Here is a 72,089-nt window from a genome sequence, read left to right as displayed (position 1 = left end):
CAGGTACAATCGGTTAGAGTGGTTGATGGATCTAATGTTTTATGTTCTAGTGTTTGCAAGGACTTGAAGTGGTCGATGGAAGGCAATGAACACCAAACAGAAATGAAGGTAATTTCCATGGACGGTTATGATATTGTGTTGGGAATTGAATGGTTGATTACCCTAGGTCCGTCTTCTTGGGACTTTGAAAAGCTGACCCTATCATATGATAAGCAAGACAGAACCACGGTCCTAAAAGGGATTCCTCGGTCGCAGGCCAGTTTGATGCATGGAAACCAGGTGGAAAAGACCTTAGATGAATATATTGTTGCTGCCAAAATACAAGTAAAGAGTAAGCCCGAAGGCCAAACTGTTTCACTAGCTGCAATGACTTTGGAAGATATTTCTAATGATCTAATTAGAAGCTATGGCTCGTTCGATGCTGCTGTTATGCTGGTTCGGGAAAAAGACTTGGCCTGGATTTTTGAGCCAAGTATGGAGTTTAATCGAAGTTGGAAGAAATTATTTTTGCACCAGGCGCTGGGGACATTGCAGCAACCAAGGCCAGCTCTAAACACTGAAAAACTCGACCTTGGGTGCACAGAAATTCCAGAAAGGGGCGGAGTGCCAAGCGACCCGGCAGCGCAAAGGACCGCAAGGACCCGGCCAGTTCCACTACTGAAGCGATTCTGCCGAAAGTTTTTTGTGAAAATACGGTCTTATGTTGCGACCTTTGCTGAAAATGCCGAAGCCCGACCGAAGCAAAAGTTTTGAAGTTGAAGATGTGTATTAGAGGCTGACCAGTCCACGTTCTTTTCATCGAGGGCGACGAACTTCGAAGGGGGGGATTATGTTACGGGCTGCTCATCAAAAACCTCGGTCCTAAAATATTTTATGCATCCGTCTCTCGGCCCAAGTGTGCATATGGGCCAGTTTATGTTTTTTATGGAATAATTCTGTTTTGTTTACTTTCTCTTTTATCTTTCTTGAAACCGAATTCTGTTATGTTGGAAGTAGTTGTAACCGAATACTTTTGGGTAAATCAACCTCTTTAAATGGTGATGCCCACCCCACTTTTTGGGGCTATGAATTGAATATTTTGGAACTTGGTGTTTAAGTTATCTCTCGGCCCTCCTCCCCCTTCTTGGACCGCTATGTGTAAACTAGTGGTATTTCTCCCCTCCCCCTCGGCTCTTCTCTCCCTAACCTCGAATTCTCCTCTAATTCTATGTCCGCTGCGCTAGAGTGTTGAATTCCATCATCAATAACCCGTTTCTTGAATTAAAGAACTTGAAAGGCTCGGCCATAATTAAAACTCCTAACAGATTGTCAAGAAGATCCAAATGTCCCAAACTTAGTGATTAGTCGATACTCGATAAACGGGATGAGATTGAGGAGAATGCTTTTTTCATCATCTTGCTGGCTAGTCTTTTCTTATAATCAAAACATCTTTCTAAATTATGTTAAACCAATTCATGGCCTTAAAACATTGTAAATCAAATAATTCAAACCATCAAAAACAGAAATACTAAATAACCTTACCTTATTATTTATAACATTTTTAAAATAAAAAATACAAAGGACATATTGTTACACTAAAAGCTTGTTCGGTTTGGATTTATTGAAATAAACCTGGTTTATTTAAAAAAATGTTAAGTGGGTGAAGATTTTGAGGAGTGGTTATTTTTATTTTAATTTTATCTTTTTTTTTGTTAAAAAGACTTAAACCCTAAACTCTAAATTCTAAACCCTAAACTCGGATCCAGAGGTTACTGACTCTATCACGGGAGAGGATGAGATCTATGAGATACACTCACCATCGAGCGACAACATCATTTCATACAATCAAACTGTTGACATTGAAGATAGTGAGGCAAGTGATGCTTATAACTTCTCTAAGGATGAGGTCCAAGATAGCCTTGAAAGTCAGGAACCCAACACTTATATCCATTCATAAATATAGTGACATGAAACATAAGGGGTCTCAATGACCCTTTGAAATGCAAAGAAATCAGTAGGATCATTGAGAACCAGAAGATCACTATTATGGGTATTCTTAAGACAAAAGTAAAAAGTCGGAACATTGACAAGGTTAGAAAAGCTGTGTATTGATAACAACTGAGAAATTATTCACAATTCAAATGACAAAACTAGTAGAATCTGGGATAATAAAGTTGCTAAGGTCAATGCTCTGTTTTATAATGATCAAACAATCCTGGTTGAGGTCAAAGACAGAATCACCAGAATTGTGTTCCATCTTGCTATTGTGTACGGTAGTAACTCAAACACTGACAGAAGACTGCTCTGAAATTGCCTTAGGAACTGAATTGGTAGTGATAAATCTTGGACTGTCCTTGGAGACTATAATGCAACAAGAAATGAAATTGATTGTAGCCCATAATCTGAAATCACTCAGGATATTTTAATGACTGCATCAAAGATATGGGTTGTTGAGCCTACTAATTCTGGGAACTTCTTCACCTGGTCTTCTACAAGAGGATATGAGCGCATAAGGAAAAGTAGGATTGACAGGTGTCTGGTCAATGAGAATTTGATCAACCAATTTCCGAGAAGTCAACTTCATGTTCTGAATCCTGGAATTTCTGATCATTACCCTATTAAATTGTTCTGGGAAAAGGAGGAGAGGTTCAAGAAGCCCTTCAAGTTCTTCAACTTCTGGATGGAAAACAATAAATTCAAGGATATTCTTCAAAGTGTATGGTCTATAGATGTCAGGGTTCCAATATGTACAGGGTTTCTGAAAAGCTAATGATCCTGAAGAATCAACTCCAAGCTTTGACAAGAAAAAGTTCAGCAATATCTCCAATAGAGTTCTGGTTGTAAGAGAAGAACTGGAAGAAGTTCAGAAAATGTTATTAAGGGATGATAGTGATGAATAACTCAATGAGGCGGAGAGGGATACACTCGAAAACTTCAAAAAGTTGAGTCTACTGAAGAGAACTTTGTTAGGCAGAAGTCAAGACAGAGTTGACTTTCGTTGGGTGATAAAAATACAGCTTTCTTCTATAGGAAATGCAAGACTAGAAACATGAGAAACAACGTGTACCGGCTGAAGAATGATGATGGAGAATATGTTCAGGGTCAGAAGGGTGTACAAGATCTGACTATCGAGTTCTATAAGCAGCTAATGGGTACAAGAAAGCAGCATCAAAGTCACTTGAATACCTTGTATCAGATTATCGATAGAAAAATTTCTGCTGAGAATAGTCGCGAGTTAATAAGGGTTGTCACGAGGATTGTGGTTAAAAAAGCTTTGTTCAGTATTGATGGGAATAAAATCCCGAGTCCGGATGGGTTCAATACGAAGTTCTTCAAAGACAATTGGTCGGTTGTGGGTAAAGATATTATTGATGGGGTTCTGGAGTTTTTTAAAAACAGAAAGATGTTAAAGCAATGGAATACAGCGTTCCTGACATTGATCCGCAAAACTGCGGTGCCTGAAAAAATACAAGATTTCAGACCAATTTCCTATTGCAACGTGGTTTATAAAAAATTTCAAAAATCATTTCTAAACGCTTTAAATATGTCATAGGAAAAATAATAAATCTGCATTTATCCCTAGTAGGACAATCTCTCATAATATTCTTTTCATGTAGAGCCTTTTAAAAGGCTACGGGAAAAAGAAAATATCCTTGAGAGTGGCTTTCAAAATAGTTATCAAGAAAGCTTTCGACTCTATTAAATGGGAAGCCATTCGGGATTTTCTGGTTGTATATGCTTTTCCTATGATTTTTATTGATTGGATTATGCAATGCGTTTCTTCATCTTGTTTTTTTGTTAGCGTCAATGGAGTCTACAGAGGCTACTTCAAGGGTGAAAACGGGGTAAGGCAAGGGGACCCCTCTCTTCTTACCTTTTCGTAGCTATCATGACGATCTTTGAGAGCATTTTCACGATGTTTCGAAAGAATCGTTCATACATCTTTCACCCTTTCTGTGAGGTAGAGGAGGTAACTCATTCATGCTTTACTAACGATTTGTTTATTCTAGCGCACGCAGACATCGATTCTATGAAAACTATTAAGGCTGCACTAACGTTTTTTTTCTGAGGTTACAGGTCTTACTATTAATGAAAGCAAAAGTGTGGCATTTTATGGAGGAGTGAAGGAAGAAACAAAGTAGGACATATTTAACATCATGGGAATTGTGGAAGGAAGCTTTCCCATAAGGTACTTGGGGATTCCGTTAACCGCGAAACAGATCGAGATCTCATACTGCAAGCCGCTGATTGAAAAGGTAAAAAACACGATATCTGGCTGGGGCGACAAAGAAACTTTATTATGTAAGGAGGATCGAGCTTATCAAAACCGTAGTCATGTGCATAATTGGATACTAGGCGCAACAGATGGTCATTCCGATGAAGGTAATGAAGGAGCTAGACACGCTAATGAAGAACTTCATCTGGGACAGTAGAGGGAGAGGAGGAAATAAAATCAAATGGAATGCTCTTTGTAAGGCGAAAGAGGAGGGATGCATTGTCCTGAAGAACTGCGTCGAGTGGAACAAGGCTCTAACCTTCAAGCATCTATGGGCATTGGAACACAACTAGGAATCATTATGGATCAAATGGGTACACACGCAATTTATGAAACAGGAAACCAATATCTGGACGTGTAAAATCAATGAAGGTATGAGCTGGTCACTAGAGAAAATTATTAAACTGAGAAGTGATATTGCAGAGCTTTACGACATTCGGCTAGGAGACGGGAAATGCACTGTGTTCTGGCACGATCCCTGGTTCGAAAACCAGCCAATCATTCACAAAGAGGAGTTCAAAAATACACGTGTCAAAAGAGACTGCGCAGTTGCAAAAATTAGAGACGTAAAAGACGGGAATGGAACTCGCTTTTGAGAAGAAATCCAGAAGGACAGAGGATACTAAATCACATCAGTAACATACAACTCCAAGACAGACTCGACGCTCATGAATGGAATGCAGAAGATAATGAGAAACTGGTCTCAAAGAGAATATTGGAGGTAATCTGAGAAAAACGCATAAAGTAGAATGAGATCCTCTCGTATGGCCAACCAAGATCATTCCTTGACACCAGTACATCCTATGTCTTGCCTTCTGGGAAAGACTCAGCACTCGTGACCGTATTAGCAAGTATATGAGCATCCCAGATGTGAGTTTTTTTCTATGCAACGGAAGTGAAAAAACCATTGATCACCTGTTTGGGAGCTGTAGTATAGCATTGAAAATTTGGGACAGATTTTCTAAAAGCCTGGAGCTGATTAGTTTCCCAAAGGAATGAAAAGAAATCAAAGAAGCAACACTACTCAAAACCAAAGGAAATAAATTCACAATAAACGTATTCAAGTGCAGTTTTGGAGCAGTAGTTTATAATATTTGGCAGGAACATAATGCGAGAGTCTATGGCAGAACCCACAGAAGTGTTGACGAATTATGGAGAGACATAGTCTCGGATTGTGGCGCACTTGCGGGAACGTGGAGAAAAGTTCCAAGTATGGAGCATAATTGGAATATTGATAGAAATTAGAATTTACCGTTTACTAAAATCATTAGAAACGAAAACATTGTAATCAGATAGTTCATTTACGTTTTTGCTTTTATTCAGAATGAAACGACTTCAAAATCATTCTAGGTCTGTCTAGAATGATCTCTTAAACTCGTGGTTTTTTTTCCCGTTTTTGGGAATTTTTAATGAAATGACGCTAAGTTGTTTTCCCAAAAAAAACCCTTTAAACCCTAATCTCCTTTTTTAGATCTATTCATTCCACCTCTTTAACATGGTCAGATCCATAGACTGTCTTTACTCCAGCGATTTGAGTCAGCTCTAGAAATTACTAAAGCGATTTAAGTCATATCTAGAAACTACTCCAGTGATTTGAGTCAGATCATCAAGTTTCTGTATAAACGCGAGCACAAGAAGATGAGATTTGTCAGAGAAAACTAAGTTTCTCAGTCCATCGGATTCAAAGATTTATTTCTTCAACTTGGAGATCTCGCGAACAATTAGGGATTTGTATAAAAGTAGTTTTAACACTAAGGAAATGAGCATCAAAACCGCATAGATCTCAAGCTGTTTCTCTAGTGGCTCTTCGATCTCGCTAAATCTATCTACACATATATGAAATAGTAGAAGAAACGAGGAAATGACGAACTGCACCTGATATAGTTAGTACAAACAAATAGAGATGATGATCTTTGTTTCTTACAGTAATGTTGTTGTAATGTTATGTTGGTAAAGAAAATAGATATGATTATGATGATGAGTATTTATTTCACAGTGAAGTCGAAAAAGAACTAGTATTATTGTTTTCGAAAGGTGGAGAATTGAGACCTGGAAAGCAATCTGTCGGGTTTATTGTATTCATTTCACTTTCCATTCTTTTCTTTCATTCTTTATGGTGTTTTTTTACAGGTATTTGAAAATGAGATGGATGCTGCAAGTTACTGTGATTTACTCTAGGGAGGAGACTGTGAAGGCGTGGCGGAGATTGAAGTTGCATCTGTAAACCCTAATTGCTGCATAAACTAAGATCTAAGGGAAGGAGGGCAAAACAGGTGAAATGATATCAAACAAGGATGAAGAACGAAATCATTAGAATACAATGTTGATTCGAGACATGTGTTTATAACATTTTCCTTAAAACAGTTTCAATGTCTCCCCTTGTGCTGGAGCTTATCACAGATGACTGTCTCCTATGGTACAACGAATCTAGTAGTGATTTAGCACCAGAATCACTACGCAACAATTTGATAAAGTACCCGAATCAATCACTAAGTTTCAATGGAAATATGACGATTCAAAAAATTAAAGAACACTCGATTGAGTTAAAAACTCGAAGAACATAAAGATGAGTGAAGAACTCGAAGAACACTCAAGAAAACAAAGAAAAAATCTTTCAAATTCTAAAGAGATTATGGAATGAGTGAAAAGAGACATGAAATATATGAAGAGTTCCAACATGAGAGGATATTTATATCTAAAAATTAAACCATCACAATAAATTTATTTAGCAATCTACCGACTGATAATTCATCGAACGGTTGCCATTCCTAAACTCTTGACATTTCAAGACTCTTGACATTCGATCTTATCGACTGACATTAAATTTCACCAAAAATTCACATTTGAATTTTGTATGAATTTATATTTATTTGAATTAAATTACATTTAATTTATTTATCAAAATTCACATTTCCATTTAATTTAATGGAATTAGTTTAAAATTTCAACAATCCCCCACATTAATGGAAATGGAAAGATTAACCGGTGAAATGTTCAATAGATGAATCCTACATAGGATAGGTATGTATAACCCTTTGAACATTCCTTTATGAAAGTATATAACTTTAGTAGCCGATTATTAGACTCGATGTCCTTGATTTATTTTGCTATTTGTGTAAACGATTACACACTTTCATATATAATTCTTTTTGATACATGTCAAGCTCCCATGGTTTTGTCTGTTTTGGCCATGGAAGACGCGCCTAGTTCTATGAGAGGGTCTAGAATTGAGCTGTGCAATTCCTTCGATGCGATCCCACTTCTCCCTCACATAGGTGATCTCTTTGCTCACAAAGAATCATTAAAAGCGATTTGATTATCCTCGTCAAAATATATATTGTTTAATTGTAGAATTAATCCCCAACAATAATCTTCTAAGTCAGTACAATTAGGTTGTCCCATTGAACCTAATTCTTGGGATCTCTAGTCTGCATAGGTTGTATTTTCCTTCATACCAAATTATAGTAGGCTCATGACTTAAAAACTTTTAAACTAACTCTTTATTCAACCGTTTGGTTAAGGGATCCAAAATGTTATCTTTGACTTATAGTCAAATGTGATAACTCTATTAGAGAGTATAGTCTAATGAAATTATGTCTAAGACGTGTATGTCTAAATTTGTCATTCACTCTATGTTTGCCTAATTTCATATTATTATCACAATAATTAGAAATTTCCTTTTATACAATCTTGGAATATCTTCTAATAAGCCTTATAATTTATACATAATTATCATTTAAACATTCTTTAGTGAAAATATTGTTTACTTGGCCAACTAGTAGACAAATTGTCTTTGAACTATTATACCTTCATGTAAACGATTACATATTTAATTTTTTTTTCAACTTCTGTCAAAAATTATGAATATTATATTATTTAATTTATCAATCATAATTTCATTAGAAGATTTTCACTCATATAGTTACACTTTCAAGTGTAAACATATTCACTTGTAGACGTAAAATCTTTCATGACACCTCGTTTAGTGCAATTCTCATCCTTAGTGAATTTAATCATTTTTATCGTAATTTCTAACAATAAAAATATTGTATAAAGACATGTATTGAAATAATCATTTTCATTGTCTTTATTATATACACAATTGTTACATTTATTGACTTTTTTTTAAACATTGTTATAAGTCATACAAAATTTTACAAGCCAAATTTTCTTTATTAATTTATTTTATAAATCTATTTTAAAAATATTTGTTCTTCAAATTTGTATAAAAATAATATTAAAGAAAAACGTGTCTCTTGATTTCAATCCCTCAAAAATCAAATTGAGCACCAACTAAGTAAATATAAACAAGACATTTTCTTGTTATGTTAAGTTACACAATTTTATCTTTTGTAGAGAACATATTTCTCTAACAATAGATCATCCTTTTATTTATCATAATATACACAATAGTACTTTGTGTTATTATCAATAAAAATATTTGCCCACATTCGTGGTACTTTTTTAAACACACATTTATGTGAACTAAATCCAAAGTTTTTTTAAATTAGGAGATTTCCATACAATTCTTGTGTTATACTTATTATTAAATTAATAAGATAACTATTATTGTCAATATTTAATTTAATAAATCAATCATATATAATTTATATATAATAAATTATAATGCTTATTCATATATAAACTATTCTTCATATAATCTCTATATAAGAAACTATAATGTTGAATCAATTAAAATATTCATTTCAATATATTATTTCTATAAAAGAAATTAGAACAATTAATCAAATAAATATTCATCATCATGTCACGTTATTTCTATAAAAGAAATCATAATGTTTCAAACATTTTTGGTCAAAGTCGCTTGAACATTTATTTTCGGTTGTACGTTTGTATCCGATGATGTCGGCACATATGCCACATCGTTTCTCAAATCAATTAAGATTTTTTCCTTGTAAGACCAAATCAAACAATGTCCTAATATTGAGATGTAAAATCAAGTAGGCTCTCTCTATTAATACCGCATAATTATGAGTCTTCTTTTTGGCTCTTCAAATTTAAGCTACACATCTCTTCAACTTCTTGGTCTTTTTACCGTTATTACAATTTTTGTTTCTTTTAACTAGAAGAATTTATTCTTTTTCCTTGACTCAACTCTGTCAACAAATAAATATATACATATTTAAAATGATATCTTAATACCATAATAAAAATGGAGTATATAAAACAATATATATATATATATTTATTTATATATTTACATTTACATGTATAACTAAATAGATCAGTTAGTAATTACAATAACACATTCTTTTTAATTATCGACAGAAACATATGTTTCCATTATAATTACTATTAAAAAAATTAGGGTTATCAATAAAAACAAAGTTGGAAAATAATTTGGTAAATGACAAAGTTGTAACTATAAATTTGTTAGAAAATTGCTCAAACTTATTTTCTTTAGAAAAATAATTAGGGTCATTATCATCTATTGAAACAAAGTTGGAAAATAATTTGATAAATGACAAAGTTGGAAAATAATTTGACAAATGACAAAGTTGTAACTATAATATTTTTAGAAAATTGCAAAACCAATTTATTTTTTTAGGAAAAAAAATTCGGATCATCAATCAAAACAAAGTTGAAAAATAATTTGGTAAATGACAAAGTTGTCATTATAAATTTGTTACAAAATTCTACAAATAAATTACTTCTTTGATAAAATAATTAGGGTCATCATCATCACTAGAAACAAAGTTGGAAAATAATTTGGTAAATGACAAAGTTGTCACTATAAATTTGTTATAAAATTGTACAAACAAATTAATTTTTTGAGAAAAAAAATTAGGGGCATTCCGAGAATTGAACTCCGGATCCATTATTGAATTATTTTGTAAACTTACTTTAATTAATGTGACTAAAAATTACTCATTATTTTTGTAAATAAAGTATAACGTTGAATATACAACTTTAACATTTTAACTATTCGGGGTTCACTACAAGGACTGCTAAATTAATCAAATATACGGTATTTAACAATTATGTGGCAAAAAAAAATAGTTAACTGAATTCTATTAGTAAAAATGTTCTAAATGATTAAAAATGTTAAGGTTTGCTTAAATAGAGCGATTCAAAATTTGTATAGTAAAAGCTGCCTGTACCTAAAATAGTAATTGAATCTTTTTAATTTTTTTAATTATATATTAATACACTTAATGTCTTCCTATTTAAAAGAACTCGATTAAGATTATTTAAAAATAACTAGTCATTTGTAGGTATAAATTTGAATGCATGTAAGAAGAAAAGTAACCGAATTTATATCAACTAGAATAGTAACATTGCGATGGCAATAATTAATCAAATAAATTATAACATTGATACGTTATATAATAACTATTAAATTAAATTAACAAATATTATATTCGTAAAATTTGATAATAAAATAAAAAAATCACATAATTGAATAATTAAAGTACATAATAAATATTTTATTATTATTAAATTTCTAATATTTAATTAACCATTTAAAATTAGCTTACAGAAATATATATAAAAAAAAGACAAAACATAATGACATTATGAACATTAAAATATAGTCATATTAAATTTATATATATTCTATTGGACAAGTTAAAATGTAAAAATTTAAAATTGGTAAATATTTATTTTACCTCATGTGTTTATCATTTTTTTGCCAAGCTTTTAATTTATACACATTTCTCAAATTAATAATAAAATTTACATAAAATTAAAATATTATAAAATATATTTAAAATTTTAAAAAAAATTTACCCTACATATTTATCTTTAAATAATTTCATTAAGAAAAAAATCACTTAGATCTTACATCGTATGTACTAATAAAAGGTTATTCAAAAATATATACTTTCAAAAATTGGCTCATTTAGCATTTTTTAATAAACCATAGTTAATTTTTATTTTTTTAATTTATATATTTAGTAATTAAATATTAATATATTTTCGCTCTCTTTCTTTTTCAATTAATTGATGTACTCTCTATTTTTTTATAATTTTTTTTATTATTTCTATATAAATATTTATTATTAATTATTTTAATTTTATTATATATATATATATATATATATATATTTTAGTATTCATTATTAATTATTTTAATTTTATATTTCTTTTTCTTTTTAATATATTTTTTTATATTAACGTTGATTATTAATTATTTTAAATTGGATTGGTCTTAATGGTTGAATATAACAATGACTTATCTTTTCAACAATACAAATTCTTCAACACAAAAATAAATAAATTATAATAAAAAATTGAATAATAATAACAACTCATTCATCGAACAAAAAAAAAAATCAAATATTAAACAAAATAATATTCATTACTATTATTATAAGTCATGAATAAAAAATTATTAATGATATTTTTATTCATATTAAATTAAATAAGATAGAAAACCTTAAAATATATTACAGTAAAACACAAAATTCATAAATAAATTATTATTTTTTTTAAAAAAAAAATTCAAAAATTATTAAAAATAAAAACTGATAAAAAAGGAAGATGAAATAAAAAAGAAAAATTAATATAAAAATAATAAAAATTTAGGAATATAATAAATTTAACTAGTTTAATTAATGAATAAAGAGAGAGAAAATATATTAATATTTAATTAATAAATAAAAAATAAGAATTAACTATCGTTAGTTAAAAAAGGCTAAATGAACCAATTTTTGATAGTATTTATGTTTAAATGGTCTTTTATGAGTACATATGTCTAAGTGAGCTAGTTGTACAAGTACATACGTCTAAATGAGTTTTTTTTCTATTTCATTATTAACTACATTCGAATCACACCACTTTTTCATCCTCAAATTTTGCACTACCATCCCATCAATCTCTCTAATTGAAATTCACATATTTCATCATATTTTATCTTTCAAGAATTTCATTATTAACTATCATCATTTCCTCTCAATCCCTCTAATTCGAATTCACATATTTTATCATATCTTATTCTTCAAGGTCAACATTCTCAATCCACATAATCGTTCGAATCACCATTATTCTTTCATCCTCAAATTCGGCCCTACCACTATTATTCTTTCATCCTCAAGTTCAGCACTACCATTCCATCAGTCTCTCTAATTGAAATTCACATATTTTATTCTTCAAGGATTCTATTATTAATGGTCATCATTCCCTCTCAATTCCTCTAATTTGAATTCACATATTTCATCATATCTTATCCTTCAAGGCCTTCGTCCTAAAACTTGCAACATCATTATCTCAATCCTTCTTAATTCAAATTCTCATTATTAATACCACCCTCAAATTCACACCACCAATCTCTCAAATATGTACCCACATATATCAACATCATTATCATTCTCGAGCTGGAAATACTAATCATTTAACCATTGGTGGTGTGATTGATGAGTTTAATTTATAATTTTATGTATGCTTATATATTTAATCATTTTATTGAATAAAAAATAAAATTTTTAATGAATACAAAAATAATTATGTAAATAATAGATATATAGAGAAAATATATAAAATTGAGTATTTTAAAAAATTATTTAAATATTTAGATTAAAATATTTTTAAAATTTTAAATATAATTATATATTATAAAATAATTAATATAAATAGAATTATTGATATATATATATATATATATAATTTATTTAAAAAATAAATTAAAAAACAATTAAAATAATGCTATATCTAATAAATATAAGATAAGTAATCTAAATTAAAAAATTATAAAGATCAATTTAATAAATAAGGAGTGAGAAAAATATGGTAATACAAAATGAGAGACAAATAATTAAATCAAATTTGAATTTATTTTTATTTAAATATATTACGAATTAATTTTTAATTAGATTGTTATATACATTTAATATATAATTATTTATATGAAAATTAGTAATTTTTAATAAATTATTTAGATATTTAGATTAAAATATTTTTAAAATTTTATATATAATTATATATTATAAAATAATTAATATATATATATATATATATAATTTATTAAAAAAACTAAGAAAAATAGTTAAAATAATGGTATATCTAATAAATATAGAGATAAGTAAAAAAATATTTTAATGTAAATTAAATAATAGAGAAAAATATGTTAATATAAATTAGAGATAAATAATTAAATAAAATTTATTTTATTTTATTTAAATATATTATAAATTAGTTTTTTAATATATAATTATTTATTTATTAAAAAAATATAAAATATAATTAAAAAAAAACACTTTTAATTATTCATTTCTTATATCTATTGTCATTAACTTAGGATTAAGTTTAAATTTAAATGAATAAACTCCATTCATTTTGTCTAACAAAAAGATTCAAATCACTCCCGTCACAATGCACATCACAATGCACAATTCATTAATTCTTACAAATTTAGGATAATATATTGTAACGTGGTTCCAGAAATGCAATATTGTTAGAGTTGTAAATCTACATGTCTTGCTATTCACGGTCAACAATCAAAATGTATTGTCATGCAAATTCTCGCTTCTATCTACTTACCTTTCTATCTACTAAACACGGTTGATATGTATTGTGAGAAACATATTTAAACACTTGTCGTTGTCGGATATTTAGAAGAATTTTGATCTAAAAACATATAATCCAAACCATTCGAAATTGGACAAAAGCGGGTGATCGTGTTGTGTGACTAAGCATTGAAATCGGGTTGCAACGAGTTCCACGAAATCAATGTTGTCCTTGTACAAAAGTTGTTGCATTTATTTAGTCCTTCTAAAGTATTTAAAAATGTTCTTTACAACAATCCAATAATTCTCAGGTCATATAGCCACATAATTAAGATAATTTTATTGCATCAATAGTAATCCACTACACAACACACATAATCACTTAATTTAGTTTTCTCTCTAATACAACATTGATGAAATGGAAGAAGTTACAATAAAAATAACATAATAAATTACCCTAATTAGTTAATTAATGAATTGGACATATCAATATCATCAAGAATGGCAATAAGAGATACAATGAAAGCATAATCAACATTAGGATAAACTGTCACCCTGAAGTTATCTTTCCCCAGCAACACACTCTTAACTGTATCCTTCTTATGCATCTGCAATTTAAAATTTAAATGAACCACAATTTTCAAATAATCATAATCATAATAATTATGATCTTATTAACAATTACCTGAGCAAGAATAGCTTGGGAATGACCATTTCCATAATAAATAATACCAGACTTCTCTGAATAGCTTCCTTCCAACCTAAAATCAGGGTATTCTTCACTATAGTTATTTACCAAGAATATATCCATTTTTGTCTTCCATTGAAGCCATGAAGTGGTTTTAGCAGTAAAAAGAAGGTCTCTTTCATGATGACTGTCTCCTCTGAACACTTCCCATCTTCCATGGATGGTTCTAATCTTTTGTCGAAGGGTGACAATGGGTTTTCCCATTGGATCGCGAAGGATTCGATTGTCGTGAAGAGACCATTGAACCTGTATTTTGAACATGAGATTCTGTTTTAGATCGGTTACACTGAAATTGCCTGTTGTTAAAGCTCGGGCCTTTCTTTCTATTATGAGGTCTACAGGGTACTCCGACACGCAGTATTGTGTTCCAATGACTGCGATTGGACTTGTTATTGCGGTGTAGCTTGGTGAAGGAGCTGGAACTGGATTAATCGGTTGTGCCATTGGAACTTGTTAAGTGAGAATAAATTGATAATTGATAATTGATAAGAGAGAAGGAAATAGGCAATGCTTGATTTGTGGCCTTGAACTGTTGCTCTTGAGAATTTATAGACTAGTAAAGTTTGGATTAATATTTCATAAAAGATTTACAAATATTATCTCTCTTTATTTATTTCTGACTATAATATATTTCATATAAGATTTACAAATATTATTTCTCTTTATTTATTTGTGGGCTTGATCATGTGTTGTGTGGAAGCACTAGGCTTTCGTTGTAGTGAGCAATACAATCTTTTGTGGCCATTGGATGAAGCATAGGCATTCATCCGATGGTTGTGTGGTTTATTGCAACCGTTTCTTTTATTTTCGCCTGCACTGAATCACGACCATTTTCCAGCCTTGGAATTTGTTTAAAATTGATTTTTCTTCACTCCTTTTGGATTTATTTTCAACTTACAAAATACACAAAATATTTAAATGAACATAAACATTTATTTTTTTGTCTATTTATTTTACTTTTTTTAAATATATTTTTGAGGGTTTGGAATGCAACCCTCGATCTATGTCTCGTTCCATACCTTATCATGTGTCAAGAGACACGTGGCAATATGGAGGGACTATCGCGAGAAAACTCGAGGTTCGATACATTTCAATCTTTGTTTGCGTGCCATACATCTTATAAAATGAAATATTTAGTTTTTAAAATATTTTGAAAATACCTAGAGTGGTAAGAAATTAATCATGTAAAAATAATTAATCCTTTGTTCAAAATTTAAATAATCTAAGAGACTAAACAACAATTTAATCTGAATCCGATTTAAATTAATATAATATAATCAATTTAAAGATTATTTATTTGAAAATCAGAGTCGCCAAGAGATTTTATGAATATCAATAAAATGATACGTGTACAAACGTATTTATACTAGAGTTTCTAAAAAATGTGGTTCGTTGCCTGTTTACGCTCGGGAAGGGCTTTTACGCTATGCCCTCTACACCCGCCTAAGGACATTTTTCAAATTTTCTCTAAAATAAACAAAGTCTGTTTTTTATAAATCCAGTTATAACATTTATTATCTTTAATTAGTAGTCTAGGGGTCCTAAGTAAAGATAGACTTTAAATAATTATACAAAATTATTTTAAAGGGGTGTGTAACTTTTGAGTTGGTGTTCAGATTCAACAAAATATGAAAATATCATAGGAGAATGTTAGAATTTAAAAATAAATTCCAAACGATTCCTTATCCAAAACATTGATTTAGGAAAAATCTCGTAAATGTGAAAAATATCATTTTCTAACCTTTCAGAATTATTTAAAAATGAGATTGGGTTCCAAAATTATAAAAATAATTTTGGATTTTGAAAAGGGGAACCAAACAGGCCTTAGGACTGAAGCCTAGGGTATGGGTTCGGTTTGGCCGATCTAGGCTTAGTCGGGCTCGGTCAAGACCAAGGTGGTTTGGACCATGGCTCGGTTCTAGGGTTAGGTTTATCGGTCATGGCTAAATGAGGGCTCAGTCCTAGGTTTAGAAAGTTGGGTCCAAGTCCTCGGTCCTAGGGTTAAAAAGCTCGATCTAGTCCTCGATCCTACCTGAAGAACACCGATCGTGGTCCTCGGTCCTAACTGAAGAACACTGATCCTGGTCAGAAAATAAGGTCCTTGGATCCTCGGTCCTAGGTGCATTTTCTAGGTCCTGGATTTTCACTTCTGGTTCATTTTCTCGGTCCTAGGTTCAAACCCATGTTTAGTTTTCTCGGTCCTAAGCTAAAACCTTAGGACCGAGTGTTCTTATTTTGGTTAAAAAAATTTAGAAGTCCATAACTTTTTATTGGGACCATGAAATCATGATCCTTAAGCTACATTAAGTTCATATGATCATGAAGAACAAAAGCCCTAACATAAATCTCGATTTTGAAGCTTACAGTAATCAATTTTAAAAACCATTTTTAGGTCAAATTTTAGGATTTTTAAATTAGGCCATTTCAATGTCTGACTTTTTTCCAGTTAGTTTAAAATAATGAATATAGTTGATCTAAACCAAAATAAGAACATCATAATATCATTAAAATAGTTTTTGAAAATTGAATCAAAATCCAAAAAAAATCAAAAACAATATTTGATCAAACATGATCAAAATGATGAAACAGTTGCTTGGAATTCATCCTAACATGTTAACAAACATGTATAACAACTAATTGAATAAAAATTTGGATTAAAAGCAAGAACACAAAATTTTAAAAATTAAATTTTCAAGCTTTATTTTTAAAATTTCAGTTTGATTAAACATGATTACAATTGCTTTGAAATCATTCAAACATGTTAACAAACATGTATAGCAACTATCTAGATCAAAAAATTCAGATTTAAACAAAGAACCCAAAGATTTAAAAAAAATTAGTTTTCAATATTTGATTTTAAAATATTTTGATTTAAATTGATTTGATCGTTTCTCTTTTAACAGAAAGTTCATACATGATATATTTAATAATTCTCAACAAAGAAATCACATAATCAAACAAAAGAACACGATCAAACAAGAAAAATTCAAAAAAATTCAAAATTTTCAATCACAAATCGTGATACAAACGATATGGATGCATACCAACGGTGGGAGAACACTACTAGGGTGTGTTGACAGCTATTCAAGAGCATGTATTGAAGCTTGGATCGTCAGAACAAGTTTTGACAAAAACCACTTCCCCGAAATCTTTAAAGATTGGATTCATGGGATAAAATTCGGTGATTGATGGGTTATTGTTTGATGATTTGATAGTGAAAGGGTAAGGGGTATTTATAGTAGGAGAAGGTTGGTTGAGGAGGGGTAATTTGAGACGATTTTAACCTTCGACGATCTTATCCTTAAAATTCTATCCGGCAGCTGGCAACCTTATCTCGGGCAGGATAAGACTTCTAGATAGAGGGCTATCGTAGGCGCTGGCGAGAGGAACACATGGATGAAAAATCAAAGGATTTGATCGCCTGTGGAGGAAGCTAGAGCTTTTGGAAGAATTGCGTCGGCGACGATTGCGAGTTCGGGAAGGTCATGATTCCAGCGAAGAAGACGAGTCAAACGACGTCGTTTAAGCTGACAAAATGCGAGGTTCCGTTGGGTCCATTAGCGATTAGAGTAACGGGGTTAACAATCCTGTTAGTTAATCTATAGTGGGCGCGCACGTGACTTTGTTGTAGTAGAGGTCTGGCTCATTCTGGTCTGTTGGATGAGTTATGGGCGCTCATCTGATGGTCTAAAATCCCATTGCAAAGATTTAACAAAATTTTTGTTGTATAGGATTATTCAATTTTATTTTTATTTAAAAGGTTATTAAAAATCAATTTTTAATCATTTTTAAATCCATTTCTTCACCAAAAATTCCAAAAAAACATATTTTTAGAATCATAATAACAATTATGATTATATTTATTTTTTTTGGGTATTTTTGGGAATTTTTAGGTATTTTATTTAATTTCTTTAAGTCATGAATTAAACATAAATCATGATTAAATAGCAATTAAATATTTTTAACCTCTTCTTTGGTCTAATTTGGGTAAAATAAATAGAATATTTTATCCTTAAATTATTTTTGGAATTTTGAATAATTTACCTAATTAAGGTTTAATTATCACAATAATGATCACTTAATTGAGTTTTAATTCATTCTTTAAGTTATTTTGAATATAAAAATCCAAAATATTATTTTAATATTATTAAAAATAATAATATTATTTGAAAATAGGGTAAGTCAAATTTTTATGCTTACAGAATGCCCCCCTCGAACTGAGTTTGAATAAAACAAACTTAATTTTTTGAAAACGTGGATTCAAGGTTTGATCATAAAAATTTGTATCATAACCTATAGTGAGGTAGAAGGATAAAAAACCTAGATTGAACTGGATACTGGTGAGGACTCATAACAATGATTCATGGCTGGGGATATCAAGTGATCTTCCTTTGTCGATGATTGTCTTTTGCCGGGGATAGACTATCACAATAGTCTTATCATGCGTTAAGAAGACGATAGGATGTTACTGGGGATAAGACATGACAACGACTTATTTTCTTCTTAGGTTGAATCTTGCTGATGATAAACTATTACAACAGTCTACCATGCTGAGGAGTAAGCGGGACTCCAACTGGGGATAGATTATTACAATAGCCTTGTCATAACAATGACCAATGGTGCATATAAACATATAGGGTTCACTTGGGGATTAAAAAGAACTCTTTGTGAAGAAGAGTCTCATGTCAGTAAGACTACATATCGAGAAGTAGGGCTCTCTTGAAGAATTCTCTCTTGAGAATAAAATCCCACGGGGATAGAGATAAAACTCTCGGGGATAGTGATAAAAATCATACTACATTCATCAACAGATGGAATCCAATACTGGAGATTAGTCATTACAATGACTCTCAAGGATGCCTATAGTGAGATAGGACTTATTGTAGAGATAGTATCCGCAACTAGGACTTTTCCAAGGAATGAAGAGAATTCTCTACCGAGGATAAAGGAAGATCTTCATAGTGACGTAACAACAATCACACTAGGTGGTGATAACAATCACGTTGTGTAGAAACCATTGCTCTATGAGGATTATTACAATCGTGCTGAGGATATAGGTTATATCAATGACCTATAGATAAGACGAGCGACAACAATTACTCATGTGGTGATTGACCATGACAATAATCGGTATAAATGCCTACCCGAAGATAGGGTTCACTTTAGTAGGGGATATGCCACTCTCAACTACATTAATCACTACCTCCATCATGACTTCATGATGGAGATGCAACGCAAATGGGATCCGGTGCACCGCGCCTTTATGCTAGGGGATCGCCAAATTTTCCCAACTATTGAATAATTCAAAGCCATAATGATGATCCAAATCAAGAACATCCTAAAGCTCAAACCCTTCACCGAATCCATGTTTCTTAGAAAACTCCTTTAAGATGAGCTTGACTACACGCGAACTATGGCGGACAAGATCTCGCCAGAACTCACTTGGATCTTCCTCGCTAGGTCAAAGTGGCAACCCAAGTCGTAGAAATCCCTCCACTAATTTTTGGAACTTCTTTTCTCACCATGACCATTATGGTAGCTCATTTCCTTCTCGCTCCCTCGAGAAATCTCCCTCCATCCTCAAGAATCTTGAAGGTAGTCTATCATTTTAGAGGTGAAAATAAGGATCCAGAAACTATTTTTCTTCGGCTTCACAAAGTATTTTTCACAACCTGGTCGACACATCAATCAATTGTTTTATTACTTTGTAAGATGGGGATCTTTAACAAAAGCTACTTGGGGAATGGACTATTCCCGATTCTATCTCAGACAAGGTTTGAAGGAAAAAAAACCCTAGTCTTATCCATTTAATAGAGTGAATTGGATTCGAAACATGTTCGGGGCTAGGACACGAGCATTCCTATGTTGATAGGGATTGTCTCGTTTTTGAAAGATCCCGAGTTCATTTTTCTCCCATGTTAAGATATTGATGAAAAATTCAATCTCGTGTAGACGATTATCCAAGATATTAACTCGCGAGAAAGGTGACCATAAAAATAAGATCATGTTCAGTTATATTTTTGGTTGCTTTTGCCATGGACCGCAATGCTTCGAAAGTTTGATTATTCTAAGCATAATCACAGAGAGAGTTTCAACTTTCCAACTTAGTAAATTTTCTTATTTTTTTTTATTTTTGACATTCGGGGTATATATGGGGAAATCGATACGTTTTGCTCTTACAATGGTCATCGACATCCGCCCAAGTGAGCATAAACGGTGATTTCAACACCTAAACCTACACAAGAGTGTTTTCTATCTTTTTTTGGGTCCCTGGGACGTATTGGGAGGAATCAATATGTTCTACTATTGCGATAGTCATCGAGACAACCACCCAAATGAGTATGAGCGATGACTTCACCTCGACATGCAGGGGATTATTTTTGTAGATGTATATTATTATTTTTTTGAATCCTTGAGTCTAGTTCTCTCTATTCTCTTGTATAAAGGGGAATGAATTTTCTTTATTAAATTGCGGCTTTAGCTTGGATTTTGGGGGTTTACTCTAGTTCTTTTTCAAAAAGCTTCCCTTGGGGGTTAATTTTCTGAATAACCGCGTAGCACGAAAACGAGCTTATTAAGGATATTCATCGATAGGAATTTTTGGAAACTCAAGGTTTTGATCCGGAAGATCAATCGTAGTTTGATTACAAGAGATGCCCTTGAATTTTTCCCTTACTTGTTTCCTAAAACCCTTATCACCAATTGATGGAAAGAATCAAGGTTCCCACTGTCCTAAGATCTTGTGGGGATAGAACCAGAAATAGTTCATTTATTTTGAGTTTGAGCTTCTTGAGATCAGACCTATATAAAAGTTTCTTACGTATCTTCCATTTGTCCTATATATATTCTTTTATTTTTTTTGGAAGAATTAGGTCTCATGTAGTTCTCTCCTTTTGATTCATGATAACGTAGTTATACAAAACTAGAGGTTGACTAGTCCACTCGAAGTTGAGGACTAACTAGGGATTTTTCAACGTAGTAATATAATACAGAGATTGAGTAGTTCACTCTTAGTTGGGGAATAGCTATTGGGGAATTTTAACATTTTCTTACAAGATTAGAGCTTTGACTAGTCCACTCCTGGTTGGGGACTACCTCTAGGAAGGTATGACATAGTCGTACAATGTTAGAGGTCGATTAACCCACTTTTGACTAGGGGTCTAGGGGATTGTACTATGGTCCTATAAGACTAGTGGTTCGAGTAGTCCTTTAGAGGCTGGGGACTAATTCTTGAGAATGTTGACATAGTCGTACAATACCAAAGGTTAATTATCCCACTATGTCTAGAAATTCTTGACTGGGGACTAACTGCTGGAAATTATGGCATAGACATATACCATTGGAGGTTGATTAGTTCATGAGGACTAAACTTGTCTTAATCCTGTTAAGGCTGGATTGGGGTCGTGGTAATCCTGCTAAGGCTAGATTAGAGTCGTCGTAATCTTGCTAAGGCTATATTAGAGTTGTGATAATCTTACTAAGGCTATATTAGATTTGTCGTAATCCTACTAAGGCTAGATTAGAGGCGTGATAATCTTGTTAAGGATAGATTAGAGCCATGATAATCCTGCTAAGGCTAGATTAGAGTCGTCGTAATCCTACTAAGGCTTGATTATAGTCGTGATAATCATACTAAGGCTAGATTAGAGCCGTAGAATCATGTTAAGGCTAGATTAGAGCCATAGTAATCCTTTTAAGGATAAATTAGAGTCGTGATAATCCTTTTAAGGCTAGATTAGAGTTGTAGTAATCCTACTATGGCTGGATCGGAGCCGTTGTAATCTTGCTAAGGCTAGATTGGAGCCGTTGTTTTTGCGCGAAGTGATATTACACATAATATCGTTTTAGGGCATCTAGATTGCTTGGAGCAGTAAATTCTTCACTTTCAATTGTTGAAAGGAGAACTGCACCTATAGAGAGGATTTTCTTGATAAGGAAGGGACCTTCTCATCGTGGTCAGAACTTTCCTTTAAGGTCTAATAGTTCTCGGGTTACTTTGAGCACTAGGTCACATTCTTTTAGGCTCCTAGTCTTGACCTTTCTATTAAAGGTATCGGCCATTCGTTTCTGGTAAGCTTGAGTTTTACATAACGCGTCCAACCCAAGGTTCTCTATCGACGTCAACTAGTCGTATCGAGATTTTATCCAATCTTCTTCAACGACGTGAGTTTCCAGCTGGACTCTTAGTGTGGGGTTTCAATCTTAATAGGTTGTACGACGTTCATACCGTAAACTAAAGAATAGAGAGTCTCATATGTCGATGCTCGAGTAGTTGTACAATATCCCCCACAAGGCAAATGGTAGTTTTTTATGCCAATCTTTGTACGTGCATGTCATATTCTTGATGATCCCGATCACATTCTTGTTTGCCGCTTCGACCGTGCCGTTAGTTTGGGCCCGATAGGGCGAAAATTTGTGATGTTAAATCTTGAACTCTTTGAATAAGGATAGAACTTTTCCTTCGAAGTGTCTTCCATTATTCAAGATAATAGCGTGAGGTACTCCATACCTAGCTATGATGTTAACATTGATGAATTTTGCTACTTGCATAGACTTGAGAATCTTATAAGATGTTTTCTCGAAACATTTAGAGAAATAGTCGATGGCTACGAGTATGAACTCGTGTCAATTAAAAGCATGGAGATAAAATTTCCCAATGACATCAATGCCCCATGTCGAAAAGGGTCATAGTGATGTCATGCAATACATCAAAGATGTTTGAGTATGCTTTAAATTAGTATAGATTTGACATTGTTGACAACTTTTCATGTATCTAACACACTCTTGCTCGATGTTTTTCCAATAATATCCGAGATAGATTATTTTCTTGGCAAGAGCTAGTCCATTCATGTGTGGACCACACACACATGCGTGTACTTCTATGATTGTCGTGCTTTGGGACCATCGACGCAAATCATGTTTTGACTATCAAAAGATCGTCTGTATAACTTATTATCTATCCAAGAATAGTTGGTGGAATACTGGCATAGGGCTCTTTGTTCCTTAGCTCGAAAATGGGACGGATATTCTCCATACACAATGTAGTTTTGAAGAATATCGAACCATAGTTTGGTGGGAACTTGAACGGAGGCTACCACTCCGTCTTCGAAATCAGATTTCCGTTTCTGGCGGATCTTCAGAGGTTTGACCTTAATCCCAACAAGAATTTGGGTCATAGCTTCTAGCGTAGCCAAAGCATCGACAAATCGATTTTGGCTTATTGGCGCATGTACAAAAGACACGTGATCGTACTTGTCAATAAAACAGAGTAGGCAAGTGTGATAGGGTTTTAGATTTTCTCATCATACTTGTCATGTTTCGTTAACCTGGGATATAACCAGATTAGAGTCGCCAACTACGTCTAGTTTAGTTACTCCTCTTTCGTATGCGATTTTGAGACATGAGAGACATGCTTCGTATTCAGCCCCGTTGTTGGTTACAAAATACTCTAACTTATTAGAGATGGGATTGTAGGTTCCCTTGGGATCTATCAAGAGAATTCTAATTTCATATCCATGTTTGGACGAAGCTCCGTCAAAGATTAGCTTCCATGTGTCTGAAGAGATAGACATTATGGAGTCATCAAGAAAGTTGAGTTCAAAAGAAGGATCGACCGTGATAGGTTGATCTGCTAGGAAGTCTGCAACAACACTTTCTTTAATAGATTTATAAACCGTATATGTGATGTCATATTCGGAAATAATCATCATGCATTTAGCGATTCTTGGCGACAGTAGTGTTCGTTGAATTAGATAATGAATTAGATCAAACCAGGACACCAACTTGATAGGGTGGGCTGTCATATAATGTCTAAGTCTTTTGGTGACCCATGCGAGTGCCCAACACACTTTCTCGGGTGTCAAATAGTTCAATTCGTACCAAGTAATTCTATTACTCAGGTAGTAAACGACGATCTCGAGTTTGTTCTCATTTTGTTGAGCCAATAGGCTGCCCATAGTCAAATTTGTCACTATGAGATAGAGAATTAAGGAACATCGGGCCTTGGAGGCATAAGAATTTGCGGTGACTTTAGATAGTCTTTGATTTTGGAAAAATCTTATTGACAAGTGTTATCCCAATAGAATCATTAGATTAAAATGAAAAATTAACTTAGTATAAGCTGCCAACGATTACAAAATTACAAGGTTTTGAATAATTAGATAAAATAATCAAAAAAGGAGAAATTGTTAGATAAAAACAGGTAATTAATTATTAGTATTAATTAACTATTAATAAAGAACTTAATCAAGTTAATTTTCTACAGATTAAAGAAAACCGGAAGGAAAGCTGATCGATATTCTATCAAGATGAATCAGCTTTCTACTTCAGCACTTAAGGAAATCGGTTATCTCAATTATCGATGTTCTAGACATCGGTCTCCTAAAGAAGTATAACCAGTAGTGCAAATATCGGTTTTCCTGAAGAAGGCGTAATCGGCATTAAACCGGTAGTAAACATCGATAGTAAACTGGTAGTAAACATCGATAGTAAACATCGGTTCTGAAGAAGTGTAACCAGTAGCAAATATCGGTAGCACACATTGATTTCCAAGAAGCACAACCGGTAACATATATTAGTAGCAGAAATCGGTTTCCCATAAGCACAACCGGTAGCAGACATCGGTTTCCCAAAAGCGCAACCGATAGCAGATATCAGTAGCAGACATCGGTTTCCAAGAAGCGCAACCGTTAGCAGATATCGGTAGTGAAAATCGGTTTTACTGCTCCTCAAAATACAATTACATTTCCGGTAGCGGTAGAAATCAACTTTATGCTACATCAGGATTTTATTTTCACTTTGGTGCAAGTTTGAGAAAAACCTTTGATAGAAGTTGTTTGATATCACAATTCAGACTATCAAGAACACCAAAAGACAAATTGTCTTTGCTGCTTCCTTCTAGGAAATCATAATCCAATTAATGGCCTCTCGATTTATTATGATGAAAATACTGACAAGATCCGATCTGATGTACTTTACTGGACCTCAACCAATCAAGAACAAGAAAGATGTCATATGGAGCAAATATATTCGTTGAAGATGAAAATTTTGTCCGTTGACACATGCCTATTTAAGAGAACAAAGCTTAACCGGGTCACATATATCTTTTTCAGCCGTTGAACTTCTTTGAACTTTGCGAACAATCTTCTCTCAAAACTTCAACCAGCTGTAATACACATCTTCTGAGCAATCTTCTCAAGATTCACTAATCATCTAAGTGTATTAAATCTCCAAGTCTATATTGCAATACTACCTATTATGTGTGAGTGATGAGCATTGTAGGTTGACATAATCCGTTTCTGTTCAACAAGAGTGTGTGCTAGGAGTTCGAAAGTAGACAGTAACTAAGTCCTAGTTGTTCGATTGGATTGTGTACGAGTGTTTTATTCAATCAAATCTTCTAGTAGATATCCTTCTCAAAGGTTTGAGAAAAGGTGTGACATAGGATTTTTATCTCCGAACATCCATAAATCTTGTGTTGTGTCTTCTTTTCTTTATTATCTTCTAAACCGACCATCTACTACTTCAAGTTGAAACAAACACTTCCGCGCTTGAACTCGGTTCAAGAGTTTGTGACAACATGCGAAGAATATAGATCGATATTAACCACAAACATGGTTATTATCAACCGACGTGTGTGTAAGCATTCACCTTTGTGAGACCTAGTCTCTTTTGGTGATCCCGATCCTAACATGAATTTTTTTTATCATTTTCAATAGCTTGAAAATAGGATCACGAGTGAGATTCAGTTTGCTGATAAACCGACTGATGAACTAGATCTTGCCAAAGAAGCCTTGGACTTCTTGTTCATTCTGAGGCACAGGCATAACCATAATGGCCTCGATTTTGAAGGGATCGATTTCTATTCCGCGTTGGGTGATGAGAAAACATAGCATCTTACCGGTGGTGACTCCGAAAGCATACTTCTTCATGTTTAACCGAAGTCGATATTTTTGAATTCTTTACAAGAACTTGTCTATGTTGGGAATATGTCCTTATCGATCCTTAGGCTTCACGATCATGTCATCAATATAGACTTTCACCTCTTTATGGATCATGTCGTGCAAGATTATCGTTACTGCTTGTTGATAGGTAGCTCCGGCATTTTTGAGACCGAATGGCATGACCCTAAAATAGAACGTGCCTACCTCCGTAATGAAGGTGGTTTTTTCTTTGTCTTATTCAGCGATCAAGATTTGGTTATATCCTGAAAATCCATCCATGAAATACAATGGTTGATTGTCAGCAACTTGATCGACCATAATGTCGATGTGGGGCAAAGGAAAACTATTCTTAGGGCTAACTTTGTTTAGATCGTGGTAGTCTACACGTATGCGCATCCTTCTATCCATCTTCAAGACAGGAACCACATTGGTTATCCATGCGGGGTAGTCTATAGTTTCGAAGAATTTTTCTTTCAACTATTTTTGGACTTCTTCTTTAACCTTGAAAACAACCTTGGTTTTTATCCGTCTTAACCTTTGTTTAACGGGTTTGGCCTCTAGATAAAGAGAAATTTGATGTCGAACGATAGGTGGATCCACTCCGGGCATATGCTTGTAAGACTAGGAGAACATGTCTTTATTGGTTTTTAGCAATTCAATCATCTCATGACGTTCGTCATCAATCAGGCTTTATTCAAAAACACGATTTGAGGATCGTCCTAAGTATTGAGATTTATCACGATCATCGTCTCAACTACGGAAACAATTTCGGCTTCGTGTTCCAAGAAGTTTTTTATTTCTAAATTAAATTCAAACTAGAATGAAACATGTTAGGATCTAGGTCGGTGACGGCGGACCGGGGTCTGGCCGGTTTACACCTTTCACTCAACGGTTGGTGTTTAATCCGGTTAGAGATTAATACCGGGTTTCAATACTACACAAACTGTCACAAACCCTTGAATTGAGTTCAAGTGTGGAACTGGTTCGTTTCAGGTTGAAGCAACACACACACGTGATGAATAAAGATAGGTTTGGATAAAGTCGGTTTGGAGTTTATTAGGTCGATTTGAGGTTCAGTGAGTCAGTCAAAATGATGTAGATCGGTTAGAGCGGTACAGGTCGGTTAGTGTGAGTCGGTTAGAACGTAGAGCCGACAGAATGTAAAGAACAAGACAGATTTTTATAGATGTTCGGAGATAAAACTCCTACGTCACCCCTTCTTCTCAAAACCGCGAGAAGGATATTCACTAAGGAATACACAAACACAATATCCGATCTAGACTTATTTGCTGCTCGATAAACACTCGTACAATTCTCACCGAAATTGTAATCTCACTTCAAATGCACACTTTAAACTTTGAATCTTGTAGAGAGATAAACTTGTAATTAATAACTCTTAGAACTTATAGCTGGTAGAACTGGTAACTGCATTTACTCATCTTCAGCTCCTTCTTTTATAGGTGAAATGTGCCAACGGTTACATTTCTTCTCCTTGAATCTGATTGGTTGAGCAGAGGTTTAGTGTTTCAGACCTGGCGGTTTAGACTTCCAATGCGTAGGTCAAACCGGCTAGGTTTGTCTTTTACTTAATGTAGCAACTGTCGGTTGGACAGTTGTCTGCACTTGGAAGGTTGCGCCTCTGACTTATCCAAGAATGGAAAGATCTCTTCAGGCGATCTTCTGCAACCTGCAGAGTATCACCAGACTTGTATGGATATGGAAATGTTATAATCTGTTCCTTTGGTATCATCTTCCGCAGATACTCAAAGTATCTGTTTACACCGATTTGTAGGATGTACTTAGTTTGATGTTCTTGGATTCTTTCTCTAAGTAGCTTCTTCATCGGTTTTCCGATTGGATGCATTTCGGTTTAGGATGTCTACCGGTTGTTCATAGCTTTAGGTTAACCGGATATCTTTCCGGTTTTGGATACGTCCTCTGCTTCTTCTTCTAATCGGTCTTGTCTTCTTGATTGGTTGGATTCTTGACCGATCCTGGTTCTTAACCGTCCATTCATAGTGAGTTAGTTTTTGTTAAGTTCTTATTTAACCGTTCTAATTTATCTAACAAAACATCATTATCATCTGACATATATTTGAAACTGTACTTTAGAGTTGTATTGGATGCTTTATTACAAAAAACATATGACATCTCATTAGGATTGTCATTACAGACTTCTTTATTTATTACAACATTAGACATTATTTCACAATCCAAAAGAGTTGTGACGTCGTTATCAACACTCAAGTTGATTATAGGAGCTTTATCAGCTACTGGTAGGTTTGTGGACCATATCTTACTAGAGTCTTCATTAACAACCACATCCTCGTCCGTTAAAGAAAGCTCTCTGACCAGATTTTCCAGGATTTCATGCTAACAAACTGTTAGGATCGGGATCGCCCTTGGAGTACCGGGGTTCTAGTTTTAAGGGTGACCGCTTACTGAACAACACACACTCTAATTGGTGATAGTCCGGTTAGAGACTACAACCGTTCTCAACACTACGCAAACTGTCACAGACTCTTGAACCGGGTTCAAGGGCGGAAATGTCTATTTCAGTTTGAAGTAACGCGCAAGGTTTGGATGATGTTTGTAAGGAGTCGGTTAAGGAATATGAATAGACCGATTTTGATTAAGGATTAGGTTTCGGTTAGTAATAGTTCGGTTTTTAAGTGAGTGAGCCGGAAATAAAGAAAAATACACAAGACAAGTTTTTTTATGGATGTTCGGAGCAAACCCTCCTACGTCACCCCTTCTTCTCAGATTATGAGAAGGATCTCCACTAACTTTGAATATTACAACACTCACAATGTCGGACGAGCCTAACTCGCTACTCGCCGGTTACACCATTTCACTCTGATATAATACAATAACACAATACAATAATAATACTTTAGGTAAATGAAATTGCTATTTAAGATCACGCGTGAGATTTCTTTCTCTCTCAAGATTTTTCAGAACCGTTAATGATCTCACGCGTATTTACGTGTTGCGCGAGGGTCTTGTTTCTTGAAAATTATTCAGCTTCCTTTTATAGTGAAAAGATGACAACGGTCATCTTTTCTCTCTCCAGGAGATTGGTCACCGGAAGTCGTGCCGGTTGACACATGACAAACATGCATAAGACGGTTTGGACACATGGCAGACATGCATAAGCCGGTTTGGACACATGGCAGACATGCATAAGCCGGTCGTTTTTTTCTCTTACATATTTCCAAGGAATATTGTAATCATTATCCTGCCCATGCCTGGTTTCTTCTCTTACATATTCCCAAGGAATATTGTAATCATTATCTTGCCCCATGTCTGGTTTCTTCTTTTACATATTCCCAAGGAATATTTTGTTTGTCTTAACACGTTATCTTTAGATATTCATATCTTTTGAATAATTTGTCCGTTGCAACTCAACCGGTCCTGAACTTGAACCGTTCCGGATTTCTGCACAAAGGTTGAACATGTCCGGAATTCATCTCAAACCTAAGAATGCTGAAGGTATTTATTAGACGGAGCTGAGGACAATTAATGACCGGAGCATATTTATGACTAAAGCGGCTACATTTAATCAACCGGAGCATTTAATAAACCGGAACTCATTTATGACCGGCCATGCTTATTTAAGTGTCGATTGACCGGAGCCTTCTTTCATTAAATGCATGTTTGACCGATCTCCTAACTGAGCCGGTTGACCGAACTCCTTGACCGAGCTGGTTGACTGAAGCCTTTTACTTCAAACCGAACGCTCAGTTTCCCTGAAATAACAAAACTTTAAATATTATTTAAACCAATTAATATATTTGATATGACTTAGCGGTTTAACATATTTATTTGAACTTAATTTATCTATTCATTAAACTTTTCATAAGTTCTAACAATTTCTCCCTTTTTGACTATTTAGAATAAATATTCAAAAATTGTAATGTGTGGCTGGTTTAAAATTAATCTACTTAATTTTTCTAACACAACCCGTCCTTTTCCTAATCATATTAAGGGATGAATTAGGATCAAAAGAACAATCTAAATATATTTCGAAATTGGAGAGCGAGTTTGTAAAACTTAGTTGAAGAAAGGCTTAGAGAAATCGAAACACGGTGTGGTTCCCCTTCTCGCACAAATTATCCATTTAGGGTAGGAAGAATATGTATATATTGTTTAGAAAATTTTATCTTTTCTGGATTACTCACCCCTGTCGAAATATAACTAACACTGAAGTTTCCTATATCGTAACAAGAGTAGGGGAAAAAGTCCTAGTAGCATTCGGCCCTAGACCCATTCTTGAGAAATGTCTCATTTTTTGCATGAGACGCATGGAGATGACGTTGTATGGAGTAAAGTCAGGAGTGGAAGTGGAATCCTAACATTGCCTAAATATATGACAAATGTCGAATCCACTTAACTCAATCTCTAGGTTAGTGGAATGAGTTGAACCGACAATGGTTGTGACATATTTCTCATCTTTTATGGTGACGAGTTTGTCGTTAGCCATGAAACGGATTTTTTGATGCAGGGTGGAGGCAAGAGCCATAGCCTGATGCAACCAGGGTCATCCCAAGATTAGGTTGTATGATGGTCCATGTTGATTACGTAGAATTCTACCTCAAAAGGTGTATCATCTACGTAGATCGTTGTTCGGAAGCTACCCATAATCTCTCGACGATAATTATCAAAGCCACGGACGCACAAATTTGAGGGAAGAAATTTATTAGCAGAAATGCCAATTTCTTAGAGAGTCTTCCAAGGACATGCGTTCAATGTTGAATCATTGTCGATCAGATTCATATGAATGACTTTATCGTCCATCTTTACAGAAATGTAAATAGCCTTAATACGAGGTTCATCGAGAGCAAGTAGGTCTTTGTCCTCGAAACCTATCATGTTAATCTAAAGAGTTATTGAGATGATACCAATTAACTCTTCAGGAGTCGTATTGGTCGGTATACTAGCTTGGCTTAGTTAATTCAGAACAGCTTGCATGTATTTGATAGAATACATTAAGATTTCCAGATGAAAATGTTAGTATTGGTCTTTTTAAGTTGAGCAAGAAGACTATCATTGGGGTTTAGAGCTCTTTGCTCGTTTTTCCTTCTCGGATCATTAAAGGGTCCAGGAAGGTTAACCGCAGGGGTTGTTTTCATGAAACTGGATTGGAAGTCGGCTCCACTCCGAGTTACTAAAACTTCTCGTTGTACAATCTTTGGAGCACTCAAAGTGGGATTGTCAATAATCCACCAATATTGAGTGGAGCTCATCGACCCTCCTTTTTGGGTCGTGGGTTGACCATATTAACCTCCATAGGGTTAACAGATTTGTCCGCAGAAATTAGGTTAACCTGATGATCGGGCAACAGATTGCTCGCAATGTCGGGTTTAAAAATGATCTTTTAATCAATCAGGTCTTGACATTGATGCTTAAGGTCACTACAATTATTAGTAGAGTGACCCTTCATTTGATGATATACACACTATGCCCCTTCAAAATTTCCAAGCAACTATAAACCCTCTTAAGGAGTTAAGGGTTTCATGAGTTTCCTCTGTTGTTTGAGGGTAAGAGATTGACTCAAGGTCATGCCCAGATCGTGAAAAATTCTAGGAGGTCTTGGGACCCTCAGTATTGGTGTCTTAGATATCGTCGGGACATTTATTTTAGCCAATACCAATTTTCTTGGACCGAGCTTAAGAGGAGCCAGGGCTTGCTAGGCAGTTGCGACCTGGTGAATTTCGTCTTTGTCCTTCCTTTGAGGTCGAGGAGGAGCAACATATGCATTCACGGTTTTACCCTATTTTCTTTCCCTGTCAAAGGTTTTGTCGAGGTTATTGCTCGTTTTGAGGAACTTTTTCATGTTTTGGAAAGTTTTGATGACGAATCAAACATAATATCGACCGTTAACATTATCCAGAATCATGTCGATTTGTTTTTGCTCGCTAAGCAGAGAATCAATCTCTTAAACTACAACTTTCCACCTTTCGATGAAGACCGCGAATTTCTCATTTTCGCCTTATTTCACATTCTTAAGTTTCTTCTCAGGTCGTTCTAAGCTGAGATGCATATTGAAACGTTTTATAAAGGCTGGCGCGAGTTTGTCGATAGTTTAAAGATAAACTACCTTCTTTTGGTGATACCAACGTAGGGCCGCACCATCTAAATACTGGGGAAATAGATGGAAGACTGTTGGTTCTCCCATATATAAAGGTGTCATAGTTATAGTGTACATCTAGAAGAAAGCAGTAGGGTCAGTTTTGCCTACATACTTTGATAGAGAACGTAACTTTATCCCAAAAGGGATCATTGCTCGTTCGACAGTTTTCATGGCGTTTTTCTAACCATGGTGTTCATCCTAACTACATTTGGTCAATTAATTGAGCTGCTCTTGGAACATAGCCTGGTTAGCATTCAATTGATCCATTTGGACCTCGTATTTCGTTGGAGGAATGATCGTAGGATTTGCCCCTTCTTGGGTATTGGGGTTGTCAGCAACTTCTGGCTGAGTCATTGCTGGCATATTATCATCTTCAGGAGGCTCTTCATATAGAGAGGCTTCTTCCACACGACGATTCTGAGGATTGATCCTGATCGGAGTGGCAATATGTATGGTTGTTGGTGGTTGTCGTGATGAGGATGGTTGCTCCAGAATAGGGATGACAGGCTTAGTCATCAAGCTCATTAATATCGCCAACTGTTCAGTTACTTGCTGAAGAGTAGCTTTCATCTCAGCCAACTCAATTGGAGATACTGTAGTCTTATTATTTTTTGGAGTTCTTTCGGCCATGGCTTGGCGCATAAAACGTCCCGTTCTTGGATCTCTTCTTCGTGGGGCCATACTTGTTCAAAAGTGACTGGCACACTATTAAGAAGAGATAGATAAAGTTTTTGCATCTGTAAACACACAAATGCAAGATATGAGACATGAATATATGAGATTAAGGATCTTATTCATGCTTTAGATAGATAGACAAGCATAGAACATACTCGCATTATTTGTTATAGAAACTCTCTTATTGATATTTTACGAAAGAGTTTAAATGGAAAAAAGTCATAGATGAAAGTGAAAACTTATTAAGTCCAGACGTAGTCTGGTTCGATATGAGCATTCTCCTCTACTTCAGCTTGGTGAGCTCTTTAATACTAGTTGGTGATAAGATCCTGGTGTTTCCTTCGTCTTGTCATGATATTGAGCTAAAAGGCATCGTGCCATTGGCCGAGTTACTCAGTGTGGAGCCTTCGGGTTATAGACATATCGGTTGCAACAAAAAGTTCAATATGGCTATGGCCAAACTGTTTGAATAGTTAATGGATATAGTAATAGGTGATCCATTCTAAACCCAAGAGTAAAACAAGTGCCTTGTTTATTTTATTCATTTTAAAATAACAAGTTCAAATCCCCCGCAGAATTGTCAAAAAAAGTTGTAATGCAACCCCCCGGTCTCTGAACCATTCCATAACTTATCACGTGTCAAGAGACACATGGAAATATAGAGGGACTACCGCGAGGAAGCTCGAGGTTTGATGCGTTTTAACCTTGGTTTCTATGTCAAACATTTTTTAAAATGAAACATTTAGTTTTTAAAAGATTTTGAAAATACCGAAGCGGTAAGAAATTAATTATGTAAAAATAATTAATCCTTTGTTCAAAATTTAAATAATCTAGGAGGCTAAATAACAATTTAATTTGAATCCGATTTAAATTAATTAAACATAATCAATATAAATATTATTTATTTGAAAATTAGAGTCGCCAAGAGATTTTATAAAAATCAATAAAATGATACGTGTACAAACGTATTTATACCAGAGTTTCTAAAAAAATGTGGTTCGTTGTCTGTTTACGCTCGAGAAAGGGCTTTCGGGCTATGTCCGCTACGCCCGCCTAAGGACGATTTTCAAAATTCTTTTAAAATAAACAAAGTCTGACTTTTATAAATCCAATTATAACATTCCTTATCTTTAATTAGTAGTTCAGGGGTCCTAAGTAAGGATAGACTTTACATAATTATACAAAATTATTTAAAAGGGGTGCGCATTTGTTGCGTTGGTGTTCAGATTCAACAAAGCCTAAAAATATGAGATTAGAATGTTAGAATTTAAAAATAAATTCCAAACGGGTCATTATCCAAAACATTGGCTTAGGAAAAATCCCGAAAATGTGAAAATATCATTTTCTAACCTTTCGAGATTATTTGAAAATAAGTTCGGGTTCCAAAATTACAAAAATAATTTTAGATTTTGAAAAGGGGAACCAAACATGCATTAGTACCGGAGCCCTAGGGTCTGTGTTCGGTTTTGCCATAATCTTCAAACCTTGGATTTAGGGGATGAAATTCGGTGATTGATGGGTTATTGTTTAATGATTTGGTAGTGGAAGGGTAAGGGGTATTTATAGTAGGGAAAGGTCGGTTGAGGAAGGATAATTTGAGATGATTTGAACCTTCGGCGAACTTATGGCTAAAATTCTATCCGGCAGTTGGCAGCCTTATCCTGGGCAAGATAAGGCTTCTAGATAGAGGGATATCGTGGAGTTGACGAGAGGAGCACGTGGCCAAAAAAATTAAAAAATTTGATCGCCTGTGGAGGAAGCTAGAGCTTCTGGAAGAATCGCGCAGGCGAAGATCGCGAGTCCAGCGAGGTCGCGATTCTAGTGTAGAAGACGAGTCAAACGACGTTGTTTTAGCTGACGGAATGTGGGGTTCCGTTGTGTCTGTTAGTGATTAGACTAACGGGGTTAACAATCCATAATTAATTTGATATTTAAATGGATATAACATTTATCTCAAATTATTTATTTAATTTGTTTTAGCCACTAAAATTAATTTGTGATAAAATGGATATAACATTTTTCTTAAGTTATTTTATTTTATTTTTTATTACCTTTGTTTTAATTAATTGAAATTAATTAATATAATAATTAATTATTTAATCTTTGGTCTTGATTTTGATTATTTTAAATAATCTTTTAATATTTATAAATTGGATAGATAAAATTTGAGGGTTTATAATTTTTTATATAATATAATGTGAAATTTTTAAATTTTAAAAATAAAATATTTTCTTTATGAGTCATTATAGGATAACATAAATTTCAAGTAAAAATATGGTCATAAATTGTGGTTTAATTATATTTTATTGAATAAATCAAATTTCTATTTTATCTTGAGAATTATAAATTGTTTTAACATAATAAGAGTGATTCAAATATTATTAAGACAAACTAGTTACAATATGTATTTAGATATTATTTGAATTTTCAATAGAAAACTAAAAAGATATGTTCAACATTTGTTATGCACCCTTGATAAAAATTCAATGGAATATTTTTTTTTCATTAGAGTAAAGATATAAATTTTAAAAAAATAATAAAAGTTTGAAATATTTTATTTTCATCTTTTTCCAAAAATTATTAATTAGTTGAATTTTTTTCCAAACTCTCTTCTAATAAAATTTTACCTTCAAATATGTTACACACTATATAGTGAAATTTTTTAATATGAATTTATTAAATTTGTTGATTATTTATACAATTTTACTTATGATCAATTTATTATAATTGATCTTTATTTGGATTTTTATTACATATTATAATTATGATGACAAGTCTTTAATAGAAAATGTATATATATTACTATTATCGATTTATTCCATTCATATTTAGACACACAAATATAAGATTACTTTATATTTGTGTATAGCGCATAAACATCCTAGTTTGATTAATAAAATAAGTTATAAGAAAAAAATACAATTAGTAATTAATCTAACCACGAAACATATAAAAATTAGCATTGAATAAGAATTTTATTTAATATGTATAGATTGGATAATATATGATTGTTTTATATACACTCAACATGAAAATCAAATTATAAGAAATATTGAGGTTGAAAAAGTTCTAAATATTGTGTGGCGGATCTATGTTTGTACTGAGTTAGGTTAAAGCCCATCCGAAGATGTGATGTATCCTAGTTTTCTAATTTTTCTTAAATTTATTTCACTATTTGTATATCTAATTTTTCAAAAAATTAGCAAAACACACTTTATCATTCATAATTTTTCCTTTATTTTCTATAAACTCACCTTAATATTTTTTAACCATCACAACTCTAATTCCTATATATGTTTCGGTTAGTTAATTTATATATACATATATATAAAAATGTATATTTAAAATTTTGATGTAATTGAGAAAATATCACACATGTATTTCAGTTTTTGGTCAAATTGATTTTGTCAAAAAAATTAATTAATCGATAAAAAATAATAATATAAATATACCTTATTTAATTTTTAAAAAATTACAATAAAAAGGTATCACAAAAAAAGTAAAATAAATTATTTTATTATTATAGCTTAATGGTTGGAGAATTCAACTATTGAGAGGGAAAGTTAAAAATTAAATCTTTGTCTAATAGATATAATTGTATTTTTAAAAAGTTTATTTAACATTGATTACGTTAAAACTCATGATTCACACAAAGAAAAATAGTCCAAAAATATTGTCATTTTATTCTATTTGGGATGGTTAAGTGTTTTCCTCTAATAACAATAGATATATATTATTTAGTGGCATACTATTATATCATGCAACTGTTAACCTACATTTAATTTAACATGCTTATCACTTCATCAATAGAAATAAATTTGGAAAATGATAAAGTTGTAAATAAATTTGTTAGAAAAGTGTACAAACAAATTAATATTTTAAGAAAAAGAATTAGGGTCATCAACAAAAATAAAATTGGAAAAAAAAAATTGGTAAATTATAAAATTATAACTATTAAGTTGTTAGAAAATTGCACAAACAAATTATTTTGTTGAGAAAAAATATTAGAGTTATCAGTATAAAGTTGGAAATGATTTGATAAATGATAAAATTGTAACTATAAATTTATTAGAAAATTACACAAAAAAATTATTTTTTAGAGAAAAAAAAAATATTGTTATCAATAAAAACAAAGTTAAAAAATAATTTAATAAATGACAAAGTTATAAAATAATTTTATAAATGAAAAAGTTCTAACTATAAATTTGTTAGAAAATTACACAAAGAAATTGTTTTTTTTGAGAAAAAAATTAGTGTCATCAATAGAAAAAAAGTTTGAAGATAATTTGATAAATAACAAAGTTAGAAAATAATTTGATAAATGATAAAGTTGTAACTATAAATTTGTTAGAAAATTGTACAAACAAATTATTTTTTTGAGAAAAAAATGAGAGTCATCAAAAGAAACAAAGTTGGAAAATAATTTGTTAAATTAAAAAGTTAAAAAATACTTAATTTGATAAATGACAAAGTTGTAACTATAAATTGTTAGAAAGTTACACAAATAATTTATTTATTTATAAAAGAAATTAGTGTCATCAATAGAAACAAAGTTAGAAAATAATTTGATAAATGACAAAGTTGGAAAATAATTTGATAAATGACAAAGTTGTAACTATAAATTTGTTAGAGAATTGCACAAAAAAATATTTTTTTGAGAAAATAAAAATTATGGTCATCAATAGAAACAAAGTTGGAAAAAAATTGAAAATGACAAAGTTGAAAATTTGATAAATGACAAAGTTGTAACTATAAATTTGTTAGAAAACTGCATATAAAAATTAGTGTCATCAATAGAAACAAAGTTGGAAAATAGTTTGATAAATGACAAAGTTGGAAAAAAAAAATTGGTAGATGACAAAGTTATAACTATAAATTTGTTAGAAAATTGCACTAAAAAATTAGTATTTTGAGAAAACAATAATTAGGGTCATCAATAAAAATAAAGTTGAAAATAATTTTGTAAATAACAAAATTGTAATAACTATTATAAATTTGTTAGAAAATTGCACAAATAAATTGTTTTTTTGAGAAACAAATTTAAGGTAATCAATAGAAACAAAGTTGGAAAATAATTTGATAAAGGACAAAGTTGTAACTATAAATTTAATATAAAATAACACAAACAAATTATTTTTTGAGAAAGAATAAATTAGTGTCATCAATAGAAACAAATTTGGAAAATATTTGATAAATGACAAAATTGGAAAATAATTTGATAAATGACAAAGTTGTAACCATAAATTTATTAGAAAATTACACAAAAAAGAGTTAATGCTATCAACAAAAACAAAGTTGTTAAATAATTTGATAAATGATAAAGTTGTAAAATAATTTATAGATGACAAAGTTGTAACTATAAATTTGTTAGAAAATTGCAAAAACAAATTATTATTTTTGAGAAAAATATTAGCGTCATATAAACAAAGTTAGAAAATAATTTGATAAATGACAAAGTTGTAACCATAAATTTGTTAAAAAATTGTACAAACAAATTTTTTTTCTCAAAAAAAAATTAGGGCCATCAATTGAAACAAAGTTGTAACTATAAATATTTGTTAGAAAATTACAAAAACAAATTGCTTTTTTGAAAAAACAATTATGGTTATCAATAAAAATAAAATATGAAAAAAAATTGATAAATGACAAAGTTGGAAAAAAATTTGATAAACAACAAAGTTGGAAAAAATTTAATAAACGACAAAGTTGGAAAAAAATTATTCTCATCAATATAAACAAAGTTAGAAAATAATTTGATAAATGACAAAATTGAAAATTTTTTGATAAATGACAAAGTAATAACTATAAATTTGTTTAAAAAATTGTACTAACAATTCTTTTTATTTTAGAAAAAAAATTATGGTCATAATCAATATAAACAAAGTTGGAAAATAATTTGGTAAATTATAACTGTAAATTTGTTAAAAAATTGCAATAACAAATTATTTTTTGAGAAAAAAAATTAGGGTCATCAAATAGAAACAAAGTTGGAAAATAATTTTATAGATGATAAAGTTGTAACTATAAATTTATTAAAAAACTGCACAAACAAGTTGTTTTTTATAAAAGAAAATTAGGATCGAGAATTATACCACTAGATCAAATGCTTGATTTATTTTGCAATTATTTTAATTAACATGTGACTAAAAAATAATCATTATTTTTTTTAAATAAAGTCTAATTTTAAATATAAATCTTTAACATTTTAACTATTCGTGTTCCACTAAATGACTGCTAAATTAATCAAATATAAGGTATTTAACAATTAATTGTATTCGAAAAAATATTCTAAATGATTAAAAATGTTAAAGTTTGCTCAAATAGGGCCATTCAAAATTTGTATGATAAAATTTCTTTGTAATATAAAATAGTAATTGGACTATTATTAAAAAAAATTACTATATATTAATACCCTAAATGTTTTCCTATTTAAAATAACTAATCATTTGTAGTTATAAATGTGAATGCATAACCAACTAAGATAATTCATGGTAAAAGTTAGCTTCAGAAATCTTTATATCATTTACTAAGTCTATCGGTCAAGATCAACCATCAAAATATATTGCCATGCAACAAATTTTGCTTCTATCTACTAGACACAATTTATATGAATAGTGAGAAACATATTTAATCACTGGTAGAATATCTAGAAGAATCTTAATCTAAAAACATATAATTCAAACCATTCGAAATTGGATAAAAGCGGGTGATTGTGTTGTGTGATTGTGCATTGAAAACGGGTTGTTCTTTTGCAAAAGAGTTGTCGCATATGTTTAGTCCATAAAGTACTTAAAAATGGTCTTTACAACCATCCTATAATTGTCTCAAGTATCATATATTCACTAGAGTGGTCTAGTGGTCAGACAGGCCAATTCATGGCGGGACGGGCCTACCCACCAAAACCCATCATTTGACAGGTCGACGACGGATCGGCCTACCATCCTAGTGGACTGAAAATCCCCAACCTAATCCAACTCAATGTGAGTTGCGGGTTAGGCGGGTCAGTCTGCAGGTTGTCTCACTACAAATAAAAATAAATAAAAAATATTAATAGTTATAAAAATAAGAAATCAAAACATGATCACGAACCCTTGAAGGCGAGAACGAAGAGAAGAAAGACAGAACAAATAAGTAGTCGACGGCCAATGGACGAAGTATTGAGTGAATGTTGCAGTCTAGAACCAATTTTGAATCCACGAACTCTTGAGCGAGAACGAAGAGAAGAAATACTGAACAAATAAGTAGTCGGCGGCCGATGATCGAAGTATATAGTATTGACTACTATAGTGCTACCTGGGAGAGAAAAAAAACTAGGGTTATGCGGCATATGTCTATAAGGCTATAAATTAGATTAGATTTTTTTGCCAACCCGCGGGTCAACTAAAGCCCGACCCGCCTAAGTCCGCGACCCACTTGTCGTTGTTGTATATTTAGAAGAATCTTAATCTGAAAACATATAATTCAAACCATTCGAAATTGGACAAAAGCGGGTGATCGTGTTGTGTGACTAAGCATTAAAAACGGGTTGCAACGAGTTCCACGAAATCAATGTTGTCCTTGTACAATAGTTGTTGCACTTATTTAGTCCTTCTAAAGTATTTAAAAATGTTCTTTACAACAATCCAATAATTGTCTCAGGTCATATAGCCACATAATTAAGATAATTTTATTGCATCAATAGTAATCCGCTACACAACACACATAATCACTTAATTTAGTTTTCTCTCTAATACAACATTGATGAAATGGAAGAAGTTCAATAAAAATAACATAATAAATTACCCTATTTAGTTAATTAATGAATTGGACATATCAATATCATCAAGAATGGCAATAAGAGATACAATGAAAGCATAATCAACATTAGGATAAACTGTCACCCTAAAGTTATCTTTCCCCAGCAACACACTCTTAACTGTCTCCTTCTTATGCATCTGCAATTTAAAATTTAAATTAACCAATATTTTCAAATAATCATAATAATTATGATCTTATTAACACTTACCTGAGCAAGAATGGCTTGGGAATGACCATTTCCATAATAAATAATACCAGACTTCTCTGAATAACTTCCTTCCAACCTGAAATCAGGGTATTGTTCACTATAATTATTTACCAAGAATATATCCATTTTTGTCTTCCATTGAAGCCATGAAGTTGTTTTAGCAGTAAAAAGAAGGTCTCTTTCATGATGACTGTCTCCTCTGAACACTTCCCATCTTCCATGGATGGTTCTAATCTTTTGTCGAAGGGTGACAATGGGTTTTCCCATTGGATCGCGAAGGATTCGATTGTCGTGAAGAGACCATTGAACCTGTAGTTTGAACATGAGATTCTGTTTTAGATCGGTTACACTGAAATTGCCTGTTGTTAAAGCTCGGGCCTTTCTTTCTATTATGAGGTCTACAGGGTACTCCGACACGCAGTATTGTGTTCCAATGACTGCGATTGGACTTGTTATTGCGGTGTAGCTTGGTGAAGGAGCTGGAACTGGATTAATCGGTTGTGCCATTGGAACTTGTTAAGTGAGAATAAATTGATAATTGATAATTGATAAGAGAGAAGGAAATAGGCAATGCTTGATTTGTGGCCTTGAACTGTTGCTCTTGAGAATTTATAGACTAGTAAAGTTTGGATTAATATTTCATAAAAGATTTACAAATATTATCTCTCTTTATTTATTTGTGAGTATAATATATTTCATATAAGATTTACAAATATTATCTCTCTTTATTTATTTGTGGGCTTGATCATGTGTTGTGTGGAAACACTAAGCTTTCGTTGTAGCGAGCAACACAATCTTTTGTGGCCATTGGATGAAGCATAGGCACTCATCCGATGGTTGTGTGGTCTACTGCAACCGTTTCTTTTATTTTTGCTTGTACTGGATCTCGACTATTTTCCAGCCTTGGAGCTTGTTTAAAATTGATTTTTCTTCACTCCTTTTAGATTTATTTTTAACTTACAAAATATACAAAATATTTAAATGAACATAAACATTTATTTTATCTATTTATTTTACTTTTTTTAAATATATTTTTGAGAGTTTGGAATGTAACCCTCGGTCTATGTCCCGTTCCATAGCTTATCATGTGTCAAGAGACACGTGGCAATATGGAGGGACTATCGCGAGAAAGCTCGAGGTTCGATGCGTTTCAATCTTGGTTTGCGTGTCATACATCTTATAAAATGAAATATTTAATTTTTAGAAAATTTTAAATATATATATATATATAAAAGTTGTCAATTTGTGAGTTTCTAATTTTTTACCTATTTGATTAATATATATTTATATTTGAAAAGTAATACAAATTAACTAACTTTGTAAATATTATTTAAAAATATATATATTTATTAAAAATATTTTTGTCCCTCATACTTAAATGCTAATAAATTATTGGATTAATAGTATCAATTATTAGAAATTTATTTATATGATTTGTTTTTTTATTTAGACTTATAAATTGTGTAAGACAATAAAGCATTTGATAATGATATTAACACATTATTGGAAATTAATTTTGATAGTATCGGTTTTATCGATAGAGACGGGGTGTGGCTATTGATGAAGGCTTATGAAAAATGGTTTGAAAGAAATCCTGTTAAGGATTTAATTCGTTTTCTATTCTGCGCAAACACTTGTAAGCACTTGAAATAGATTTAAGGCAGAATTGTTTACTTGGGTTTGAAGCTAAAGATGAAAGATGAGAAGATGACAGAAATGAAAGAACACAGCAGTTTGTTTATGGATGTTCGGAGAAACTCTCCTACGTCACCCCTACTTCCAACCACCGGAAGGATTCACTTCAATATGATTCGAATCAAATATAGTTTACACACACTTAGCTCACTATTGAACAGAACACACTCTGTTCAATATACAAGATGAAGAATATCACTCAGCTAAATGTGTTTTTGATTCTAGATCTCTCTTGATTCACACATAGTACAATCAGGAAAGTAGCTTCACAGTAAAGGCTTGATTTCTCTCTCTGGAATAGCAAGCAGGATTGTAGATTCACTCTTTGTAAAATTTGGCAGTTCGTAAGGCTTATTGTCCGTTGTCCTTGAGATTTGATAAAATAATGGGCAGAGATTAACGGTCGAATCTTTTAGAATGATATGTGGAACTCTTCCATTGGAAAGCCTCCATTGTACAGAGCAGGTTCTGAGCATAAGGATCGTGGTCGTACACCACTGGTAGTGCGCTGAATATTTCATCAGAGACATACCTGCAAAACAAGTAATATGAGGAAAATTCTCTTATGTGGCATTCGTTGGTTGGTTGCATATAGTTGTTTTACTAATCTTCACTAGGAAGTGTAGTAGGAGTTTGGTACAACTATAGCACGTGGGTAGGCGGGTGCTAGCTTCAAGCATACTACTTAAGCTTAGCATTAGACGTATTTCAGTTAGACGGATTGTGAAAACCAGTCTAATGAAATTAAACATCCCCGTCTAAGAGAAGAATCCATTAGACCGCCTAATCTAATGGGATTAGACTTACGTCTAATTACAATCACTTCAGACTTGTCTGAAGGAGTTAGACTCACGTCTAACTTTCACCAATTAGACTACACGTCTAATTGTTATAAACCATTAGACTGCACGTCTAACTCCACTGAGTTAGACTGCACGTCTAATTCGGTTCTACTTCAGACTAATTTGAAGGAGTTAGACTTACGTCTAACTTTCACAATCCAATAGACTGCACGTCTAACTCTGCTGAGTTAAATTGCACGTCTAATTCCAAATATATTAGATTGGACGTCTAACTCCGCTGAGTTAGACTGCATGTCTAATTCCGAATATATTAGACTACACGTCTAACTCTGATGAGTTAGACTGCACGTCTAACTCTGATGAGTTAGACTGCACGTCTAATTCCGAATATATTAGACTACACGTCTAACTCCACTGAGTTAGACTACACGTCTAATTCCGAAATCTATTAGACTGCACGTCTAACTCCACGAGTTAGACTGCACGTCTAACTCCACGAGTTAGACTGCACGTCTAACTCCACGAGTTAGACTGCACGTCTAATTTCGAGATCTATTAGACTGCACGTCTAACTCCACAAGTTAGACTACATGTCTAAATCCGAGATCTATTAGATCGCACGTCTAATTCCGGAATTCATTAGACTACACGTCTAACTCCGCTGAGTTAGACTGCACGTCTAATTCTTTGCATCTAATGCCAAAATTGGTCTAATGAGCCTCATTAGCGCCAAGTCTCATGAAATATTATTTCGATACACCTGCATCAAAACGCATAAATCATTTCATCATCAAAATCCCAATGGTTAAATTATTTCAACACTTAAAATAATTTGACCCAACAATTTCCCCTTTTTTGATGAAGAAATTAAAAACCTGCATATATATATATAAACCAAAATATGCATTCATCATATAAATAAACAAACCTTGTTCACTTACATCACGTTTCACAAATTTCCAAGACCAATATTCAAAACATCATCAAAGAAACATTGTTCAAAAAGACTTAAACAAAGTAAGAGAAAAGAAGTTATTGTTCTTCCCTTTTAACTCGAGTATCGGTTGGGCTCATGTCTTAATCGGATAGCATATTCAGAAACGGAGGAAGACTGCGACCACCACGACCGCTTCCACTTGATCTACCACCACGATCACCGCCACTGGCACGACCTCTTTGATCAGAGTCAGATTGCCTACCGCGACCACCACCACTGCTTCGGCCTCCACGATCACCACTACTTCGACCTCTGCCTCTCTTGGTTGGCCTAGGGTTTTCATCGTTGCTTGGAGCTTGTCTGGATCTAGTGTCGGTTGACACACCGTCACTTCTTCTATTTGACTCGCCTTGGGTGATTCGAGGTTTATCTCTTTCAGCATTAGCTTTTGCGTTCTCCTTTGCTTGAAACTTCCTTGCAATAGAGTCAGCAAATTCCTGTCGTTCACCATAATTTCTTCTTAAACAACCTTGAATTTCCACCATCTGATTCTTCACTAGACTGAATTCATCCAAACTCTCCCTATGACGGTCATCATTGATGTGCCTTTCAAGGTCCATCATTTCAGATTGACGGCTGAAGAGATTCTTTTCAAACTTGGAGAAGTTTAAATTTGAGACGTGAGTCTCATACGTGTTCTTCTTCAAAGTGTTATCCAATTTAGTAAGAACTTTGATAACTTCGGTAAAATTATTTCTTTCTTCTTCCTAGGTGTTCAAGGCCTTTATCATGCTCTTTTGAAGAGATGAGAGCACAAAAGTCATAGACTTTAAAAACTTGTTACCTTCAGCAGAGGATTCTTCATTTGATGAATTCTCTTGAGACTCTGCTGCCATACTCTGAATCGGTTCAAAATTTGTATGAATCTGCATAGATTGCTCCGGTTGATCTTTCTCAGCTACCTTAGCAGCTTCATTCTGCTCCTCTTCTAATATTTTCCTTTCAGCTCTCTGAAATCTTTCATAAAGATCACCAGAGTAATGGAGAGGATTGTTGACATTTTCATGAACACTTCCCACAATGGTGTTGGGGAATAGAAGGGGCCTTGCATAACTTGCGTATTGATCATGTTCCTCTTCAGATGGGGAACTTTCTTCTTCAACATCCTTATCTTTGGAGGGTTCCCCTCAGATCTGATAATCTCTGGCTGAGTAACTTCAGCCACCTTCTCTTGGACTTCCTCTATTCTTACAACATGGGATATCACAGCATTTTCTTCAATAGGAGCTTGAGCAGCCTCCTCAACAACTTCTTCTTTAATCACTTCTTCTTCATTTGTTTCAAGAGCTTGTTCAGGCTCTTGAACAATTACTTCTTCTTCATGAGGATTCTCTTGAATGGGTTGATCCAGAATACGTCTTTCTTCAGCAGAAAGATTCCCGAATTCAATCAGAAGAGCAACATCTAGCTCATCGGCATCATCATCAGCATCAAGGATATCCATCGGTTCATCATCATCAAAAGGTTTTGCACCAGAGCAATTAGCGCCATGAACGTATCGGGTAGCAACCGAGACATAGCTATCCATGATATCATCTAGTCTTTTCAACACTTTTACTTCAATTTCAGAACCTTTCTCAATAGGGTTGAAATTAGCCTTTCTGGCTTCAAGAATTGGGAATAAAGCTCTTCCACATAAGCGTGCTTCAATAAGATCTTTTCTCTTCAGAGCCTCAGCCACCTCTGAAGTTTTAGCCCACTTGAGAACTTTATTCTCATTGGCTACACGCTTCTTCCACTCTCGGGTTATTGCAGAATTTGACAGGGTTTCATTGTACTTGGAAGACAATCTTTCTAGGGACCATGATTCAAAAATTTCCAACTTTTCAGCCACAATGGCTTTAACTTGATCTAACACGAGGTCAACAATGCATGTTGCCTCCAATACTTCTTCGGGAACTAGAGTTGCAATATCTTTACTTTTCCAACAACCTCGACGGGTTTTGGAGTAGGTTTGGGTTCACTGAAAACAATTCCACATGTCTGTCTTGCGGAACGTATCAATTCGTATGCCGATTGGGGTTTCTTGCACAGCTCGGGAGGGAGTTCTACATGAGTAACCTTCCCGGCTACTAAAGTGTCTTTTTTAGCAGATTCACCAGCAACAAGGGTAAGAACAGCACCTTGTTCTGGTTGAGCACTTTCTGTAGCACCTACGGCTACTTGATCGAGTTGAACAACAGGAGACTCAATCATGTTAGCATTTTCATCATTTGGACCAGCTGACTCAACAGTGGGCCCTTCAGCAGATTCTCTTACTGGAGAAAAAACAGATTCATCTTGTTCCACTACAGGAACATTAAACTTAGGCACAGCGGCCAAAGATTTAGAGGAGGTTACCTTCAATGATTTAGACGCGCGGGGCGCCTTCATCTTCTTTTCCTTTGAGACACTGGATCTCGAAGGCTTTCTCAGGATGGTTGTCGGAGAAGACAGAGAGGACATGGGAGTTGCAGCAAGTACGCCTGGACCTTTCCTTAACCTTGAATCGACTAATTCGGAGTCCTTCTTGGTGGAGATTTTCAAACTAGAGGAACTGGCCTCCTATTCATTCACTATCTTTAATCTCTTTGCCCCTGTTGACATAACAGAAGCAGACGGTTGTTTTGATCGAGTAGAAGGCTTACAACCTGTTTGATAACTAGATGCACCAGATGCAGATTCTATATTGTTCTTCATCCTTACCAGGGTACTAGCGACTGTAAGGGCAGAGAATACCCTTGGAGAGTTGATCTGCTTAGGTTCACCCATAGGAACCCCCAAATGCTCCATCAATCGACTCAGTTGGGCCGCATACGTTATGCTTTCCTTGTTTTCCTGACAAATCAAAAGCAAAGGTTCTGGAAAAGGGTAGATACCCAGTTTACCTGGATTCCTTTTGAGATGGCGCACATATAGTCGAAACGGTCTTGACTATAGAGTTGGAAGGATCCAGATTTCCCTTGGAGCGCTTTTGCTACCACGTCGTTCAGTAGAATGAAATGAGGTTTAAGGACCTTCTTGTTTCCATTTACATGGATCATCGAACCATCGACAGAAAAGGTCTTATTCATCTCTTGCATGACTTCTGATGAAAGAATCAAGTCGAACGTGTGCCCCTCCGTTGGAAGTTCAAAGAACTTCGCATATACAGTTTCATCGAAAGAAAATTCCATGTCGTTGACGGTTACTACGATGGATTCACCCACCATAGTTGCAGATTTGAAGAACTCGCGAACTTCTTTCTCATAGAATATCAAAGGATCACTGAGATACTTCCTCAACCCATAATATTCTAGGGTTCTGAACATATCCACCACTTCTGACTGATCGAAAGTGTAGACTGATGGAAAGTCCACCTGCAATGTACAATGACCTAGAGTGATTTTCTTGTTCACCATTTTGAAGGAATATGAACAGACACAAGATTTCAGAGAGTTTTAGAGAGAGAAATGCAAAGAAAACTAGGGTTCTTAGGGATTTTGAGAGATGAAAAGCTTTCAAATTCATGCAAGGATATCCTTATATAGACAGAGAAAATATATGCAGAATAACCGTCACTTTTCTTAAGGGTATGGCCCATCAATAAATATTAGATGTCCTTTTTCAAGGAGTCATCATTAAAAATGAGGGTATATCAGCCATTGTCTCTAAACTTGAAAGATATGTGTCTTCATGTTGATAAGAGATGACTGTTTAATGTTTTGAGCGGGAAAAATGAATAGCTCTCAACGTGGGACAGCTGTCCTTGATCAGTCTAATCGACACGTAGTTAGATGTTTTTCTTACTGTATAAATCCATATATCTAAATGTCAATTAGACGGATGGGTCTATTAGACGCATACGTCTAATTTCGTGTTGTATAAAAATACGTCTAATGTCTATTATACGTGTAAGTCTAATTCCGCATGAACACCACATGTTAGACGTGTGTTTGATTAGACGTGAGCATTCTCTTGCTCATGATGTAAAAACGTCTAACGTCTATTAGACGTATCCGTCTAATCGTGTAGGTTTAAAATCTCAACATATAGACTTATATGTATAGATTTTGAGCAAAAATACGTCTAAGTACAAGCTATTTCTTTTGGACACTCTTGTCTAATAGACCGACTAAGAATATTCGTCTAGAGAGTATCCTTACTTTCAAAGTAATTTTCCCTCTCATTTTGTATATGGACAGAAAAGCATAAGAGACAGTTTTTGTGGTCCAAAGACCAAAAACATTTTTAACAAATAAAAGCATTTAATCTACTAGAATGGAAAAATCCATTGTTGATCTTCCAAGCTGTGTACTCAAAAGAGTATTCTTCTTGCTTCCTACCTGCAATCCTCCTGCATAACCTACAAAAGAAACTATTTACACATTTTTGTACCCATATTCAATTGGGTCCTCGATCAATTAGTCTCTTAGGAATCCATATTTGAGTTATTCTGATGGATTTCCCATTTTGTGTTGTGATTAATGCATAAGATTTTGACTTAGCAGATGACTTTCTTCTAGCCACTGATCCATTAACTTTTAAAGAAGATTTTATTTTAAAACTCCTTGACTTAGAGTCAGGTTTTAAATTGCCAGACTTATTAGTTGCTTCTAGATTATTCTTAAGCCAGCCAACAGTCGGCGGAACATAAATTATTTCATTTTTGAAAGCAACTTCTTCATGAATAGGATCAGATTCAATGTCAGTCATACTCCCTTTGACAAAACTTATTGGCTTAAGCTTGTCAGATGAGTTGGACTTTTTTCATGACAGGTTAGGGTCATTGCTATCAAATCCCAATCCGAATCTAGATCCAGCAGGTTTCAACATACTAATCTGATGTTTGATAGCGTCTCCAGACCTTGTCCATGCACATACAACATAGTTTAATCTCTTGTTTTCAGATAAAAGTGTTTGAATTTGTTCTTTGAGTACCTCATTCTCAGATGAGATCTCTTCAATCTTCTTTTCGAAAACATTTGACTCTTCAGTTTGAAACAGATTTGGTTTGTTTACTTCTGGTGAAGATTTAATTTCATTTAGAGATTCTACTAGCTTTCTGTACTCGATGACCATGTCATCTAGTGCACTACCAGTTGTTCCCTTGAAAACCTTTCGGAAGAGAAGTCAAATACCTCAGTCTCCTGAGTCCTTTCTTCATCTTCTCTTGCCATGAAGCAGGCCACCTCTTCTTCATCACTTTCATTAGATGAGAAGTATGAATCGCGGTTGCTTCGTTTGTTCTTCCCGTCACCTGCCATAAGAGCCTTCAGCTCTTTTCCATCATCCTTGGCATCTTCACATTTCGGCTTCCAGCATTCCGATGCATAATGACCATTAATACCATAGTTAAAACAAGTAACATTAGCTTTAGATTTTTTATTGTCATTAGAATTTGAATAGTTTGAGTTAGAGTTGCTCTTCTTCATGAAGTCGTCAAACTTCTTCACAAAGAGAGACATGGCATCGCTACTCAGCTGATGAGCTTCCATCTTCACATTCAGAGCGGTTGGTGGCTCTTCGGCAGTCACCAGCGCCTTGGCAATGATAAAGGATGTGGGTTGATCTTCTTCCATCCTACAGTTCAGCTCGATCTCATAGGCCTTGAGATCAGCAAAAGATCAAAGAGAGAGATCTTGCTAAGATCTTTGGATTCTCTCATCGCCATTGTCTTTATGTCCCATTCCCTTGGAAGAGCACGCATAACCTTGATAGCAAGCTCTCTGTTGCTATAGGTCTTGCCTAGGATGGATAGGGAGGAGACAATCTTGCTAAATCTGGTGTCGAAGTCGTTCATTATTTCACCAGGACGCATCTTGAAACTATCAAACTGCTGAGTGGCAACCATGATCTTGTTTTCCTTGGTTTGCTCATTGCCCTCACACAGTTGGGTGAGTCTGTCCCAGACCTCTTTGACAGTATCGCATTTGATAATGTAGTTGAACATGCTGTCATCGAGTGATCTGTACAGAACATCAAGAGTCATGTTGTTGAGGTTGTTCTACTTCTTTTCATCAGCGGTCCAGTCAGCCTTCTCCTTATCAATCTTGATGGGACCTTCTATCACAACACTCCACATGTCGTCATGAAGAGAAGAAAGGTGAGCACGAACTCTTTTCTTCCATACAATGTAGTTTTCTCGAGAGAAAGTTGGAATGGCTGTAGCACTGGCATCTTTGGTTATAGTCGACATTTTTCAGGAAAAGCTTTAGAATAGAAATAGGGCTCTGATACCAATTGATAGGATCGGCTTTATCGATAGATACGGGGGTCTGACTATTGATGAAGGCTTATGAAAAACGGTTCGAAAGAAATTCTGTTAAGGATTTAATTCGCTTTCTATTCTACGCAAACACTTGTAAACACTTGAAACATATTCAAGGCGGAATTGTTTATTTGGGTTTGAAGCTCAAGATGAAAGATGAAAAGATGACAGAAATGAAAGAACACAGTAGTTTGTTTATGGATGTTCGGAGAAACTCTCATACGTCACCCCTTCTTCCAACCACTGGAAGGATTCACTATAATATGATTCGAATCAAATACAGTTTACACACACTTAGCTCACTATTGAACAAAACACACTCTGTTCAATATACAAGATGAAGAATATCACTCAGCTAAAGGTGTTTTGGATTCTAGCTCTCTCTTGATTCACACACAGTACAATCAGGAAAGTAGCTTCACAATAAAAGCTTGATTTCTCTCTCTGGAATAGCAAGTAGGATTGTAGATTCACTCTTTGTATAATCTGGCAGTTCGTAAGGATTATTGTTCGTTGTCCTTGAGATTTGATAAAATACTGGCTAGAGGCTAACGGTCGAATCTTTTAGAATGATATGTGTCATCCTTCCATTGGAAAGCCTCCTTTGTACACAGAAGGTTTTGAGCACAAGGATCTTGGCTGTACACCACTGGTAGTGCGCCGAATATTCCATCAGAGATGTACCTACAAAACAAGTAATATGAGGAAAATTCTCTTATGTGGCATTCGTTGGTTGGTTGCATATAGTTGTTGTACTGATCTTCACTAGAAAGTGGAGCAGGAGTAAGGTACAGCTATAACACGTGGGTAGGCGGGTGCTAGCTTCAAGAATACTACTTAAGCTTAGCATTAGACGTATTTCAGTTAGACGGATTATGAAAACCAGTCTAATAAAATTAAACATCCCCGTCTAAGAGTAGAATCCATTAGACCGCCTGGTCTAATGGAATTAGACTTATGTAATTACAATCACTTTAGACTTGTCTGAAGGATTTAGAATTACGTCTAACTTTCACCAATTAGACTACACGTCTAATTGTTACAAACCATTAGACTACACGTCTAACTCCACTGAGTTAGACTGCACGTCTAATTCTGGTTCTACTTCAGACTAATTTGAAGGAGTTAGACTTACGTCTAACTTTCACTAATTAGATTACACGTCTAATCATTCACTAACCATTAGACTGCACGTCTAATTCCATTAAGTTAGACTGCACGTCTAATTTCGGTTTTACCTCAGACTTGTCTGAAGGAGTTAGACTTACGTCTAACTTTCACAATCCAATAGACTGCATGTCTAACTCTGCTGAGTTAAATTGCACGTCTAATTCCAAATATATTAGACTGCACGTCTAACTCCGCTGAGTTAGACTACACATCTAATTCCGAATATATTAGACTGCACGTTTAACTCTGCTGAGTTAGATTGCACGTCTAATTCCGAATATATTAGACTGCACGTCTAAGTCCACTGAGTTAGACTGCACGTCTAATTCCGAAATCTATTAGACTGCACGTCTAATTCTGAGATCTATTAGATTGCACATCTAACTCCACGAGTTAGACTGCATGTCTAATTTCGAGATCTATTAGACCGCACGTCTAATTCCGGAATTCATTAGACTGCACGTCTAACTCCGCTGAGATAGACTGCACGTCTAATTATTTGCATCTAATGCCAAAATTGGTCTAATGAGCCTCATTAGAGCCAAGTCTCATTAAATATGATTTCGATACACCTCCATCAAAACACATAAATCATTTCATCATCAAAATCTCAATAGTTAAATTATTTCAACACTTAGTCAAAATAATTTGACCCAACAAAGTTTTACATTATATTTTATACAAGTTAAAAAAAAAATTAGTTTCAGTTATCGTTCAATACTTAAATTTTTTTTATGAAAAAATAATTTATTATCTCATTAAAATAATTTAATAATTTTTATTTATATTTTCAGAATAATTTTGTAGTATCCAGAAATCCTTTATTCCTGAAAAACTCGAGTTTCGAGAAATTTTAACAAAAATCTTTTATTAAAATATTATTGTAAAATATTTATATAAAAATTTATTTTGATATTTAAAATTAATTATAACAATAATTAAATTTTTAGCGAATTTAAATAATTTTTTAGATTTAAAATAATCAAATTATAATTTGATTATAGGAAATGTTTATTTTAAATTAATTAAAAATAATTAATTAAAAAGATTATTTATTTGATTAAAGAGTCGTCAATATATTTTCAATTTAAAATCAATAAAACATTGATAATTTTATCATAGATTCTTTTAGGGTTCGATTTTTGGTGACGGGAAATTACATTCGTGCTATGTTCTCTATGTCGTTAAAGAACGATATCTACTTCATAAAATCTTGGTCATCTCTTTGACAATTTGGTTTTATTACGTTTTGTTTAACCAATTATTTTTCAAGTTATAGACATACATATATTTTCTTACATTTAAAATTATAAAAAAAATATTTAAATGTTGGTACCTGCTATTGATGTCGAGAATTATTGAGGAAACACTTAAAAAATATCAGTTTAAGGCATTATAAATTGAAAATAAATTCAAATAGGCTTTTTTAAAAATATTTTTTTTTTGAAAATATTCTAAAAATATTTTTAAACTGTTTTATATTTTTTTGGATTTGTTTATGACTTATATTTGTTAAAAACAATTAGAAATTAAAACCCCAAACAAATAGACCCTTAAGCAAGTCTAGGTCGCAAATCGGATCGGACACATGAGTTTCGTGGGATTTTGCCTAGGTCAACGAGTTTGGGCGCATGGTTAACGTGAGCATTGGTCGTACGCACTGATTCTCGGTCTAAAACCATGTCTAGTTGGTTTTCTCGATCAAAAACTAGGTCAGGCTAAAATCTCAGTCGGATGCTATGATTCCTCGGTCAGATGCAAGTGATGTCTTAGTTTTCTTAGTTGAAAATCAAACTTAGGCAAAATCCTCGGTCAGACATCAAGAACACCAATAGCAAAATTTGGGATTTTGATTGAAGCTTCCATCATTTGCTCTGAAGACATGGGAAGCTTCATCTAATCCCAATGATTCTTTTAACATCATCATGATGTATAATCGATCGGGAAGACGTTCAATTTAATCCAAACAAATTTTGGGGGAAAATGGGATTTTGGGTTTAAGATTCAATTGGGTATAAAGAGCTTACCTATAGCTTCCTTATACATAGTATTATCGAATAAACCAAAACATCAACACTGGCTATCCGTTTTGACTAATTAAAAAACTGGATTTTTCCAAATTTTTGAAATTTTTAGTATTTAAACAAACATGCTTAAAACTTATTAGAATTGATCCAAAACTACTCTATATCATTTAGAAGATGTTAAGAAGCTTTTCAAACCGTAATTCTTGAGTTAGAGCTCAAGAACAAAAATCCGATTTTGAAAATTTTCAAAATCAAATTTATGTCTTTTTTATTTAGTTTTATTCGTTCAAATTGAATTCAGCGGAAATCTTTGAAATAATCTTAGGATCAAATTCAAATCAAGAAAACATACAATCAAGTTGCATTCAAATCTAAGTTGAGCAGTCTCATTAGGTCAGATTTTGATTTCGACTATTTTTTTATTTTCGAATCTCATTTGGTTTTTTAAATTGTCTACAGCTTTCTGATTCGTTGAGCAGTCTAAGTTCTTTATTGAATCTTTTGATATATTTTTTGGATGATTATTGGTATTTTTCTGCCTTGGATTCTTCCTTTATGTCTCTCAATATGGATCGTGTGGAGGCATCTGGTATTACGATTATGTTGTTAGGAGACAACTATGATTAGTGGTCTGAATCTATAAAGAGGTTGTTAATTGGTAAGAAGTTGTGGCGATATGTCACTGGGTAATTTCACAGTACTAATAAAACATGTTGAATCTTCCTCTACTATGTCGATTACAAAAGAAATTGACGATTATTGTGTAGTTATTTATGACTGTGATAGTAAGAATCGTACTATTCTTACTTTGATTCGAAACATGTCATCTAGGAATATCCAGATCCAGCTTCGGTAAATGGATACCAGCAAGATGACCTGGGATTATCTAAAAGATCGATTATAGGCTACTAGAGGAATGCACCACTATCAGTTGTTGAGTTCATTACATGCACTAAAACATGACCTAGGACAATCCATAGACGATTTATTCTTTATTATTCAGTCACTCTGGGATCGCATTGACAAGGCCAGCAATAATGAGAAATACTTTGAGGTCATTCAGCTACTGATGAAACATGGACCTGAGTACGAGTATGTTCGTGGATCATTTATCTATCATCATCCATTTCCTTCATTAGACATAGTTACGAAGAAGATCTCTTTTGAGGCTACTCGTCTTGCCATGCTTTGATCTCATACTACTAATTTTGTTATAGTTGTTTCATCTTCTTTGCTCGTGTTTCCTCGTAAGAATGCTCGGAAAGATGTTCAATTAGTTAAGTCTGCTAGATGTGTCGTCGTTGCCCGAATGTTGATCATTTTTACACTCATTACCCCAACATTGAGTGTCGTTATTGCCACCGAAAGGGTCATGTCATTCAGAAATGCCCAGAACTGGGCCATACATCTTCTTCAGCTGACTCTTCCTCCTCCATAGTCGCTGCCACAAATAATTTACAGTCGCCTCATTCTACTACTCCCACCCTTATGGATATTCATAAATTGCTCACTCATGTTTTATTTGTCAATTCTTCATTACCCACCACATTAGGTAATCAACAATGGTTCATAGACTCTTCTTGTTGTAACCATATGACCTCTAACATTAATATGTTGCATTCCCTAAAACCTTTCACCACCTCACCTCCCATTCACACTGCAAATGATGAAACTATGCACATCACACATACTAGTCATGTCACTTTACCATTTCTCCAAGATATCTACTACATTCCCCGTTTAGCATTAAACATTGTTTCTGTTGGTCAGTTGATTGAACCGGGACTTACTATTACTTTTACGTCTTTTGGTGTACAAGTTCAAGATTCACAGATGGGTCGGATTCTTGGGACGGGGTACAAGACGGGTCTCTTATTTGAGTTTTGTTCCCTTCAGCCTTTTCCTTCCATTTCTATTGTCATTTCTCCTTTCTCCATTTATCAGTGCATGCTTCATCAAATAAACATATGTCTCTTACTACCAAAGGTTTTTTGGGTCATATTCAATTTGATTCATTTGATTGTGCAACCAGCACTTTCTTTCTTGAATAATCATTCTATTACTGATAAACCCTTTTCGCTAGTTCACTAAGATATTTGGGGGTCCTCCCCTGTTGGTACATTTCATGGTTATCGATATTTTGTGATATTTGTTGATAATTATTCACGGTTCACTTGGATTTATTTTTTGAAGGTTCTAAACTTGCCTATACTTATTCCATTTTTGCGAAAATTATTCAAACACAATTCTCATCACTATTAAAACACTTCGTACTGACAATGCTCTAGAATAAAATGATTTTACTTTTCTCGATTTTCTTTCCGCCCAGGGTACTGTTATTTAGCTTTAATATCCTTACACTTCACAACAAAATAGTAGGGTTGAACGTAAACATAGACACATTCTAGATATTATTCATGTCATGCTTCTTTTTGCTTCATGTCCAGATCGGTTTTAGGGTGAAGTTTCATTTACTGCTGAATGTCATCTTATGTACTTCAGGATTCCCTCCTTACCAAAATCTCTTTGGTCATCCACCAGATTACTCCATTCTTTGACCATTTAGTTGTGTCAGTTTTGTCCATCTTCCACTACATGAACGAAACAATTTGGAGCCTCGGAATCATCTATGTTGTTTTTTGAGATATAAGGTAGAACATAAGGACTATCGTTGTTGGGATCCTATGTCAAATCGGATTCGTGTTTCTTGTCATGTCACCTTTTGGGAACAGAATATATTCTCTTCTGAGTCCAAGTTTACCACTCATTTTTAGACGGATTCCCCATTTTTTATTTTAGATCCATCTCCTCTCCTTCTTTTATAGGTCCTAAACTTACACAAATTTATTTTACATTGTCACTTCTCTCCCGTCATCCCTAGTTGACCCACTTGTGTCTCCTGAACAAGTACTTGATCAAGTCCCTCAGGTCCCTACTGCCACTAGTCGACATTCTACCCATGTACGTTGTCTTTCTCCTCATCTCTAAGATTACCATTGTTTCTTTGTCATTCTAGTTAACCATGAGCATAAGACCTTTCATGAGGCTATGTCTAAGGAATTGCAGGCTCTTGAGAAGACTATGATTTGAGATATCGTTGATCTATCACATGGCAAGAAATCTATTAGTTGCAAATAGACTTACAAGATCAAAACAAATGTTGATGGATCTATTGACTGCTACAAATCTCGTCTCGTGGCCAAGGGTTTCTTATAGGAGTATGACATTGACTGTGAATAGACTTTTGCTCTCGTTGCCCGTTTAACTTATGTTCGATGTCATTTGGATATTGATGTTGCTCGTCGATGGTCTCTTCAACAGTTGGATATAAAGAATGATTTTTTTTCATGGAGATCTTTTTGAGGAGGTTTATGTGAGTCCTTCGTCTTGTTCAGACATTTTGGGGAAGGTATGTAAGTTATGTCATGTTCTTTACGGTCGAAAGTAAGCACCACAAACTTGGTTTGTTAAGTTTAGCTCAGCACTTATTCAGTATGGGTTTACCGCCTCTCCCTATGACTTTTCTTTATTCATTTGTTGCTCCGCATTTAGGATTATTATTATATTATTATATGTTGATGATATAATGATCACTAACGATAATGCCTCTAGAATATTTTATTTACGTATCTATCTTCGTCAATATTTTGATATGAAGAGTATTGGTAAGTTGTGTTACTTTCTTGGTCTTTAGATTTCTGACACAATAGATGATATCTATTTGTCTCAAATGAAGTATGCTTCTAACCTCATCTCATGTGCTGGCTTGACTGATAGCAAAACTACCTCGACTCCACTTGAGGCAGATTGTCGTCTTACTCCTCTCGATGACATCCCTCTTATGGACCCCACGCTCTATTGCCAGTTAGTGGGCTCCTAGATGTATATGATTGTCACTCACCCTGATATAGCTCATGTAGTTATGGGTGTTCATTGGTATAATTTTTTGGTTATTCGAGTTCCTCGGTTCGGGTTATTTGAAATTTTTATTACTTTAGCTAATTCGAAAACTGAACAGAATTTGAATTCAATTTTTTTATTCAAATTTTAATTAGAGAGATTTTATCTACTAAAAGTCTATAATAATACAAAAAAAAATTAAAAAATACTCAAACTATTTTAGTGACTTACCAATCTTTAATGTTTGGCGGTTGAACGACAGAAGTGAAATAATGTTGGTGACTATCAATATATTACTGGTGAGTTAGTTGGATAGATGAAGAGTTTTAGATAATCTTATAGTTAGAGATGAGGTAGACGACTGGAAAGAACAGGAAGACATGAATGTGGACGACTGGAAGGTGGACAGCTAGAGGAAGGGGAAAGAGAATGAGGGATTAAAGTTTTATTGGACTGTATAAAAATATAATGGATATATTAGGAGACCCATGTTAATTTAATTTATAATTATTTATTTAAATTGTATTAAATTATATATGATATAATTAAAATAAATGATAAAAAATAAATTCGGGTTTAAGTTTGGTTTCGAGTTTAAACTCAAACTCGAAAACTAAACTGAAAACCGTATTTGAATTTGAATCGGTATAGAATTAGATTCGAAACCAAAAAAGAAATTCGAATTTGGTTTATTCGAATTCGGTGAATTCAAATTCGGTCAGATATTCGGTTCAAACCATATATTGAACACCCTTACATGCAGTTCACATCGTTAGTCAATTCATGACTAGTCCTCGTACAGCTCATCACTCTGATGTGTTACGTATTCTATGTTGTATTAAATGCACTCTCTTACATGGTCTTCACTTCTCTACTGATTCATCATTGGTACTCACTAGTTACTCGGATGCTAATTGGACAGTCGATCCCACCGACCGACGCTTCATCACTGGTTATTGTTTCTTCTTGGAGATTCTCTTGTTTCCTGGCGAAGTAAGAAACAGATTGTCATTTCTCGTTCGAGCGCTGAGTTAGAGTATCGTGTGCTTGCTAATTCTACTTCTAAACTTCTTTTGATTCGATGACTTCTCTCTGATATTGGCATTCCTCAACCGCCATCCACCGATCTTCATTGTGATAGTCAAAGTGTTATTCACATTTCTCGGAATGATGTGTTTCATGAGCGCACTAAACATTAAGATAGATTGCCACTTTATACGTCAACATGTTGGTGTTGGTACTATATAATTACGAAACGTGTCTAATGAACACCTGACTGCATATGTCTTCACCAAGTCTCTCTTGTCGGGTCGTTTTTACGTTATTGAGCAAACTTAAGATGAACTTTACTCTACCACCTTGAGCTTGAGGAATAGTGTTAGAGTATATTATGTGGCCTAACCCATCTAAAGGTTGCAGCCCATCTAGAGGTTGTCCTAACTTAGGCGGTAAAATAAACCTTTTATATATATATTTTGTAACCTTGTCTTATAATATCAAATATATATAAATATTTCCGACAAATAAGAGGGAAAGAAAATAGGCAATGATTTGTGGGTTTTAGTTGTTCTTCAGAATATATAGTTCTAGGAAGGTTTGATGAATTTAATTGAACAAAGGTAAAGGGATTCAATCATAATGGGTGTTAATATTGTTATAATGATTCAAAGTTGGCAAAAGTCAATCAGGTTGGATCATATTTGACTGATTGTGCAACTTGTATCATGTGTTAGTTTTACATAAATTATTCTATTAGTTTTATTTGACCACTTCAAAGTCCAACCAATCATTATTATTCTAACAAAAGGTTATTCTTGCACTTTTCATTTACCCATCTAATAAACTAATTTACATTATAAAACAATGGATAATTAATTTGATTACCAAAATACATAACTAAGAGTAGGTTTGAAAATTTTTTAAACTTCGGTTTTCAATTGATTGACCGGTTAAAATATAGCTTCGATCAGTCTGATTTGTTCATAACAAATATGGTTAAGCAATATAAATATAACCAAAATATGTTTTTAAACAAATAACATTAATAATAATAAATTACAACTTATTAATTTAGTTAAGTGACAAAAATGATTTTTATGATGACAAAAATCGCAGGTTCAATTTTATTTAAAACACCTTAGGTTGAAATGGAGGTTACAAATTTAATTCACGGTTTTATTTAGAACGTTTTAGGTTGAAATGAAGGTCACAAGTTTAGTTCAACGATATCAAAATATAACATCATTCAATTTGATCGTTAGTTTTCATTCTTTTTTGATGATTATAAAAAAGTGAATTTCTAGCATTTCTCGTTTGTCAAGTATAAGTATAGATGATAGGTTGAACTACTAAATCTAAACATTTTACCTATTTGGATCAAATGAGAGATTACCACTAAGGTCATATTTAACCACTTGCAGGAGATCTAGAAGAATCTTGATCTAAAAATATAAAATCCAAACTATTCGAAATTGGACAAAAATTGGTGATTTAGTATTAAAAACGGGTTGCAACGACCTCCACGAAAACAATGTTGTTCTTATGTAAAAGAGTTGATACGTATATTTAGTCCTTCTAAAGTACTTAAAAAATGTTCTTTACAACAATCCAATAATTGTCTCAAAGATCATATATCCACATAATTAAGATAATTTTATTTCATCAATAAAAAATCACTACACAACACACATAATCACTAATAATTTATTTTTCTCTCTAATACAGCATTGATGAAATGGAAGAAGTAAATAAAATTACAATAAAGATAACATAATTAATTAATTAATGAATTGGACATATCAATATCATCAAGAATGGCAATAAGAGATACAATGAAAGCATAATCAACATTTGGATAAACTGTCACCCTGAAGTTATGTTTCCCCAGCAACACACTCTTAGCTGTCTCCTTCTTATGCATCTGCAATTTAAAGTTTAAGTTAACCAAAATTTTCAAATAATCATAATCATAATCATAATAATTAAGATCTTATTAACAATTACCTGAGCAAGAATAGCTTTGGACTGACCATCTCCATAATAAATAATACCATGCTTCTCAGAATAACTTCCTTCCAATCTAAAATCAGGGTATTCTTCACTTTCATTATTTACCAAGAATATATCCATATTTGTTTTCAATTGAAGCCATGAAGTTGTTTTAGCAGTAAAAAGAAGGTCTTTTTCATCATGACTGTCTCCTCTGAACACTTGCCATCTCCCATGGATAGTTCTAATCTTTTGTCGAAGGGTGACAATAGGTTTTCCCGATGGATCGCGAAGGATTCGACTGTCGTGAAGAGACCATTGAACTTGTAGTTTGAACATGAGATTCTCTTTTACATCGGTTACACTGAAATTTCCTGTTGTTAAAACTAGTGCCTTTCTTACGATTATGAGGTCTACTGGGTACTCGGACACGCAGTATTGTGGACCAACGACTGCGATTGGACTTGTTATGGCGGTGTAGCTTGGTGATGGAACTGGATTAAATGGTTGTGCCATTGGTAAATTGGAAGTTCTTAAGTGATGATAAATTGATGATTGATAAGAGGGAAGAAAATAGGCAATGATTTGTGGGCTTTAATTGTTGTTCTTCAGAATTTATAATAGGAAAGTTTGGATGAATTTAATTGACCAAAGGCCAATGGATTCAATCATAATGGGTGTTAATATTATTATAATGATTCAAAGTTGGGAAAAGTAGTCAATCTGGCTGGATCATATTTGACTGATTGTGCAACTTGTAACATGTGTTAGTTTTTCCTAAATTATTTTATTTGTTTTATTTGACCACTTCAAAGTCTAAACCAATCATTAATATTCTAACAAAATGTTATTTTTACACTTTTCATTTACCCATCTAGTCAACTAATTTACATTCTAATTAATTTGATTACCAAAATACATAACTAAAAGTAAAAGTAGGTTTGAGAAAATTTCAATTTTCGGTTTCAAATTGATTGATCGGTTAAAAAATAATTTCGATCAGTCTGATTTGTTCATAACAAATATTGGTTAGTAATATAAATTTAACTAAAATATGTTTTTTTTAAAATAACAATAATAATAATAAATTATAACTTAAGTAATTTAAGTGGCAAAAATAATTTTTAGGAGGACAAAAATTGCAGGTTCAATTTTATTTAGAATGTGTTAAGTTGAAATGGAAGTCATAAATTTAGTTCACGGTTTTATTTAGAACGTTTTAAGTTGAAATGAAGGTTAGAAGTTTAGTTCAACGGAAAATTTAACGAAATGACTCTACAAATGACTTTTTGGGGGAAATAACCCATGTCCAATAAAGTTTGTAAAAATGACTCTTTTGGACGAAAATACCCCCTCTCGTTAAGCGAAGCCCCTCGGATAACGCACAGCGACTCTTTTTTACAAACATTATCAGGGCACTTCGCGTGACGCGAAAGGGTATTTTGGACTTTTTACATACCAAAAAGGTCATTTTTACAAATATTATCAGGCCTAAGTCATTTCCCAAAATGAGTTCATTATTAGGGTCATCTCCTCAAATTTACTAGTACAGCAATACCAAAGCATAACATCATTCAATTGGGAAATTTGAGCAAATGACCCTAAAAATAGGGTGAATTGCGTTTGGTGAGAGTGAATAAATTAAATAGCGCTGGTGACCCCCATTTTTTTAATTACATTTATACCCTTGCGTAACGCAACTCCAGTTGTGTGACGCACCCGAAACCCTATAAAGTCATAATTTTTTTTTCATTTTCAATTCATTTTCTCTCTCATCCATGTCTTCTCCGCCGTGAACCCTAATTGTGGCGGAAAAGACTTTCTCTTCTTTTTCATCGCCGAAGAACCAATCGAAGAGGCACCGTCGACCATTCCACTATATTCAATGGCCTATAGCTGCGAAGAACTTCCAACGGTGACGAGTTTGTACAGCGGGGAAAATTTTGAACAAATTAATAATTCATTCGACCATTCCACTATATTCGTCTATATTTTGTGTTTATTTCGTTTACATATGATTGTTTGTGTTGATTTCTTACTATTTATGGATGAAAAGGCTAAACTTAAGACTAAACTTAAACAAACAACTCTTAGAGTTAGTTTGACGACAGATACTTGGACATCTTTGCAAAAGATTAATTACATGTGTCTCACTGCACATTTTATTGATGATAATTGGAAATTGCATAAAAAGGTGTTAAATTTTCATCCTATATCAAGTCACAAGGGTCAAGATATTGGAATAGCTATCGAATTATGCTTGGTTGATTGGGGTTTACGCAATGTGTTTACTGTTACAGTCGATAATGCAAGCTCTAATGATGTTGCAATTGAATATTTGAAAAGAAAATGTGCTAGTTGGGGGGGACTTTGTGTTTTACAAGGCAAATGGTTGCATGTTAGATGTATTGCCCATATCATAAATTTAATTGTACAAGATGGATTAAAAGAAGCTAATGACTCTGTTGAAAGAGTTAGGGCAGCAATTAAATATGTGAGGCAATCACCATCTAGATTGGAAAAATTTATGAGATTTGCAGAATTAGAAAAATGTGATTGTAACAAATCATTGTGTTTGGATGTTCCAACAAGATGGAATTCTACTTATTTGATGTTGAGTGTGGGGTTGATGTATGAGAAAGCTTTTGAGAGGTTATTTTTGGAGGATGATTGTTATAGAGATGATCTTATCAAACATGGTCCTGGAGTTCCGACTAGTTACGATTGGAAACATGTTAAGAGTCTCTCTATTTTCTTTCGAAATTTTTATCTTTTCACTTTAAAGGTTTCTGGTTCAAAATATATTACTGCCAGTACATGCTTGGATGATATTTCTGGGATTTATGGAGTATTGAAAGAATATTTGTCACATGAAGATGATGACTTTAGAAATATGGCAGTAAAGATGAAGAAAAAATTCGATAAATATTGGGGGAATGTAGAGAAGTTTAATATGCTGGTTTTCATTGCTTGTGCATTTGATCCTAGGCACAAATTTGACTATTGTGAAATTGTTCTTTGCAATATGTATGGTGAAGAGGAAGGTAAGAAGATTACTGAAATTGTGAAGAGTGCCTTATATGAACTATTTATTGATTATAAGAGAATTCATTCTAGAACTGTTGGATCTTCATCTTCCATTTTAGTTTTTGAATCTGCTTTAATTGCTCCAAGTTCTTTTGAGGTTGGTAATGATGTTGATCCTATGATAAAAATGAGACAAAAAAAATTGGCTGAATTGAAAAGGAGAAAGACGTCAAGTGGAGTAACTAGAGATACTAAGTCAGAGTTGGATAGATATTTAACCGAGGATGATGAAGAAGATAAATGTATACTTGAGAATTCATCATTTAGTCTTTTGGATTGGTGGAAGAAGAAGAGTCCAGCGTTTCCTGTATTATCATTACTTGCTCGTGATATTTTAGCTATTCCAGTTTCTATGGTTGCTTCGGAGTCAGTCTTTAGTACCGGAGGAAGAATTCTTGATGCATTTAGGAGTTCTTTAACTCCTAGAATTGCACAAGCATTGATATGTGGACAAAATTGGATTCGTTCTTGTGAATCTCCAAAAAACATAGAAGAAAACCTAGAGGAGCTTGAAAATTTTGAAAAGGGTAATTTTTTATTATCTCTTATTTAATTACTAAAATATTTTATAAGTTGAATAAGTTGTATAATATAATTCTTTTCAATTTATTTCAGAATTGAAACAATCGATATCGGAGTCCAATGAGGTTGATGTTTAGTGAAACATCTAAATTTAGGTGGCCAAAGAATGATGATGTTTTGATCTATGGCTAGTTGATGTTTTATGGCTAGTTGATTTTTTATTTGATTATGGATTGTATTTTAAGTATGATAAGTATGATATAACAATTTATGTAATTTGTTGTTATGTTATTTTAATTGTTTTTTATAATTTAATTGAAAAAATATCAAATTTGGTTTTAATTATAATAATTCGAATTCAAAATTTGGGAATAAAAAAAAATTTTGAATTCGGTTTGAATTCGAATTATTCGAATTCGAACCGAAAAAACGAATTCGAATTCGGTTCGGTTTTCGAATTGGCTAAAAAAAATAAAAAATTCGAAGAACCTGAACCGAGGAACTCGAATAACCCGAAACTGAACCGATGAACACCTATATGCCCTTGGGTGCGTCACGCAACTGGAGGATGCGTGACGCAATAAGGGCATTTTCGTCAGAAAAAAAAATCACCAACGCTATTTAAATTATTCACCCTCACCAAATGCATTTCACCCTGTTTTTAGGGTCATTTGCTCAAATTTCCCATTGAATTTGATATGTAGTTTTCATTCTCTTTTATGATTATAAAAAAGTGAATTTCTAGTGATAGCTAAATCTAAACATTTAGATTTTTAACTACTTGGATCAAATGGTAGATTACCACTAAGATCATATTTAACCACTTGCCCGGAGATCTAGAAGAATCTTGATCTAAAAACATAAAATCCAAAACATTCGAAATTGAACAAAAACGGGTGATCGTCTTGTGTGACCGAGCATTGAAAACGGGTGCAACGACTTCCACGAAATAATGTTGTTCTTATGCAAAAGAGTTGATGCATATATTTAGTTTCAATAATTGTCTCAAAGATCATATATCCACATAATTAAGATAATTTTATTTCATCAATAAAAATCCACTACACAACACACATAATCACTAATAATTTATTTTTCTCTCTAATACAACATTGATGAAATGGAAGAAGTAAATAAAATTACAATAAAGATAACATAATTAATTAATTAATGAATTGGACATATCAATATCATCAAGAATGGCAATAAGAGATACAATGAAAGCATAATCAACATTTGGATAAACTGTCACCCTGAAGTTATGTTTCCCCAGCAACACACTCTTAGCTGTCTCCTTCTTATGCATCTGCAATTTAAAATTTAAATTAACCAAAATTTTCAAATAATCATAATCATAATAATTAAGATCTTATTAACAAATTACCTGAGCAAGAATAGCTTTGGACTGACCATCTCCATAATAAATAATACCATGCTTCTCAGAATAACTTCCTTCCAATCTAAAATCAGGGTATTCTTCACTTTCATTATTTGCCAAGAATATATCCATATTTGTTTTCAATTGAAGCCATGAAGTTGTTTTAGCTGTAAAAAGAAGGTCTTTTTCATCATGACTTTCTCCTCTGAACACTTGCCATCTTCCATGGATGGTTCTAATCTTTTGTCGAAGGGTGACAATGGGTTTTCCCGATGGATCGCGAAGGATTCGACTGTCGTGAAGAGACCATTGAACTTGTAGTTTGAACATGAGATTCTCTTTTACATCGGTTACACTGAAATTTCCTGTTGTTAAAGCTAGTGCCTTTCTTACGATTATGAGGTCTACTGGGTACTCCGACACGCAGTATTGTGGACCAACGACTGCGATTGGACTTGTTATGGCGGTGTAGCTTGGTGATGGAACTGGATTAATCGGTTGTGCCATTGGTAAATTGGAAGTTCTTAAGTGATGATAAATTGATGATTGATAAGAGGGAAGAAAATAGGCAATGATTTGTGGGCTTTAATTGTTGTTCTTCAGAATTTATAGTAGGAAAGTTTGGATGAACTTAATTGACCAAAGGCAAAGAGATTCAATCATAATGGGTGTTGATATTATTATAATGATTCAAAGTTGGCCAAAGCACTCATTAAGTTTAGTCTGGTTGGATCATATTTGACTGATTGTGCAACTTGTAACATGGGCTAGCTTTTCCTAGATTATTTTATTTGTTTTGTTTGGCCACTTCAAAGTCCAACCAATCATTATTATTATAACATAATGTTTTTTTAATTAAATTTGTTCATAACAAATATTATTGGTTAAATAATATAAATATAACTAAAATATACTTAAAAAAATAACAGTAATAATAAAATGTAACTCATGACAAAACTAGTTTGTAAAAGGACAAAAGTCACAAGTTTGATTTTTGATTGATTTTATTTAAACTCTTTTTGTATAATATGATTAAAAAGAGAGTGAATTTTTAGCATTTCTCCTTTGTCAGGATAGATGGATCACTAAATCTAAACATTTAGATTTTTAACTATTTGGATCAAATGGGGATTACCAATGAGGTTGGTAAAGAATTTGAAAATCAAAGTTACCAATGCCCAACAAATTGACCATTTGAGTTGTAAACATAAGAAAGGTTTATTTCATAGTTGTCAGGAAAATACCCACTTCATTTATGAAAATATCCTTGTTTAAACATAACTTCACTTAAATGAATTGTCTTCTTAGTTATGTATCAACCGCAATATAGCCATATGAAAAATAAGGTTACGAGATATATAGTATAGATTGTCAATTTTCTCTCCTCTTTTGATCCTGCTTTTGCTTGCATTAGCCATGATGACAACAAGAAGAAACCCTGAATTTGAATTGAATCTCCATTAAACTGCTGACGATGAAGTATGCTTTAACTTCTCCTTAAGGAAATTCACAATGTGTTCGCGTTTCCAGTTGTCAACTCTGCAAATCATAAAAAATTGAAGGTGGTGTTAATGTGGGGGATTTGAGCTTTGAATGTCAGCTTGATTAAAACATGTTACCTTATGGTTTCCTTGTGTTGTCCCTCTGCGTCTAACATGATCAACTTGGGCGGAGAATTAAACATGTACTGAACTTTTACGGAATGCAATGAATCCTTATCTTCTTCAATGAAATTTACTACCTCCGGATAGAAAACTAGCTTTCTCATGCATACTTCCAGGATTGCACCAGAATATGTAATCTGTAATTGCATTATCAATCACTTCAATTCAGCATTTTCTTCACCAACAAATCAGGATTTAAACTCCCCAGCCAAAGAAGACGAAAAAAGAAATCTAGGTTATGAAATCAAAATCTTGTTTGATGAAAAAGTGAGGTTCATTGGGATTATCTGGGTTACAAAATAAAGTATGGGTAATTTAGTTGATGAATCAAATAATTTGATGGTCGAAAGGATAGGTGATTCAATAGAGTTTTTTTTAAATTACCAAGATCAAACAACCTCTTACTTACTTGTTTAGCTAGAATTGGTGAGTATCTGGGTTAGATAAATTCTTTGAGATTGAATTTGATGTAGCTCCATGTTAAAATTTCATAGAACAAACCAAATACTAAACATTAACTATGTTTGGTTCAGGCGGAATGAGAACTAGAGTTGGAATTGAGGTACAATTCCAAATTCCTTGTTTGTTTGATGACTTAAAATGAGGAATTGAAATTAAAATTTTCAATGGAATTAAACGTATATGATCTTTTAGGTTTATATTCCATCCTTCCCACAACGGAATTGCAATTCTATGATATCTCCAAACATAAGAAATGAATTCCAATTCTTATAAAATTGAAATTCGAATTTCAGTTATACACATCCAACATAGCTTTAGAAATTAAGAGCATACCTTGCTTGTAGAATCATTAGAGTCTTCAGTACAGCACTTGAGACAATCAGAAACCAACTCTGGAGTCAATATAAAGTACAAACATTATAACAGTAAGATCACTAATCATAAACTACATAACGCAGTTCAAAGATGTTACAAACCACTAAGAACAATAAAAAACATCTCAAATCAACCACTTAGAGAAATCATAAAAGGACTTTCCATGGCCAAAGGGTTATAATCACCCACTTAGACAAATCAAATCTCAAACTTAGTATTGTTACAGGTAAGTATTTTACTGCAAACCAAGAACGAACTTACATGTTCGAGTTTCATGCTGACAAAGACTAGCAAAAACATTGAAAATGCATTAACAAAATGAAAATAACTGAAAGAAATGGCAATAAAGTACCCACAAATCATCTAGTACTTTCATCAAAGAAGAATACAGGAGCAAGCAATATACACATTTCTCAATTATGATTCGATCCAATCTTCTAACCAGAGACCATGAAGAAAATGAATATTAATTTCAAATGAAAGGTAAGGAATTGTGAACTTATTCCATAAAACATCATCTTTCAAAGCCATTTCTTAACTATCTAAAAGGATCTTGATGAATACATTGAACAGATGAACGAACATACATAACCCGGCCTTGCAAATTTCAACACGAAGGGATTGTAATTTATATTATAAAGTGAATTCTTCTTCAGCTTAGCATTCCAAAAAAATCTAAAAAACATGTCTTACCTTGATCTTTGACATACTCGGCCATAGTGTTGCAGTCAGAACAAAGAGCGAGACCCGTAAACCCTAGATTCTCGCATTCTTTGTAACTCAATTGCTCTGCTGTTATGATCGATGTTGTGATAGCGACGGCGAAGGAAAAGACGATGAACATCACGGAATTGGTCATCTCTCAGTCTCCTTCCCTTCTTCCTGAGCTTGATCTCCTAGATCAGTTTATGTAACAACAGTTCTAGAAAGGGGAATTTGATGTAAGAATATAAATTTTTGCCCTAATTTTATACATATGCTCCTTTATTATCATATACTTCAATAATACTTTTTTATTATTATTAGTTTCTAATTGACTTGTTATAACTTATTTATATAAAAAAAACAAATACAATACCCCACAATTATAACTTTCACATTTTGATATTTTTTTTTATTGATAAGGATAAAATGTAAACACAAAATAGGGATTTAAGTAGTTCGGTTAGTCGATTTTTACATTGAAATGTAAAATCAAATCGTTGAAGTCGAGTTGAGAACCGTCCTTTTAGTTTAATGATCGGCTCGATTTGGTTAATTAAAGAGCGATTCGGTCAATTTAGTTGGATGAATAAGTTTCATTCTTTCTTAAAAAAATATTGCTAAATAATAAAATTATATATAAAAAATTGTATTAAAAACTTATATATCAACTATGCATATTAATTTTGAAAACAAATAATAATTATATTACATAATTTAATGGTTAAAATTTAATTATTAAAATAAATAATTAGGTAACAATTATAATTCTAACTAAATAAGTAGTGTATATTATTTTAATTTTAATTATGATTTGTTGATAAGTTAGTTTGATGATTTGATTGTAACTACCGTGAGCATTGATGAGTTGGATTTGATTAAATAAATGTGTTATAATATAATATATATATATATATATATATTCGATTATATTTGAAAACGTTTAAATGAAAACGGAAGCATAATTGTGTTAAGCTAGTTCTCCTTAATTTTTAAAAAAAATATTATAAAATTTCAGGTTTATATTAAATATAACTTATCTAATTATATAGAAATATAACTTATCTAATTATATAGAACATCTAATACAATATTATATAGAACATTTAAATTTTGAACATGTCTTTTTTATTAAGTTTCAAATCCATAAAAAATAATTAAAAGGCTTATCCTGAAAAAGAAACCCATGATTTAGACAATTAAAAATTGTAAACATGTACAAATAGATGGAATATAAGTTATAAAGGCAATTAATTTGTCCCATTTTTTCTCATTTTAACTTGTCCAATTGAATTTCCGTCTCCATATTTTTTTTCATTTGTAAGTCTTATACTCAATTGTAATTCCATTTGCAAATAAAAATCCGATAACACTTTCATTCTTTCTCTTACGGTTGATTATTTGTTTCACTTGTTTTTAATTTCATAGCTTGCATTCTGTTTTCTTATCTATTGGGGATAATATAATCGCGTTTAGTTGATAGAAATTAATAAAACAAAGAGTTCTTGTTTTTGTCTACGTTCTTGTAACGTAACAAATGTGAAGATGAGAATTCAGTACTGAGCAAGTTCATAATTTTTTTTAGGGAGAAGAAATTGGACCCATTAGTCATTGGCCTTGATATACTTGGCTCACCCCAGTATTTAAGGAGGGGGAGATCTTCTATTGCCAAAGTACATATACATATGTTCCCTCTCAGAGAGGAGGGGGCAAAACAGTCTTTTCACAAAAAAAAAGTCCACTTTTATTCTTACATGAAAGGGAATAGGAGGAACAGGGGACTTTGGCAAAAGAAAATCTCATTTGATATTTAAGAGCTAATAATTGGTTTCAAGATTTCTGGTTCTCCGTTATATCATAGTCGATATAATCCATTATGCAAGGTTTCTCGAAGAATTTCCTTCTTCGTGACCTGATCCTTCACAATACAGTTGGATAAAATTCAAAGAATATATTATTGTCGGCTGTAAATCGAGCCACACTAAGCAAGTTCTTCGTAATCATGGAAACATGCAAAATATTTTTAAGATGCATAGATCTATGCGCACCAGTAAATGACGAATGTCCAATATTATAAATATTTAACCTATTTCCATTCCCAACTAGAATTTGTTGCTCACCATTGTAAGGAGAATGAATGGATAGATTGTCCAAGTTAGCAGTCAAATGATCAGTTGCTCCAGAATCAGGGTACCAAGCTGAGTCAGATACAATAGATGGAGTTGCCATCATAGCTGTCGATGAGGAAGATGAACAAAAATTATGGTCGAATCTGCGTCAACAAGTTCCTACAAGATGTCCTAGAATATTACAAAGTTGACAAATTAAACCAGAATGACACATATTAGAGAGATGTCCAAAACGACCACATTTTTTACATTTAGACCAATTTTGATTTTGAGGACCACGATAGGGACAATGAGGGCGAGATGGGTCAGTCCTTCTTGAATTAAAGAAATTCGATGGTTGCCCTAAAATAGAAGATGTAGTAGAGGCACTCTGTTGTGAGTGAAAAGAGCCACCTAGTGTCGATGGACGAGTAGCAGATCCAAAAAAGGGAGAAAATACACCTTTATCTGTATGATTCATAGTCGCTGAAGTTCCGCGACGGCTATATACAACATTAACAGTTGGCATAGAGAGACTCAAGTCTGATTTCATGTGTGAGAACTAATCCAGAAAGATCGTCGACATTAATAGAATCTGGACGTGTAGTAACTGCGACTAGAAGGGATTCATACTCGAGTCCAAGGCCGCCAAGTACGTAGAGAATAAGATCTTCGTCTGCAACTTTCTGCTCGGCAGTCGCAAGGTTATCAGTTATGACCTTGATAACTTGGAAATAAGACTTCATGGATGATTCTC

The 72,089-nt window shown here is 33.2% G+C and overlaps 7 protein-coding genes across 7 annotated transcripts; 1 reads left to right on the top strand and 6 right to left on the bottom strand.

Annotated features, from left to right (window-relative positions):
- Window positions 1–2,404: 2,404 nt before the first annotated feature.
- LOC124934906 lies at window positions 2,405–2,749 on the top strand. The gene has a single exon (XM_047475398.1). The coding sequence runs from the start codon at window positions 2,405–2,407 to the stop codon at window positions 2,747–2,749; it is 345 nt and encodes a 114-aa protein (XP_047331354.1).
- An 11,290-nt stretch (window positions 2,750–14,039) lies between these two features.
- LOC124937113 (protein LURP-one-related 15-like) lies at window positions 14,040–14,977 on the bottom strand. Its single transcript, XM_047477628.1, has 2 exons — window positions 14,408–14,977; window positions 14,040–14,330 (listed from the first exon to the last, which is right to left on the bottom strand). Exons 1-2 carry the CDS (start codon window positions 14,912–14,914, stop codon window positions 14,184–14,186), a joined length of 654 nt encoding a protein of 217 aa, XP_047333584.1. The 5' UTR covers window positions 14,915–14,977; the 3' UTR covers window positions 14,040–14,183.
- An 8,804-nt stretch (window positions 14,978–23,781) lies between these two features.
- Window positions 23,782–24,426, bottom strand: LOC124934905. The gene has a single exon (XM_047475397.1). It carries the CDS (start codon window positions 24,424–24,426, stop codon window positions 23,782–23,784), a length of 645 nt encoding a protein of 214 aa, XP_047331353.1.
- A 16,517-nt stretch (window positions 24,427–40,943) lies between these two features.
- LOC124937053 (protein LURP-one-related 15-like) lies at window positions 40,944–41,795 on the bottom strand. Its single transcript, XM_047477564.1, has 2 exons — window positions 41,226–41,795; window positions 40,944–41,154 (listed from the first exon to the last, which is right to left on the bottom strand). The coding sequence occupies exons 1-2, from the start codon at window positions 41,730–41,732 to the stop codon at window positions 41,008–41,010; spliced, it is 654 nt and encodes a 217-aa protein (XP_047333520.1). The 5' UTR covers window positions 41,733–41,795; the 3' UTR covers window positions 40,944–41,007.
- Window positions 41,796–60,819: 19,024 nt separating this feature from the next.
- Window positions 60,820–61,565, bottom strand: LOC124934904 (protein LURP-one-related 15-like). The gene is made up of 2 exons (XM_047475396.1): window positions 61,050–61,565; window positions 60,820–60,966 (listed from the first exon to the last, which is right to left on the bottom strand). The coding sequence occupies exons 1-2, from the start codon at window positions 61,548–61,550 to the stop codon at window positions 60,820–60,822; spliced, it is 648 nt and encodes a 215-aa protein (XP_047331352.1). The 5' UTR covers window positions 61,551–61,565.
- A 4,140-nt stretch (window positions 61,566–65,705) lies between these two features.
- LOC124936982 (protein LURP-one-related 15-like) lies at window positions 65,706–66,584 on the bottom strand. Its single transcript, XM_047477507.1, has 2 exons — window positions 66,028–66,584; window positions 65,706–65,949 (listed from the first exon to the last, which is right to left on the bottom strand). The coding sequence occupies exons 1-2, from the start codon at window positions 66,526–66,528 to the stop codon at window positions 65,803–65,805; spliced, it is 648 nt and encodes a 215-aa protein (XP_047333463.1). The 5' UTR covers window positions 66,529–66,584; the 3' UTR covers window positions 65,706–65,802.
- A 669-nt stretch (window positions 66,585–67,253) lies between these two features.
- On the bottom strand, window positions 67,254–69,457 carry LOC124935999 (selenoprotein F). The gene is made up of 4 exons (XM_047476450.1): window positions 69,216–69,457; window positions 68,481–68,539; window positions 67,641–67,822; window positions 67,254–67,560 (listed from the first exon to the last, which is right to left on the bottom strand). Exons 1-4 carry the CDS (start codon window positions 69,379–69,381, stop codon window positions 67,482–67,484), a joined length of 486 nt encoding a protein of 161 aa, XP_047332406.1. The 5' UTR covers window positions 69,382–69,457; the 3' UTR covers window positions 67,254–67,481.
- Window positions 69,458–72,089: the final 2,632 nt, after the last annotated feature.

Source organism: Impatiens glandulifera, chromosome 4 (assembly GCF_907164915.1).
Source record: "Impatiens glandulifera chromosome 4, dImpGla2.1, whole genome shotgun sequence".
NCBI lineage: Eukaryota > Viridiplantae > Streptophyta > Magnoliopsida > Ericales > Balsaminaceae > Impatiens > Impatiens glandulifera.
Note: the sequence above shows the minus strand (reverse complement) of the source record. Positions and strands in the feature narration are given on the sequence as shown.

Coding starts and splice junctions, on each gene's coding strand:
- LOC124934906 (XM_047475398.1), top strand. CDS start 2,405: ATGACTGCATCAAAGATATGGGTTGTTGAGCCTACTAATTCTGGGAAC.
- LOC124937113 (XM_047477628.1), bottom strand. CDS start 14,914: ATGGCACAACCGATTAATCCAGTTCCAGCTCCTTCACCAAGCTACACC. Junction 14,331..14,407: donor CCCAAGCTATTCTTGCTCAG/GTAATTGTTAAT, acceptor TTTAAATTGCAG/ATGCATAAGAAGGATACAGT.
- LOC124934905 (XM_047475397.1), bottom strand. CDS start 24,426: ATGGGCAGCCTATTGGCTCAACAAAATGAGAACAAACTCGAGATCGTC.
- LOC124937053 (XM_047477564.1), bottom strand. CDS start 41,732: ATGGCACAACCGATTAATCCAGTTCCAGCTCCTTCACCAAGCTACACC. Junction 41,155..41,225: donor CCCAAGCCATTCTTGCTCAG/GTAAGTGTTAAT, acceptor TTTAAATTGCAG/ATGCATAAGAAGGAGACAGT.
- LOC124934904 (XM_047475396.1), bottom strand. CDS start 61,550: ATGGCACAACCATTTAATCCAGTTCCATCACCAAGCTACACCGCCATA. Junction 60,967..61,049: donor CCAAAGCTATTCTTGCTCAG/GTAATTGTTAAT, acceptor TTTAAATTGCAG/ATGCATAAGAAGGAGACAGC.
- LOC124936982 (XM_047477507.1), bottom strand. CDS start 66,528: ATGGCACAACCGATTAATCCAGTTCCATCACCAAGCTACACCGCCATA. Junction 65,950..66,027: donor CCAAAGCTATTCTTGCTCAG/GTAATTTGTTAA, acceptor TTTAAATTGCAG/ATGCATAAGAAGGAGACAGC.
- LOC124935999 (XM_047476450.1), bottom strand. CDS start 69,381: ATGACCAATTCCGTGATGTTCATCGTCTTTTCCTTCGCCGTCGCTATC. Junction 67,823..68,480: donor CTAATGATTCTACAAGCAAG/GTATGCTCTTAA, acceptor ATGCAATTACAG/ATTACATATTCTGGTGCAAT. Junction 67,561..67,640: donor CAACACAAGGAAACCATAAG/GTAACATGTTTT, acceptor TATGATTTGCAG/AGTTGACAACTGGAAACGCG.